The 72089-nt window shown below is 42.0% G+C and overlaps 3 protein-coding genes across 9 annotated transcripts in view; all 3 read right to left on the bottom strand.

Moving 5' to 3' along the window:
• Positions 1-559, bottom strand: part of LOC110494322 — a 4568-nt gene extending 4009 nt beyond the window's left edge. The window contains exon 1 of the mRNA XM_021569280.2: positions 253-559. Within this exon, the coding sequence (XP_021424955.2) occupies positions 253-261 (9 nt within the window). The 5' untranslated portion in view covers positions 262-559. The remainder of the gene's footprint in view (positions 1-252) is intronic.
• Positions 560-33774: 33215 nt separating this feature from the next.
• On the bottom strand, positions 33775-44734 carry c1galt1b (core 1 synthase, glycoprotein-N-acetylgalactosamine 3-beta-galactosyltransferase, 1b). 7 transcript variants are annotated; one of them, XM_036950406.1, is made up of 6 exons: positions 44260-44734; positions 44088-44149; positions 43903-44001; positions 43073-43335; positions 41603-42267; positions 33775-35535 (listed from the first exon to the last, which is right to left on the bottom strand). In XM_036950406.1, the coding sequence occupies exons 4-6, from the start codon at positions 43299-43301 to the stop codon at positions 35212-35214; spliced, it is 1218 nt and encodes a 405-aa protein (XP_036806301.1). In that variant the 5' UTR covers positions 43302-43335; positions 43903-44001; positions 44088-44149; positions 44260-44734; the 3' UTR covers positions 33775-35211. The 7 variants fall into 7 exon arrangements, with proteins under 7 accessions (XP_036806301.1, XP_021424954.1, XP_036806299.1 ...); XM_021569279.2 differs by having other exon boundaries at positions 43896-44001; positions 44260-44731; XM_036950404.1 differs by having other exon boundaries at positions 43896-44001; positions 44348-44731.
• A 3316-nt stretch (positions 44735-48050) lies between these two features.
• On the bottom strand, positions 48051-60445 carry LOC110493236 (protein OS-9-like). Its single transcript, XM_036948428.1, has 10 exons — positions 60281-60445; positions 59671-59734; positions 59376-59452; positions 56253-56307; positions 56049-56140; positions 55738-55926; positions 55010-55211; positions 53121-53369; positions 50827-50927; positions 48051-49407 (listed from the first exon to the last, which is right to left on the bottom strand). Exons 1-10 carry the CDS (start codon positions 60443-60445, stop codon positions 49378-49380), a joined length of 1224 nt encoding a protein of 407 aa, XP_036804323.1. The 3' UTR covers positions 48051-49377.
• Positions 60446-72089: the final 11644 nt, after the last annotated feature.

The following is a 72089-nucleotide window of genomic DNA, read 5'->3' as shown; positions in this document are numbered from 1 at the left end:
TCATATTTTAGGATACAATTGGTTGTCTGTCTTAATCAGACGGACGTGAGTTCGTATTTCATAGTTCTAAGTTGTGTTATTGACTGCATACATTTTCCAACTTATCAAAGACAGCTATGAAGTAGAAAATCAAATATTTACCAGAGTTCCCTGTTATCTCCCCACAATGTAATTTCAATAGTATACTCACCCACAGCTTACATTAAAAAATCATGTTTTAATATGCATCTTAATAAACAGTTGAACACTTACCTCAAACATCCGTAGTATGTGATACTCTGAGCCAGGTTACTTCATTATGTAACACAGCTTTTGCCCAAATGAAACCCTAGCTGTTCTCTTCTTCTCCAATGGGGTTTTCGCCCCTCACCAATGACACCCTTCACCCCTCCTTCTCACTTACCCGCTTTCTCTCCCCTCCCCCTTTCTCTTTCTCTGAGTTGGCCTCATTGCTCAACAGGCAGGACAGGGCTGGAATGTTGATTCACATGGAGAGGGTCCATGTTTTCTAATGCTGTTTTGTTTTGTTTTCTCTCTATGTCTCTGTCTGTCCCTGTAGTAGAGTAGGGCTTTGATTTTGACCTAGATACTTGGCAAAAATCTTCCCTCGTGCCCTGAGCAGATTATATATTTTTTGGTCCAGGGGCGGGGACAACTTCATCCATTCACTGATCATTAGTCCACAAAATGAAACAAAGCCGACTCATTGAACCAGACATCACTCCCCTCCTCATTTTTGTTTTACTGCCAAAAAATACTTTACTACTGATATTGATTACTGCATTGTTGGGAAAGAACTTGCAAGAAAATAATTTCACTCTACTTGTGCACGTGACAATAAAATATGAAACACACTAACACCTCCCTTCATTACTAACGAGAACCCTACGTGCTGAAATCTAAGGGAAAATGCACCTCCTTTTTCTCCAGAGGCTCTATTCACTGAGCCTTACTCTATATAGAAAGTGGATAAAAGCCCATGTCTGTGGCACTGGGAGCTTCCAGCAGAGTAAAGCTTTGCCCTGAGGATGCATGCCATCATTATATGTGAGCTATTGGAACCTGGACCTCCCTCTCTCACACTTCTCTAAGAGCCCTGTTGTGAAAGTCATGCTACATCCCATTCCCACTTCTTCAGCTCGCCAAGTGTTGTCATAAAACAACTGAACAATGTGTTCCAGATTGAGCATCCTGATGGTTCAGTGATCAACAGATTGAGCATCCTGATGGTTCAGTGATCAACAGATTGAGCATCCTGATGGTTCAGTGATCAACAGATTGAGCATCCTGATGGTTCAGTGATCAACAGATTGAGCATCCTGATGGTTCAGTGATCAACAGATTGAGCATCCTGATGGTTCAGTGATCAACAGATTGAGCATCCTGATGGTTCAGTGATCAACAGATTGAGCATCCTGATGGTTCAGTGATCAACAGATTGAGCATCCTGATGGTTCAGTGATCAACAGATTGAGAAAGTATTTTGTCAAAACTAATCGCAAAAGATTTAGTTCTTGGAAGTACATTTTTACTATTAATATTCTATTTTTAATGCGATGATGGGTATAACCTCATCATCATCTCAAGTGTATATAACAGCTTGTTTAGTCTCTCTCTCGCTCTCTCTCTCATGTCAAAGTGCTATTTTCTTCCTTTCTCAGAGCTGAGTACCCACACTTTCCCTCTAAGTGAGTGGGGCTCTTGTTCCCTATTCAAACGTGGGGCCAAAGGCTAGCCTTGGCCAACAAAAGGGACAGAGGAGGTGGGGAAGTTTGTGTGTATCCAAGCTTCTAAAACTATTTATTATTGGCCAGATGAGCAGATAAATCTGTGAAATTGCATCACTTCACTGCTCCAACCCAACATGTTATCAACAGTTTATAAGCACTAGAGGGAACTCTTTCACCATGAGGGGGTTTCCTAGAAAGAGGGATCTGGCCCTGGAGCACAGTGGGTTGTCTGGTACATCCTCCTACACTGCAGAAGAGACTATACACACCCCTCCACTCTGTGATTTTAATATTTTAAAGAATCTTCCCAGGTACAACATATTTTGGTCATTATTGTTAAGATCAGTTGCACGGACCTAATGTGGATATAAGCTACTATGTCCCATGTGATAATCTGTATTATTTTATCTGTACATTAAACTGTAGCATGTTCCATTTCTGCACCCAGGTGACCAAGATGCAACAAGATAATATGTCAAAAATGTATCATTCAGGGATTCTTGAAAGTCAGGACAATCCTTGTCAGTCTGGGAAATTGTATTTTTATAGTTGGAAAAAATAAAGAATATTTAGTTGCATTATTTAAAGACATGCTCCGGAACTTTGGCAACTCCTAAGTATTTTTTTTAAACCTCCAGCTTTGGTCTGGATGTGTCTGTGTAGTTCATGCATGCATAATCTATGAGCAGAATTACTGTTTTACCTCATTTAGCCACTAAATCCCAAATTTGAAAGTGACTGTTTTTCTGGAAGCTGTGCTGCACTATTTTCCTTTCATTATTCCCCACATGCACCAGACCCTAGTAATTCAAGTTCTAGTCAATGAACTTCAGCCCCTCTTCATTTAAGTGACAGCTAGCAAGTACAAAAAAGTACCAGAGAATCTCTTTAAGTAAAAAAAAAAAAAAAAAACACATTTAGGGACATTTTATAAGGGAAAATATTAGTTTTGAGAATTTTCTAAATATTTTCTATATTATTAATTTATATGTCGGCTCTATGCCCGGAAATGCTCTGTCCAGAGCAAAGGACCCCAATTCAAATACCCCAAAAAGTGTTTAAAATTCTAAACTTCCAATCATAAATATGAACTGACAAAGGATATTATGTAGTTTCTTGCAATAAGCCCTCTGTGACTTTAAATAATATTTCTCTCAAAACTGTGATTCTTAAATGTGTCCGGAGATTTGGTCAACTCCGTAAGATTTGTCTAAAATCCTAAATTAATCAGGAATAAGCAGGGTCAGCTATACCATAAGGACCCCTTCTTCATGTCTTCATTACATGTAATGCAACAAGACCATTCATGGTCTGTAAAGTTCTTTACTTTTGACAGATTTAAACAAATAATATTGAAATTAAACTGTCTCAACCCCATGTCCCTGATAGAAAATACATTTAGGTTCAAATATATTTATTTTAATTAGGTTTTAAGGTTATAAAGCAACTGAGGAAATACAAAATTGCTACTTTGTATTCCACTTGAATTAAGAAGAACATTTGGTCATATCCGTGAAACATCAACTCTGTCAGATTTTTGTCTAACGTGAACATCAGACTGCTGAAAGATCTGATAGAACAACACAATATCACACTCAAACAATATATACAGTGCCTTGCGAAAGTATTCGGCCCCCTTGAACTTTGCGACATTTTGCCACATTTCAGGCTTCAAACATAAAGATATAAAACTGTATTTTTTTGTGAAGAATCAACAACAAGTGGGACACAATCATGAAGTGGAACGACATTTATTGGATATTTCTAACTTTTTTAACAAATCAAAAACTGAAAAATTGGGCGTGCAAAATTATTCAGCCCCCTTAAGTTAATACTTTGTAGCGCCACCTTTTGCTGCGATTACAGCTGTAAGTCGCTTGGGGTATGTCTCTATCAGTTTTGCACATCGAGAGACTGAATTTTTTTCCCATTCCTCCTTGCAAAACAGCTCGAGTTCAGTGAGGTTGGATGGAGAGCATTTGTGAACAGCAGTTTTCAGTTCTTTCCACAGATTCTCGATTGGATTCAGGTCTGGACTTTGACTTGGCCATTCTAACACCTGGATATGTTTATTATTGAACCATTCCATTGTAGATTTTGCTTTATGTTTTGGATCATTGTCTTGTTGGAAGACAAATCTCCGTCCCAGTCTCAGGTCTTTTGCAGACTCCATCAGGTTTTCTTCCAGAATGGTCCTGTATTTGGCTCCATCCATCTTCCCATCAATTTTAACCATCTTCCCTGTCCCTGCTGAAGAAAAGCAGGCCCAAACCATGATGCTGCCACCACCATGTTTGACAGTGGGTATGGTGTGTTCAGGGTGATGAGCTGTGTTGCTTTTACGCCATACATAACGTTTTGCATTGTTGCCAAAAAGTTCAATTTTGGTTTCATCTGACCAGAGCACCTTCTTCCACATGTTTTGTGTGTCTCCCAGGTGGCTTGTGGCAAACTTTAAACGACACTTTTTATGGATATCTTTAAGAAATGGCTTTCTTCTTGCCACTCTTCCATTAAGGCCAGATTTGTGCAATATACGACTGATTGTTGTCCTATGGACAGAGTCTCCCACCTCAGCTGTAGATCTCTGCAGTTCATCCAGAGTGATCATGGTCCTCTTGGCTGCATCTCTGATCAGTCTTCTCCTTGTATGAGCTGAAAGTTTAGAGGGACGGCCAGGTCTTGGTAGATTTACAGTGGTCTGATACTCCTTCCATTTCAATATTATCGCTTGCACAGTGCTCCTTGGGATGTTTAAAGCTTGGGAAATCTTCTTGTATCCAAATCGGCTTTAAACTTCTTCACAACAGTATCTCGGACCTGCCTGGTGTGTTCCTTGTTCTTCATGATGCTCTCTGCGCTTTTAACGGACCTCTGAGACTATCACAGTGCAGGTGCATTTATACGGAGACTTGATTACACACAGGTGGATTGTATTTATCATCATTAGTCATTTAGGTCAACATTGGATCATTCAGAGATCCTCACTGAACTTCTGGAGAGAGTTTGCTGCACTGAAAGTAAAGGGGCTGAATAATTTTGCAATCCCAATTTTTCAGTTTTTGATTTGTTAAAAAAGTTTGAAATATCCAATAAATGTCGTTCCACTTCATGATTGTGTCCCACTTGTTGTTGATTCTTCACAAAAAAATACAGTTTTATATCTTTATGTTTGAAGCCTGAAATGTGGCAAAAGGTCGCAAAGTTCAAGGGGGCCGAATACTTTCGCAAGGCACTGTATATTTCATCAGATTTTGTGAGGCGTAATTCATGCAAAAATACACACACTTTTGTGCAACTTCATGGCAAAATACATTTTTCGGGGTCAAACTTCGAAACAATCCTTTGAACGTTATTAGAGCAATCCATGATGGGCAATGGTGTTCTACACTGCCTTTTTTTGTGTCCCACATTTATTTATATATTTTTGAAACAGCGTTAACAACCTAATATTGTTAATCAACCAGGTTGTCACTGAAACGTTGTTTATTTTTATTTTATTTTTGCCAATACTGTTTTCTATGCTTGTTTTCACATAATACTTTGGAATACTGGTGTACTTGTAGTCAGAAAGGCCCTTTTTTCATGTGGGCAACAGTAGGCCTACACGATTTTCTTCATAATGCATTTCAAATTCCGTGGAGCCTACATTACAACATTTTCTTCATAATGCATTTCATACAAGGCTCCACTTTTTTTTGTGTACATTACACCATTTCTTTCATAATACATTTCATGCAAGGCTAAATTGAATTCTGAGGTTTGCCAGATTTTTGTATCGATCAATGTATTTGATAGGGGAATGGGGATATATTTTATGTTGGGAAATTATAATATACACCATAATATGCACACAAACATACACACTCACTTTGTTTGTACTCATATTATAGCCAACTCTTGACTATTGTATGAATTATTTGTAATAAAATATTTGTAACTAGTTGTCATGTATTTATTTTATTTTAATGGGTTAAATGTTTGTAGTTTGCATGTTTCAGTACTGATTAACATGGTTAAATAGTTGTAAATCTCTGCTTGATTTAGCTTTTGGTGGGTTTGCCATTTTTAAATATTCTGTATTTCCACTGAAGAAAGCAATAATCAACACACTACTGTAAATAAATGGACACCTAACTGTTATAAAAGGGAAATTGCACTCCGTAAATTGCTCATAAATGGTGAGAAATGCTCAGTCTGAAGCCATTTGGCCATCAGTTTCACAGCCCTATAATAATGATACAAGTTATATCATCTTAAAAAGGGTTTATTTACAACCTCCTCAGTATAACATGTTGGGCAAAGTGGTATAGGAGAGTCTGACATATAACCCATAACTTGAGGTTCAGTCTTTGCTGAAGAGAACCAAGAGGGATCTAGCTTTGTCCTTCATGACCGCAAAAGGCCTTGATTCTAGGCCAAAGGAAATCCTACATTCATTTCATTAGATCAGAACAGGATGGATCAACAGTGATTCATATTACTGGTTTGCATCCTAAAAAAAAGATAGTTGTGTTATGCTGCATAACACACATTATTTGTCTACCCATATGATGTGGATCATTATCAGGTTATTTGATATATACGCTTCAGTAACAAAAGAACACCATGGCCTTACTTCTATTACAGCATATCGGATGACTCATTCATATTCCATTCACCCACAGCTAATTCCATGGGTGAAATCACATGATAATTGTTTTTAGACAGACATAATACTTGAATGTTCCTTATACCCATCATGAGGTTGCTACAACCTAGCCTATGAATTAAAGTTTACAACGTAGGTGCACACAGGTCGAGAGACAAATTTGAGGTGACATTCAAAACCGCCTTCACACTCTTGACTGCATCTAGCTTATATAGGGTGTACTCGTTAGTCCAACAGTTGCAAACGAGAGTTTGCACAAATTATCCCCGTTTTGTTCCGTTTAAGAAACGTTTTTCAACAAATTAGGCGGAATGAATACACCCCTGATCACGCGTAAATGCAGTTCACTCTCAAAATAGCCGTGTTATATTCATTATCTTCCCTTTGCTTGTGGACTTCAATGCATAACATATCAGTTGGATGTGACCAGGCGGAAAAACCTTTCCAAGCCAACCGCTACACACAGCCTACTGTATATACATCGTTAGCTAAAGTAACGTCATAGTCAGCATAGCCAATAAAACTAATGCGGTAGTAAACTCGCTGCAATCATGCAGTAACTTAGTGTATATTCAGTAAGCAGTTACACCGGCAGGCCCCGGAGTCAATATATAAGTAATACCAAAAGCTTACCATGACTTGGAAGAGTTCCAGTGACGTGTTGGAAAATCATAGCCACCGAGCTAACACAGCATCCCTGTAGCTAGCTGCATTTTCTAGCTAAGTAATTGAAAGTGAAAAAAATGACACACTCTCTCTCTCGCTATTTCTCTCTTACTTTTCCTTCATTTTGGAAGAAATGAATATGTTCAAAACTGTTCAACTATTGTCTTTCACTCTCTTTGAGTCAACTACTCACCACATCTTATACACTGCAGTGCTAGCTAGCTGTAGTTTATGCTTTCAGTACTAGATTCATTATCTGATCCTTTGATTGGGTGGACAACATGCAAGAGCTCTGATAGGTTGGAGGACATCCTCCGGAAGTTGTCATAATTACTGTGTAAGTCTATGGAAGGGGGAACCATGAACCTCCTAGGTTTTTTTATTGAAATCAATGTACCCAGAAGAGGACGGAAGCTAGCTGTCCTCCAGCTACACCCTGGTGCTACGCTACAGCGTGCTGTTGAGGCTACTGTAGACCTTTGCAAATAGTGTGTTTTAATCAGTTATTTGGTGACGTGATTATATTTAGTATAGTTCTATCTAAAAATTATAACTTTTTAAATGTTTTACAATTAAATATTTTTTGAAATTCCCTGAGGAGGATGGTACTTCCCTTCCTCCTCTGAGGAGCCTCCACTACCATGGTTGTATACACATCTTAAAAAGGTAGTTTGTAAATGTGTTGAATGTCTTTGTTTTGGGTCCACACTGGCAAGTTAACTTATCAATTAGACAGTCACAAAGGATTTTCTTCTGAGTAACTGATCAGGATATTGCACTTTCCATTCAGCATCAGGCAACTTTGATGTAAGCCTTGATCACAACTGTAGTGACTACTTCTATCCGTCACGCCCATTGTTGCGTATCCATTGTTAACTAGATACAGCACCAGGCAAAAGTTTGGACACACTTACTCATTCAAGGATTTTTCTTTATTTTACTATTTTCTACATTGTAGAAGAATAGTGAAAACATCAAAACTATGAAATAACACATATGGAATCATGTAGTAACCAAGAAATTGTTAATAAACAAATCAAAATGTATTTTATATTTAGCCACCCTTTGCCTTAATGACAGCTTTGCTTCACCTGGAATGCTTTTCCAACAGTCTTGAAGGAGTTCCCACATATGCTGAGCACTTGTTGGCTTCACTCTGTGGTCAAACTCATCCTAAACCATCTCAATTGGGTTGAGGTTGGGTGATTGTGGAGGCCAGGTCATCTGATGCAGCACACTATCACTCTCATTATTGGTCAAATAACCCTTACACAGTCTATAGGTGTATTGGGTCATTGTCCTGCTGAAAAACAAATAATAGTCCCACTAAGCGCAAACCAGATGGGATGAAGTATCGCTGGAGAATGCTGAGGTAGCCATGCTGGTAAGATGTCCCTTGAATTCTAAATAAATCACAAACAGTGTCACCAGCAAAGCACCCCCACACCATCACACCTCCTCCCCCACGCTTCACGGTGGGAACCACACATGCGGAGATCAACTGTTCACCTAATCTGCGTCTTACAAAGACCAAAAATCTCACATTTGGACTCATCAGACCAAAGGAGAGATTTCCACCATTCTAATGTTCATTGCTCGTGTTTCTTGTTCCAAGGAAGTCAAATCAAATTTCCTTAGTCAAATGTGCCGAATACATGCAGTTAAAAAAATAAAACTAACAAGTAATTCAAGGGCAGCAGTAAAATAATTAATAGCGAGACTATATACAGGGGGTGTACCAGTACAGAGTCAATGTGTGGGGGCACCGGTTAGTTGAGGTAATATGTACATTTAGGTAGAGTTATTAAAGTGACTATGCATTGATGGTAACAACAGAGAGTAGCAGCAGTGTAAAAGAGGGGGGGGGGGGGGGGTGTCACGCCATGACCTTAGAGATCCTTATTCTCTATGTTTGGTTAGGTCAGGGTGTGACTCGGGTGGGAAATTCTATGTTTTCTGTTTCTTTGTTTTTGGCCAAGTGTGGTTCCCAATCAGAGGCAGCTGTCTATCGTTGTCTCTGATTGGGGATCATACTTAGGCAGCCCTTTTTCCCACCATTAGGTTGCGGCTGACAGAACTGTGTTCTGCCTGACAGAACTGTGCGTTTTCGATTTTGTTTTTTAAAATTAAAATCATTAACACTTTCCACGCTGCGCCTTGGTCTACTCTTTCTACCACGAACGAGAGCCGTTACAGAAGATCCCCCCCAAAAATGGACCAAGCAGCGTGGCCAGGAGGAGTGGACATAGGAGGATATCCTGGATGGAGAAGGACCTTGGATGCTGGCCGGAGAGTATCGCCGTCCAAGGGAGCAGATGGAGGCTGCGAGAGAGGAACGGCTATGATACGAAGAGTTAAGTCAACGACAGAAGCCCAAGAAGCAGCTCCCCCCAAAAATTGGGGGGCACACGGGGAGATTGGCGGAGTCAGGGTTTAGACCAGGTCAGGTGTGACCAGTCAGGCACCGCGTTATGCAGTGATGCGCACTGTGTCTCCAGCGCGCATTCACAGCCCGGTGTGCTCTGTGCCAGCGCCCTGCAGTTGCCGGGCTAGGGTGAGCATCCAGCCAGGACGCGTTGTGCCAGCTCTACGCTCCAGACCTCCAGTCCGCCTCCACGGCCCAGTATATCCTGTGCGGCTCTATGCACTATGCCTCCAGTGTGCCTGCACAGCCCAGTGCGTCCTGTGTCAGCGCCCCGCACTTGCCGGGCTAAAGTGAGCATTCAGCCAGGACGGGCTGTGCCAGCTCTACGCTCAAGACCTCCAGTGTGCCTCCACGGTCCAGTATATCCTGTGCCAGCTCCATGCACCCGGCTTCCAGTGATGATCCATGGCCCAAAGCCTCCAGTGATGATCTATGGCATTAAGCCTCCAGTGATGATCCATGGCATGAAACCTCCAAATCAAATCAAATCAAATGTATTTATATAACCCTTCGTACATCAGCTGATATCTCAAAGTGCTGTACAGAAACCCAGCCTAAAACCCCAAACAGCAAGCAATGCAGGTGTAGAAGCACGGTGGCTAGGAAAAACTCCCTAGAAAGGCCAAAACCTAGGAAGAAACCAAGAGAGGAACCAGGCTATGAGGGGTGGACAGTCCTCTTCTGGCTGTGCCGGGTGGAGATTATAACAGAACTTGGCCAAGATGTTCAAATGTTCATAAATGACCAGCATGGTCAAATAATAATAATCACAGTAGTTGTCGAGGGTGCAGCAAGTCAGCATCTCAGGAGTAAATGTCAGTTGGCTTTTCATAGCAGATCATTAAAAGTATCTCTATTAGAGGTCGACCGATTATGATTTTTCAACGCCAATACCGCTAAAAAAAAAAAAAAAAAGCTGATACCGATTAATCGGCCGTTTTTATTTTTTAAAATTTTTGTAGTAATGACAATTACAACAATACTGAATGAACACTTATTTTAACTTAAGATAATACATCAATAAAATCAATTTAGCCTCAAGTAAATAATGAAAAATGTTCAATGTGGTTTAAATAATGTAAAAACAAAGTGTTGGTGAAGAAAGTAAAAGTGCAATATGTGCTATGTAAGAAAGCTAACAGTTCAGTTCCTTGTCTTCAATATTCCCAGGTAAGAAGTTTTAGGTTGTAGTTATTATAGGAATTATAGGACTATTTCCCTCTATACCATTTGTATTTCATTAACCTTTGACTATTGGATGTTCTTATAGTCACTTTAGTATTGCCAGTGTAACAGTATAGCTACCGTCCCTTTCCTCGCTCCTCCCTGGGCTCGAACCAGCAACAAAACGACAACAGCCACCACATCGAAGCAGCGTTGCCCATGCAGAGCAAGAGAATAAACCACCCCAAGGCTCAGAGCGAGTGAAGTTTGAAACGCTATTAGCGCACGTTAACTAGCTAGCCATTTCACTTCGGTTACACCAGCCTCATCTCGGGAGTTGATAGGCTTGAAGTCATAAACAGCGCAATGCTTGACGCACAACGAAGAGCTGCTGGCAAAACGCACGAAAGTGCTGTTTGAATGAATGTTTACGCGCCTGCTTCTGCCTACCACCGCTCATTCAGATACTTAGATACTTGTATGCTCAGTCAGCTTATATGCAATGCAGGACACGCTAGATAATATCTAGTAATATCATCAACCATGATTAACTAGTGATTATGATTGATTGTTTTTTATAAGATAAGTTTAATGCTAGCTAGCAACTTACCTTGGCTTACTGCATTCGCGTAACAGGCAGTCTCTTTGTGGAGTGCAACGAGAAAGCGGCAGGTCGTTATTGCGTTGGACTAGTTAACTGTAAGGTTGCAAGACTGGATCCCCCGAGATGACAAGGTGAAAATCTGTCGTTCTGCCACTGAACGAGGCAGTTAACACACCGTTTCTAGGCCGTCATTGAAAATAAGAATGTGTTCTTAACTGACTTACCTAGTTAAATAAAGATTAAATAAAGGTGTAAAAAAAAAATCAGCGCCCAAAAATACAGATTTCCGATTGTTATGAAAACTTGAAATCGGCCCCAATTAATCAGCCATTCTGATTAATCGGTCGACCTCTAATCTCTACCACTCCTGCTGTCTCTAGAGAGTTGAAAACAGCAGGTCTGGGACAGGTAGCACGTCCGGTGAACAGGTCCGGATTCCATAGCCGCAAGTAGAACAGTTGAAACTGGAGCAGCAGCATGGCAAGGTGGACTGGGGACAGCAAGGAGTCATCATGCAGGTAGTCCTGAGACAGGGCTCAGATCCTCTGAGAGAAAGAGAGAATTAGAGAGAGCATACTTGTGATGATCCATGGCCCGAAGCCTCCAGTGATGATCCATGGCACGAAGCCTCCAGTGATGATCCATGGCACGAAGCCTCCAGTGATGATCCATGGCACGAAGCCTCCAGAGATGATCCATGGCACGAAGCCTCCAGTGACAATCCATGGCCTGGAGCCTCCAGCGACGGTCCCCAGTCCGGAGCCTGCAGCGACGGTCCCCAGTCCAGAGCTTACAGGGGGGGTTCCTAGTGATGAAAGATGTTGGGTTTGCGCTAGACATAACGTTTTCTTTGATGGCCAAAAAGCTCAATTTTAGTCTCATCTGACCAGAGTACCTTCTTCCATATGTTTGGGGAGTTTCCCGCATGCCTTTTGGTGAACACCAAATGTGTTTGCTTATTTCTTTCTTTAAGCAATATTTTTTTCTGGACATTCTTCCGTAAAGCCCAGCTCTGGGGAGTGTACAGCTTAAAGTGGTCCTATGGACAGACAGATAGTCCAATCTCCGCTGTGGAGCTTTGCAGCTCCTTCAGGTTTATCTTTGGTCTCTTTGTTGCCGCTCTGATTAATACCCTCCTTGCCTGGTCCGTGAGTTTTGGTGGGCGGCCCTTTCTTGGCAGGTTTGTTGTGGTGCCATATTCTTTCCATTTTTTAATAATGGATTTAATGGTGCTCCGTGGGATGTTCAAAGTTTTGGATATTTTTTTATAACCCAAACCTGATCTGTACTTCTACACAACTTTGTCCCTGACCTGTTTGGAGAGCTCTTTGGTCTTCATGGTGCCGCTTGCTTAGTGGTGTTGCAGACTCTGGGTCCTTTCAGAACAGGTGTATGTATACTGAGATCATGTGACAGATCATGTGACATGTAGATTGGACACAGGTGGACTTAATTTAACCAATTATGTGACTTCTGAAGGTAATTGGTTGCACAAGATCTTATTTAAGGGCTCCACCTTTCCATTTAAACTTTTTTGTGTTTTTTGAAACAATTAATTTTTTTCATTTCACTTCACCAATTTGGACTATTTTGTGTATGTCCATTACATGAAATCCAAATAAAAATCCATTTAAATTACAGGTTGTAATGCAACAAAATAGAAAAAATGCCAAGGGGGATAAATACTTTTGCAAGGCACTGTATCGTGCACCAGCTTTTATTTACAAAAATAAGTAGTCCGCCGCCCCTTGTCTTACCAGACGCCGCTGTTATATCCTGCCAGTACAGCGTCTAACCAACCAGCTGTATGTTGATAGTGTCGTTGTTTAGCCACGACTCCGTTAAGCAAAAGATATTACTGTTTTGAATGTCCCGTTGGTAGTTTAATCTTCTGCGTAGGTCATCTATTTTATTCTCCAAAGATTGCACATTTGCTAGCAGAATGGAAGGAAGTGGAGGGTTATTCGATCGCCTACGAATTCTCAGAAGGCAGCCCGCCCTCTGGCCCCTTTTTCTCCACCTCCTCTTCACGCAAATCACGGGATCTGGGACTGTTCCTGAGAAAGCAGTATTTCATTCGCGTCGGGGTTGTCAGACTCGTTAAAGGAACAAAAGGATTCTGCCAGTCCTTGGTGAGTAGCGTCAACATTATGTACAAAATAAGTAAAAAATAAGTGACAAACAACGCAAATCAGCAATCAAAAAAACACAATCTGTTATGGACGCGGAAAACGTCAGCATTTTTTTCCAGTGCCATCTCTTCTTATTATTTGTGTTCTTTAGTAGTGGTTTCTTTGCAGCAATTCGACCATGAAGGCATATGTGGATACTGTGGTAGATTAACTTCTGTATTACCAGAGAGAGAGAGAGAGAAACTTCACACACACCAGTCAGAGTTATACTTAAACTACACCTTTAATAATAATTAAGCTTTGCAATAGCATTTGACTTTCAACAATTCACTATCTTTAATGAATAGTTGAGAGTGTCAACATAATGGCAACAGATCTTTTATAGCAAAGATCCACCTCCCTAGTCGACATGACAAACCACAGATACAGTGCCTTGCGAAAGTATTCGGCCCCCTTGAACTTTGCAACCTTTTGCCACATTTCAGGCTTCAAACATAAAGATATAAAACTGTATTTTTTTGTGAAGAATCAACAACAAGTGGGACACAATCATGAAGTGGAACGACATTTATTGGATATTTCAAACTTTTTTAACAAATCAAAAACTGAAAAATTGGGCGTGCAAAATTATTCAGCCCCTTTACTTTCAGTGCAGCAAACTCTCTCCAGAAGTTCAGTGAGGATCTCTGAATGATCCAATGTTGACCTAAATGACTAATGATGATAAATACAATCCACCTGTGTGTAATCAAGTGTCCGTATAAATGCACCTGCACTGTGATAGTCTCAGAGGTCCGTTAAAAGCGCAGAGAGCATCATGAAGAACAAGGAACACACCAGGCAGGTCCGAGATACTGTTGTGAAGAAGTTTAAAGCCGGATTTGGATACAAAAAGATTTCCCAAGCTTTAAACATCCCAAGGAGCACTGTGCAAGTGATAATATTGAAATGGAAGGAGTATCCGACCACTGCAAATCTACCAAATCTACCTCTAAACTTTCAGCTCATACAAGGAGAAGACTGATCAGAGATGCAGCCAAGAGGCCCATGATCACTCTGGATGAACTGCAGAGATCTACAGCTGAGGTGGGAGACTCTGTCCATAGGACAACAATCAGTCGTATATTGCACAAATCTGGCCTTTATGGAAGAGTGGCAAGAAGAAAGCCATTTCTTAAAGATATCCATAAAAAGTGTTGTTTAAAGTTTGCCACAAGCCACCTGGGAGACACACCAAACATGTGGAAGAAGGTGCTCTGGTCAGATGAAACAAAAATTGAACTTTTGGCAACAATGCAAAACGTTATGTTTGGCGTAAAAGCAACACAGCTGAACACACCATCCCCACTGTCAAACATGGTGGTGGCAGCATCATGGTTTGGGCCTGATTTTCTTCAGCAGGGACAGGGAAGATGGTTAAAATTGATGGGAAGATGGATGGAGCCAAATGCAGGACCATTCTGGAAGAAAACCTGATGGAGTCTGCAAAAGACCTGAGACTGGGACGGAGATTTGTCTTCCAACAAGACAATGATCCAAAACATAAAGCAAAATCTACAATGGAATGGTTCAATAATAAACATATCCAGGTGTTAGAATGGCCAAGTCAAAGTCCAGACCTGAATCCAATCGAGAATCTGTGGAAAGAACTGAAAACTGCTGTTCACAAATGCTCTCCATCCAACCTCACTGAGCTCGAGCTGTTTTGCAAGGAGGAATGGGAAAAAAATTCAGTCTCTCGATGTGCAAAACTGATAGAGACATACCCCAAGCGACTTACAGCTGTAATCGCAGCAAAAGGTGGCGCTACAAAGTATTAACTTAAGGGGGCTGAATAATTTTGCACGCCCAATTTTTCCGTTTTTGATTTGTTAAAAAAGTTTGAAATATCCAATAAATGTCGTTCCACTTCATGATTGTGTCCCACTTGTTGTTGATTCTTCACAAAAAAATACAGTTTTATATCTTTATGTTTGAAGCCTGAAATGTGGCAAAAGGTCGCAAAGTTCAAGGGGGCCGAATACTTTCGCAAGGCACTGTAATAGGAACTGTTCACAAAGAAAGACTTTTACTTGAGAGAGGAGTATCCCATAGCCAGATAGCATTCGCTATAAATTATCATTCAGTTTGGTCTCCAAGACGAGGTTCTAATCTCGTTCCTGGTACTTCATAGTACAAAACCACCAACTCATCCAATGGCATATATCAATTGTCAACTCTAGATACTCCCATCTCAAGTACATCCCCACTCCTGGACAAGCTCACTGAGGGGAGTGAGCCTCTAGGTCATATACTATCTCAAGATAAGTGCAACATCAGAGGGGACATACAATGGTTCCAGACACTGCCATACACCTCCCCCAATGGGAAAAGGTGGGAGTGACTGGCGTACAGACAGGGAGACAAGTAATTGGTTCCCCATTAATCACGCCATCCCTTCACATGGTTTAAGAATAGGTAAAGACACATTCATATAAGAAGATGATGTTCCATTCTGTCCTCTTCCCTTTCTGATATTCTGCATAGCACCAGGGACATGTGAAAGACAAGCCTGACCTCTCCCCTCTCTGGGCCCCAAGTGACTGAGCCCTAGCTGAGAAGGGAAAAGTGCAACTGCCAACAAATCAAATAAATCAAATCCAATTTTATTTGTCACATACACATGGTTAGCAGATGTTAATGCGAGTGTAGCGAAATTCTTGTGCTTCTAGTTCCGACAATGCAGTAATAACCAACGAGTAATCTAACTAACAATTCCAAAACTTCTACCTTATACACACAAGTGTAAAGGGATAAAGAATATGTACATAAAGATATATGCATGAGTGATGGTACAGAGCGGCATAGGCAAGATGCAGTAGATGGTATCGAGTACAGTATATACATATGAGATGAGTATGTAAACAAAGTGGCATAGTTTAAAGTGGCTAGTGATACATGTATTACATAAAGATGCAGTAGATGATATAGAGTACAGTATATACGTATACATATGAGCTAAATAATGTAGGGTATGTAAACATTATATTATGTAGCATTGTTTAAAGTGGCTAGTGATATATTTTACATAAATTCCCATTATTAAAGTGGCTGGAGTTGAGTCAGTGTGTTGGCAGCAGCCACTCAATGTTAGTGGTGGCTGTTTAACAGTCTGATGGCCTTTCAGTCTCTCGGTCCCTGCTTTGATGCACCTGTACTGACCTTGCCTTCTGGATGATAGCGGGGTGAACAGGCAGTGGCTCGGGTGGTTGTTTTCCTTGATGATCTTTATGGCCTTCCTGTGACATCGGGTGGTGTAGGTGTCCTGGAGGGCAGGTAGTTTGCCCCCGGTGATGCGTTGTGCAGACCTCACTACCCTCTGGAGAGCCTTACGGTTGTGGGCGGAGCAGTTGCCATACCAGGCGGTTATACAGCCCGACAGGATGCTCTCGATTGTGCATCTGTAGAAGTTTGTGAGTGCTTTTGGTGACAAGCCAAATTTCTTCACCCTCCTGAGGTTGAAGAGGCGCTGCTGCGCCTTCTTCACGATGCTGTCTGTGTGGGTGGACCAATTCAGTTTGTCTGTGATGTGTACGCCGAGGAACTTAAAACGTACTACCCTCTCCACTACTGTTCCATCGATGTGGATAGGGGGGTGTTCCCTCTGCTGTTTCCTGAAGTCCACAATCATCTCCTTAGTTTTGTTGACGTTGAGTGTGAGGGTATTTTCCTGACACCACACTCCGAGGGCCCTCACCTCCTCCCTGTAGGCCGCCTCGTCGTTGTTGGTAATCAAGCCTACCACTGTTGTGTCGTCCGCAAACTTGATGATTGAGTTGGAGGCCTGCGTGGCCACGCAGTTGTGGGTGAACAGGGAGTACAGGAGAGGGCTCAGAACGCACCCTTTTGGGGCCCCAGTGTTGAGGATCAGCAGCTGAGCTCAGCTGAGCTGTAGTCGATGAACAGCATTCTCACATAGGTATTCCTCTTGTCCAGATGGGTTAGGGCAGTGTGCAGTGTGGTTGAGATTACATTGTCTGTGGACCTATTTGGGCGGTAAGCAAATTGGAGTGGGTCTAGGGTGTCAGGTAGGGTGGAGGTGATATGGTCCTTGACTAGTCTCTCAAAGCACTTCATGATGACGGAAGTGAGTGCTACGGGGCGGTAGTCGTTTAGCTCAGTTACCTTAGCTTTCTTGGGAACAGGAACACATGGTGGCCCTCTTGAAGCATGTGGGAACAGCAGACTGGGATAGGGATTTAATATGTCCGTAAACACACCAGCCAGCTGGTCTGCGCATGCTCTGAGGGCATGGCTGGGGATGCCGTCTGGGCCTGCAGCCTTGCGAGGGTTAACACGTTTTAATGTTTTACTCACCTCGGCTGCAGTGAAGGAGAGTCCACGGCTGGGGATGCCGTCTGGGCCTGAAGCCTTGCGAGGGTTAACACGTTTAAATGTTTTACTCACCTCGGCTGCAGTGAAGGAGAGTCCGCATGTTTTGGTTGCGGGCCCTGTCAGTGGCACTGTATTGTCCTCAAAGCGGGCAAAAAAGTGATTTAGTCTGCCTGGGAGCAAGACATCCTGGTCCGTGACTGGGCTGGTTTTCTTTTTGTAATCCGTGATTGACTGTAGACCATGCCACATACCTCTTGTGTCTGAGCCGTTGAATTGCGATTCTACTTTGTCTCTATACTGACGCTTAGCTTGTTTGATTGCCTTGCGGAGGGAATAGCTACACTGTTTGTATTCGGTCATGTTTCCGGTCACCTTGCCCTGATTAAAAGCAGTGGTTCGTGCTTTCAGTTTCACGCGAATGCTGCCATCAATCCACGGTTTCTGGTTTGGGAATGTTTTAATCGTTGCTATGGGAACGACATCTTCAACGCACGTTCTAATGAACTCGCTCACCGAATCAGCGTATTCGTCAATGTTGTTGTTTGACGCAATATGAAACATATCCCAGTCCACGTGATGGAAGCAGTCTTGGAGCGTGGAATCAGATTGGTCGGACCAGCGTTGAACAGACCTCAGCACGGGAGCTTCTTGTTTTAGCTTCTGTCTGTAGGCAGGGAGCAACAAAATGGAGTCGTGGTCAGCTTTTCCGAAAGGAGAGCGGGGGAGGGCCTTATATGCGTCGCGGAAGTTAGAATAGCAATGATCCAAGGTTTTGCCAGCCCTGGTTGCGCAATCGATATGCTGATACAATTTAGGGAGTCTTGTTTTCAGATTAGCCTTGTTAAAATCCCCAGCTAAAATGAATGCAGCCTCAGGATATGTGGATTCCAGTTTGCAAAGTCAAATAAAGTTTGTTCAGAGCCATCGATGTGTCTGCTTGGGGAGGAATATATACGGCTGTGATTATAATCGAAGATAATTCCCTTGGTAGATAATGCGGTCGACATTTGATTGTGAGGAATTCTAAATCAGGTGAACAGAAGGACTTGAGTTCCTGTATGTTGTTGTGACCACACCACGTCTTGTTAACCATACCACGTCTCGTTAACCATACCGCATACGCCCCCGCCCTACATACCGCATACGCCCCCGCCCTACATAACGCATACGCCCCTGCCCTACACTATAGTCCAAAGGGATGTTCTAATGACAAGTATCTCACATAAGCATATTATGCAAATAAAACATCTTATCTATGTTACCCAACTAATTCTGATTCATCCACCACACTACTTTGAAGAATCTCAAATATATTTTGATTTAACAATTTTTCGCTTACTACATGATCCCATGTGTGTTATTTCATACTTGTTGTTGATTCTTCACAAAAAAATACAGTTTTATATCTTTATGTTTGAAGCCTGAAATGTGGCAAAAGGTCGCAAAGTTCAAGGGGGCCGAATACTTTCGCAAGGCACTGTAATAGGAACTGTTCACAAAGAAAGACTTTTACTTGAGAGAGGAGTATCCCATAGCCAGATAGCATTCGCTATAAATTATCATTCAGTTTGGTCTCCAAGACGAGGTTCTAATCTCGTTCCTGGTACTTCATAGTACAAAACCACCAACTCATCCAATGGCATATATCAATTGTCAACTCTAGATACTCCCATCTCAAGTACATCCCCACTCCTGGACAAGCTCACTGAGGGGAGTGAGCCTCTAGGTCATATACTATCTCAAGATAAGTGCAACATCAGAGGGGACATACAATGGTTCCAGACACTGCCATACACCTCCCCCAATGGGAAAAGGTGGGAGTGACTGGCGTACAGACAGGGAGACAAGTAATTGGTTCCCCATTAATCACGCCATCCCTTCACATGGTTTAAGAATAGGTAAAGACACATTCATATAAGAAGATGATGTTCCATTCTGTCCTCTTCCCTTTCTGATATTCTGCATAGCACCAGGGACATGTGAAAGACAAGCCTGACCTCTCCCCTCTCTGGGCCCCAAGTGACTGAGCCCTAGCTGAGAAGGGAAAAGTGCAACTGCCAACAAATCAAATAAATCAAATCCAATTTTATTTGTCACATACACATGGTTAGCAGATGTTAATGCGAGTGTAGCGAAATTCTTGTGCTTCTAGTTCCGACAATGCAGTAATAACCAACGAGTAATCTAACTAACAATTCCAAAACTTCTACCTTATACACACAAGTGTAAAGGGATAAAGAATATGTACATAAAGATATATGCATGAGTGATGGTACAGAGCGGCATAGGCAAGATGCAGTAGATGGTATCGAGTACAGTATATACATATGAGATGAGTATGTAAACAAAGTGGCCTAGTTAAAGTGGCTAGTGATACATGTATTACATAAAGATGCAGTAGATGATATAGAGTACAGTATATACGTATACATATGAGCTAAATAATGTAGGGTATGTAAACATTATATTATGTAGCATTGTTTAAAGTGGCTAGTGATATATTTTACATAAATTCCCATTATTAAAGTGGCTGGAGTTGAGTCAGTGTGTTGGCAGCAGCCACTCAATGTTAGTGGTGGCTGTTTAACAGTCTGATGGCCTTTCAGTCTCTCGGTCCCTGCTTTGATGCACCTGTACTGACCTTGCCTTCTGGATGATAGCGGGGTGAACAGGCAGTGGCTCGGGTGGTTGTTTTCCTTGATGATCTTTATGGCCTTCCTGTGACATCGGGTGGTGTAGGTGTCCTGGAGGGCAGGTAGTTTGCCCCCGGTGATGCGTTGTGCAGACCTCACTACCCTCTGGAGAGCCTTACGGTTGTGGGCGGAGCAGTTGCCATACCAGGCGGTTATACAGCCCGACAGGATGCTCTCGATTGTGCATCTGTAGAAGTTTGTGAGTGCTTTTGGTGACAAGCCAAATTTCTTCACCCTCCTGAGGTTGAAGAGGCGCTGCTGCGCCTTCTTCACGATGCTGTCTGTGTGGGTGGACCAATTCAGTTTGTCTGTGATGTGTACGCCGAGGAACTTAAAACGTACTACCCTCTCCACTACTGTTCCATCGATGTGGATAGGGGGGTGTTCCCTCTGCTGTTTCCTGAAGTCCACAATCATCTCCTTAGTTTTGTTGACGTTGAGTGTGAGGGTATTTTCCTGACACCACACTCCGAGGGCCCTCACCTCCTCCCTGTAGGCCGCCTCGTCGTTGTTGGTAATCAAGCCTACCACTGTTGTGTCGTCCGCAAACTTGATGATTGAGTTGGAGGCCTGCGTGGCCACGCAGTTGTGGGTGAACAGGGAGTACAGGAGAGGGCTCAGAACGCACCCTTTTGGGGCCCCAGTGTTGAGGATCAGCAGCTGAGCTCAGCTGAGCTGTAGTCGATGAACAGCATTCTCACATAGGTATTCCTCTTGTCCAGATGGGTTAGGGCAGTGTGCAGTGTGGTTGAGATTACATTGTCTGTGGACCTATTTGGGCGGTAAGCAAATTGGAGTGGGTCTAGGGTGTCAGGTAGGGTGGAGGTGATATGGTCCTTGACTAGTCTCTCAAAGCACTTCATGATGACGGAAGTGAGTGCTACGGGGCGGTAGTCGTTTAGCTCAGTTACCTTAGCTTTCTTGGGAACAGGAACACATGGTGGCCCTCTTGAAGCATGTGGGAACAGCAGACTGGGATAGGGATTTAATATGTCCGTAAACACACCAGCCAGCTGGTCTGCGCATGCTCTGAGGGCATGGCTGGGGATGCCGTCTGGGCCTGCAGCCTTGCGAGGGTTAACACGTTTTAATGTTTTACTCACCTCGGCTGCAGTGAAGGAGAGTCCACGGCTGGGGATGCCGTCTGGGCCTGAAGCCTTGCGAGGGTTAACACGTTTAAATGTTTTACTCACCTCGGCTGCAGTGAAGGAGAGTCCGCATGTTTTGGTTGCGGGCCCTGTCAGTGGCACTGTATTGTCCTCAAAGCGGGCAAAAAAGTGATTTAGTCTGCCTGGGAGCAAGACATCCTGGTCCGTGACTGGGCTGGTTTTCTTTTTGTAATCCGTGATTGACTGTAGACCATGCCACATACCTCTTGTGTCTGAGCCGTTGAATTGCGATTCTACTTTGTCTCTATACTGACGCTTAGCTTGTTTGATTGCCTTGCGGAGGGAATAGCTACACTGTTTGTATTCGGTCATGTTTCCGGTCACCTTGCCCTGATTAAAAGCAGTGGTTCGTGCTTTCAGTTTCACGCGAATGCTGCCATCAATCCACGGTTTCTGGTTTGGGAATGTTTTAATCGTTGCTATGGGAACGACATCTTCAACGCACGTTCTAATGAACTCGCTCACCGAATCAGCGTATTCGTCAATGTTGTTGTTTGACGCAATATGAAACATATCCCAGTCCACGTGATGGAAGCAGTCTTGGAGCGTGGAATCAGATTGGTCGGACCAGCGTTGAACAGACCTCAGCACGGGAGCTTCTTGTTTTAGCTTCTGTCTGTAGGCAGGGAGCAACAAAATGGAGTCGTGGTCAGCTTTTCCGAAAGGAGAGCGGGGGAGGGCCTTATATGCGTCGCGGAAGTTAGAATAGCAATGATCCAAGGTTTTGCCAGCCCTGGTTGCGCAATCGATATGCTGATACAATTTAGGGAGTCTTGTTTTCAGATTAGCCTTGTTAAAATCCCCAGCTAAAATGAATGCAGCCTCAGGATATGTGGATTCCAGTTTGCAAAGTCAAATAAAGTTTGTTCAGAGCCATCGATGTGTCTGCTTGGGGAGGAATATATACGGCTGTGATTATAATCGAAGATAATTCCCTTGGTAGATAATGCGGTCGACATTTGATTGTGAGGAATTCTAAATCAGGTGAACAGAAGGACTTGAGTTCCTGTATGTTGTTGTGACCACACCACGTCTTGTTAACCATACCACGTCTCGTTAACCATACCGCATACGCCCCCGCCCTACATACCGCATACGCCCCCGCCCTACATAACGCATACGCCCCTGCCCTACACTATAGTCCAAAGGGATGTTCTAATGACAAGTATCTCACATAAGCATATTATGCAAATAAAACATCTTATCTATGTTACCCAACTAATTCTGATTCATCCACCACACTACTTTGAAGAATCTCAAATATATTTTGATTTAACAATTTTTCGCTTACTACATGATCCCATGTGTGTTATTTCATAGTTGTCTATAATGTAGAACATTGTAAAAAATAAAGAACAACCCTGGAATGAGTACGTGTCTCCAAACTTTTGACTGGTACTGTATAGAAATGTAATTACATCCAACACAATGTTGAAAAACAGAATGCTTCCCATCACAAGATCACACAACTAGATGTGAGCTTGACGTGATCCCAACACTGCCACCAGTGTAATGAAAGAAAGTGAAAGCTGCAACAGGGAGTCTAACCAGGGCTCATACGTGGCAAAGTGAACTCTAACACCTGTTGCCTTGAAAGTCTAGTAGGCCTCTAGGCAGAGGCAGTAGGCATACAATGCTGGCATATGCTTTGTTACAATAGCCTAAGTATATAACATGATTGACACAACTGTAATAATCATCATGAAATGGCCTTGGAAGTGCCATAAGTGTAAGCCAACATAATTCCTCATTTTATGTTAACTTGCATTGATATGGCTCTTTTTGATCACAGTTCAGACTTGTTATAGTTGCAAATACCATGCAGTTTCACCAGGGGAATTTAAACCAAAGATGTTATGTTGCAGGTGTTTGGTTTCCCTACATTTATTGATTAATTTATTTCCCATCATGAAAATGTAACCCTATTCCCCAATCAAATATGTTCATCGATACCAAACACAAAAAAACATACAAATACAGCTTTTTACTCCAATCTGTTGGTTACCCCTAAAAATCTGACATAGCACCAGTATCCCAAAGTATTAAGCAAAAACAAGCATAGAAAACAGCATTGGCATTAATAATAATACTAATAAAAAATGTAAGGCTACTATTACATTCTAAGTATTTAGGTGACCAACCTGTTGATTAACAATATTGGGTTGTTATTTTCTAAAAGGCAGTGTAGAACACCATTGCCCAAAATGCATTGCTCCAATAAATAATAAAATATTGTTCCGAAATTTGCCCCCCCCCCAAAATGTATTTGCCTATGAATGATGTCACACCCATTTTCTTTGTATTTTCCTACGAATTAAGTCACACAAAATGTGTGTATTTTCACACAAATTAAGACCCACAAAAACTTAACAAAATCTGCTGAAATACGTTTTGCACATATTTGCACAAATTGAGTGTGAGATTGTCTTGCAGATAGAATGGTTGTTTTCATTGGGAATATTCAAATGAATATTTTTCAATATTACATTTTTTTTGAGACAAAAATATTTCTGTTTTGGGTATCTGTTGTCAACTCCGTCAGTGTCTTGCCCTTTAAGATCGTTTTTCAATATAGTGCCTTCGGAAAGTATTCAGACACGGACTTTTCCCCCATTTTGTTACGTTATATCCTATTTCTAAAATTGATGATGAAACAAACAAAAATGTAATCAATCTAAACACAATACCCCATAATGACAAGATTTTGAAATGTTTGCTAAAAAAGAAATATTATAATAAAGAAATATCACATTTACATAAGTATTCAGACCCTTTACTCAGTACTTTGTTGAAGCACCTTTGGCAGCGATTACAGCTTGAGTCTTATTGGGTATGACGCTACAAGCTTGGCACACCTGTATTTGGGGAGTTTCTCCTATTCTTCTCTGCAGATACTCTCAAGCTCTGTCAGGTTGGATGGGGAGTGTCGCTGCACAGCTATTTTCAGGTCTCTCCAGATATTTTTGATCAGGTTCAAGTCTGGGCTCTGGCTGGGCCACTCAAGGACATTGAGACTTGTCCCGAAGCCACTCCTGCATTGTCTTGGCGGTGTGCTTAGGGTAGTTGTCCTATTAGAAGGTGAACCTTCACCCCAGCCTGAGGTCCTGAGTGCTCTGGAGCAGGTTTTCATCAAGGATCTCACTGTACTTTGCTCCGTTCTTATTTCCCGCGATTCTAATTTGTCTCCCAGTCCCTGACTCTAAAAAACATCCACGCAGAATGATGCTGCCACCACCATGCTTCACCGTAGGGATGGTGCCAGGTTTGATCCATACGTGAGGAGGAACTTTGCATTCAGACCAAAGAGTTCAATCTTGGTTTCATCAGACCAGATAATCTTGTTTCTCATGGTCTGAGAGTCCTTTAGGTGCCTTTTGGCAAACTCCAAGCGTGTTGGCATGTGCCTTTTACTATGGAGAGGCCACTCTACCACTAAGGCCTCATTGGTGGAGTGCTGCAGAGATGGTTGTCTTTCTGGAAGGTTCTCCCATCGCCACAGAGGAACTCTGGAGCTTTGTCCGATGGTCACTGTCAGAGTGACCATCGGGTTCTTGGTCACCTCCCTGACCAAGGCCCTTCTCCCCTGATTGCTCAGTTTGGCCTGGCGGCCAGCTCTAGGAAGAGACTTGGTGGTTCCAAAATTGTTCCGTTTTAGAATGATGGAGGCCACTGTGTTCTTGGGAAACTTCAAGGCTGCAGACTTTTATTTTGGTACCCTTTCCCAGATCTGTGCCTCGACCCAACCCTGTCTCGGAGCTATATGGACAATTCCTTCGACCCCATGGCTTGGTTTTTAATCTGACTTGCACTGTCAACACTGGGACCTTATATAGACTGGTGTGTGCCTTTCCGAATCATGTCCAATCAATTTAATTTACTACAGGTGGACTCCAATCAAGTTGTAGAAACAGCTCAAGGATGATAAATGGAAACAGGATGCACCTGACCTCAATTTTGAGTCTCACAGCAAAGGGTCTGAATACAGGTATCTGTTTTTTTATTTTTAATACATTTGCAAACATTTCTAAAAACCTGTTTTTGCTTTGTCCTAATGGGGTATTGTGTGTAGATTGATATAACACATAACACATATGGAATCGTGTAGTAACTAAATAAGTGTTAAACAAATCAAAATATATGTTATATTTGAGATTCTTCAAAGTAGCCACACTTGACTCGAAGACAGCTTTGCACACTCTTGGCATTCTCTCAACCAGCTTCATGAGGTATGCACCTGGAATGCATTTCAATTAATAGGTGTGCCTTGTTAAAAGTTCATTTGTGGAATTTCTGTCCTTCTTAATGCGTTTGAACCAATCAGTTGTGTTGTGACAAGGTAGGCGTGGTATACAGAAGGCAGCCTATTTTGGTAAAAGACGAAGTCCATATTATGGCAAGAACAGTTCAAATACGCAAAGAGAAATAAGAGTCAATCATTACTTTAAGACATGAAGGTCAGTCAATTAGGAAAATGTCAAGCACTTTGAAAGTTTCTTCAAGTGCAGTCGCAAAAACCATCAAGCGCTATGATGAAACTGGCTCTCGTGAGGACAGGACAGGAAGACCCAGAGTTACCTCTGCTGCAGAGGAAAAGTTCATTAGAGTTACCAGCCTCATAAATTGCAGCCCAAATAAATTCTTCACAAAGTTCAAGTAACAGACACATCTCAACATCAACTGTTCAAAGATCAACATCAACTGTCGAAATGCTGCAAAGAAACCACTACTAAAGGACACCAATAAGAAAAAGAGACTTGCTTGGGCCAAGAAACCCTAGCAATTGTCACGCCTGCTCCCGCTGCCCTTCATTACGCACACCTGTCACCATCATTACGCACAGCAGCGCTCATTGGACTCACCTGGACTCCTTCCCTTAGTTGATTGCCCCGTCTATAACTGTCTGCTTCCCCGTTTGTTCCCGGTGTCTGCATTAATGTCATTATGTGTTAATTTCCAGACACTGTCCTATCCTGTTCCGTTCCATGTCCGTTGATAATTCAATGTTCACTCTCTGTACAAGCTTTTCGTCTCTGCCAGCATCGATCCTTACAGCAATGGACATTAGAACGGTGGAAATCTGTCCTTTGGTCTGATGTGTCAAAATTTGTGTCTTTGTGAGATGCAGAGTAGGTGAACAGACTGACTGTTGGAGTGTGTCCCTGGCTACCTCTAAATAACATTTTAAAAAACTAGAAAACTGAGCCGTCTGCTTTGCTTAATGTAAGGAATTTGAAATGATTTATATTTTAACTTTTGATACTTAAGTACATTTAAAACTAGGTGTCTTTCACATTTAATTGAGTAATTTTCTATTGCGGTATCTTTACTTTTACTTAAGTATGACAAAGTATGAAAATACTTTTTCCACCACTGCATATATATACAAAAGTATGTGGTCACCCCTTCAAATTAGTGGATTTGGCCACACCCATTGCTGACCGGTGTATAAAATCGCACACCGCCATGCAATCTCCATAGACAAACATTGACAGTAGAATGGCCTTACTGAAGAGCTCAGTGATTTTCAACGTGGCATAGGATGCCACCTTTCGTAAAATTTCTGACTTGCTAGAGCTGGTCCGGTCAACTGTAAGTGCTGTTATTGTGAAGAGGAAACATCTAAGAGCAACAACAGCTCAGCCGCGAAGTGGTAGGTCACACAAGCTCACAGAACCGAGTGCTGAAGCTTGTAGCGAGTAAAAATAGTCTTTCCCCGGTTGCAACATTCACTACCGAGTTTTAACTGCCTCTGGAAGCAACGTCAGCACAAGAACTGTTAGTCGGGAGCTTCATGAAATGGGTTTCCATGGCAGAGCAGCCGCACAGAAGCCTAAGATCACCCTGCGCAATGCGTCGGCTGGAGTGGTGTAAATCTCGCCGCCATTGGACTCTGGAGTAGTGGAAACGCGTTCTCTGGAGTGATGAATCACGCTTCACCATCTGGCAATCCGACTTGCCCGAATGCATAGTGCCAACTGTAAAGTTTGGTGGAGGAGGAATAATGGTCTGGGGCTGGTTTTCATGGTTCGGGCTAGGCCCCTTAGGGAAATCTTTACGCTACAGCATACAATGGCATTCTAGACGATTCTGTGCTTCCAAATTTGTGGCAACAGTTTGTGGAAGGCCCTTTCCTGTTTCAGCATGACAATGCCCCCATGCACAAAGCGAGGTCCATACAGAAATGGTTTGTCAAGATCGGTGTGGAAGAACTTGACTGGTCTGCACAGAGCCCTGTTCTCAACCCCATCAAAACACCGTTGGGATGAATTGGAACACCAACTGCGAGTCAGGCCAAATTGCCCAGCATCACTGCCCGACCTCACTAATGCTCGTGGCTGAATGGAAGCAAGTCCCCACACCAATGTTCCAACATCTAGTGGAAAGCCTTCTGAGAAGAGCAGCTGTTATAGCAGCAAAGGTGGCACCAACTCCATATTAATGCCCATGATTTTAGAATGAGATGTTCGACGAGCACGTGTCCACATACTTTTGGTAATGTAGTGTGTTACACAACATTGTGATTTAAACTTATTATGAAAGAGAACTAATAATGCAGAATGGGATAGGGGTCTCTCAGGGGAAACACACACGCGCAAACTAATAAACCAAGGTTAGGGAGCTCTCAGAGGTAACTGTCTCACACAGCACCGAATTCATAAAAACACATAAACCAATAAACCAAGGCTAAGGACGTGATTGTGACGTACATTATTTGATGAGGAGTGTCTTGCATTTATTAAACATTGTTAATTTGTAGAAGAAAAATACATAATTGGTTAAAGAAGAGAGAAGTGAAAATAAAGTGATTGGGGAGCTCTCTTAGGAAATGCAGGTGGTTCAGTAATCTTGCTTTAGACTGATTTATCAGTTCAGTAACATGGTTACCTTGATTAGGGTTTGACCGTGGGGATGGCAGCTGTGGAAACCATGTGTGGTTAGCATGCTCTCTCATCATGTGTGTGTGCACATTCGTCCATGCGTGTGTGTTTGTGAACAACTTCAGGATGGTATCCTTCGGATATATATTCCTGCGATGGAGAGAAGCTTACTTGTTCATGTTCATATAATTACACCCTGTCACTCTGCCCTAAGGGTAAATGGATTTAATCCCAGGCATAATCCATATTCTGAACAGAGTATAATTACGTTAGTGAGGGAAGGCAGCAGGGCGGTTATGGATGGCAGATGTCAGTTGTGGTAGAAAAGCGGTGAGACCAGTCATCAATGTTGTTGGTGTGTGGAAGTTTTTTGGCTCCCTGTTATGTCTGACAACCTAGTGACAATGTGGGAAAAAACAGCAGCCTCCTGTCCTCAGGAAACACAATACATGTAGAACTGAGGAAGAGAGTGCACAGACACACACACACACACACACTCGCAAAGACAACGCATCATACAGGTTCCCAGACTCACAAAGAAAGGGAACATGTACTTTATCTCTCCATCTCCAAAGACAATTTACACACACGCGCTGTTTAGCGTGTTGGTAACACATCTACCCCGGCAGAAGTCATTCAGGTATTATTTCCAGCCGCCTCTAAAGTAATAAAACTCTTGTCAAACACTAATGCGCTTAGGGCCTGAGTGACTGTTACATAAATATAAGATTGAATAGACTTCGCCTTCACAGTGAGAATGGAAATGCAACACGGCACTGTATCATGTAGGTAGTCTATCAACATACTTTAGGTAGTTGGCAGTCTTTTTAGGCATTATCATCCAACAATGCACTGATAAGTAACATTGAACAATATGTCTTGTTCAAAACATAATTAGGAAAAGGTTAGTCTCAGTTCCCAATGACTCATAAGTAATTACAAATGTTTTCAATTTCTTTTTACATGTCAAAAAGACAGTCAAATTCATGTCTTGTCAAAACATAGACATTCCTTCTAGACCTTCTTTTTGTTAGTCTACAAGTAACTGTCACTAAGCTATAGCCTATATATGCCCATGCATTAAATATGTCTAAATGAGTGAGCAGGCAAAGTGTACGCAATAAACGTTCTAGAGCACGGCAGTAGACTATATACATAATCCTGTATGTATATGACTAAAAGTAAGATATGCCTACATTGCATTGATTGTTCAGGTCTTGTGTTGCCAAACGTCAATAAATGTGCTCTGATATTTAGTGAATACTGTGATCTGATAGCATCCAGTGATGTGCTTTTTTTCTCTCAGTATTTATTTGTGCAATATCATTTGGGGGGCTAGGAAAATACTTCCTGTACTTTGTATCATAAATTCAGCTATTATGTATGTCATGTTGAGAAATAATTGCTAAATATAAGTCTGGATTATTTTTTTATTTTTTTTACCATTACTCATTTTAAATGGGTCCGTTTTACAAAATGCATTCATTAATACAAAAAATGTCCCAGTACAAATATTTGCCTATTTAAAGATACATTTTACGCATCCCGTTTCTCATGGTTGGCATTTCTCCTACAGTTTACACTGTATTCCACCTGGACAGCATGATGGGAAACAGCTGGGCACTGGCCATATTGACTTTACTCGTTATCCTCATCTCATGTCCAATGGAGTCTGACTGTGAAGGTGAATTCTACAACTCAAAACTGCAGGTACAGACTGCTCTAGTGTCTATATTAAACAAAAATATAAATGCAACAATTTTTACAATTTTACTGAGTTACAGTTCATATGAGGAAATCAGTCAATATAAATTAATTCATTAGGCCCTAATCTATGGATTTCACATGACTGGGAATACATATATGCATCTGTTGGTTACAGACACCCTTGAAAAAAATGGGCCTGAGGATCTCATCACAGTATTTTCATGAATTCAAATTGCCAAATGATAAAATGCAACTTTGTGCTTACCTATACCATATACCTATACCATAACCCCACCACCACCATGGAACACTGTTCACAACGTTGACATCAGAAAACCGCTCGCCCACGCGACATCATGCACCAGGTCTGCGGTTGTTAGGCTGGTTGGACGTACTGCCAAATAATCTAAAACGACATTGGAGGCGGCTTATGGTAAAGAAATTAACATTCAATTCTCTACCAACAGTTCTGGTGGACCTTCCTGCAGTCAGCATACCAATTGCACGCTCCCTCAACTTGAGACATCTGTGGCATTGTGTTGTGTGACAAAACTGCACATTTTAGAGTAGACTTTTATTGTGCCCAGCACAAGGTGCACCTGTGTAATGATCATGCTCTTTAATCAGCTTCTTGATATGCCACACCTGTCAGGTGGATGGATTATCTTGGCGAGAAACACTCACTAACAGGGATGCAAACAAATGTGTACACAAAATTTGAGAGAAATCAGCTTTTTGTATTTATGGAACTTTTCAGGAATACTTTAGTTCAGCTCATGAAACCAACACTTTACATATTGCATTTATATTTGTGTTAAGTATATATATTACATTTCTATGGATAAGTCTGAGGTTTTGCCCTTTCTTCACAGTTGAACTGGTTCATGTAGTAGTTGGTCTGTATATTAATCTCACAAAATAATTCTAAATCATTTGAGTTATTTAATGATAAACAATCTGCTCTCCCAGTTCAGACAAGACTACCTCAGCGGTGATTTAACTCATTCCAAGAGGTACAGCGACTACGACACCTTTGTGGGTCTGATGGGCAGGAGAACTGCAGGTAAGAGTCTGGGACTCCAGGGTCCAAAGAGAGCCTTTGTATTCTGTCACCGGTAGCAGGTTCTTCCACAGTATACATGATATGGATGACCGTGTGCCCACCATCTAGAAATGTTATCAACTTTTAAACATTTTATTTGTGCGTTAGACAGTAGGTTTATCTAATGCAGCAAGTCTGTGACTAAAACGTCTGAAGATGAATTAATATATTGCATTATGCAGTGGTAACATACATACTGTAATATGTGATCATCTTATTTCTAGGTGTAAATGCTCTACCTCCACAAACAGTACAATTTTATGCAACGCCTTTTGGTGAAAATGTTACATACAGTGGGGCAAAAAAGTATTTAGTCGGCCACCAATTGTGCAAGTTCTCCCACTTAAAAGGCATAATTTGCAAATAAATTCATTAAAAATCCTACGTGATTTTCTGGATTTTTCTACTTTTGTCCGTCATAGTTGAAGTGTACCTATGATGAAAATTACAGGCCTCTCTCATCTTTTTAAGTGGGAGAACTTGCACAATTGGTGGCTGACTAGATACCTTTTTGCCCCACTGTATGCAATTATGTTTTTAAAGAACCAAACTCTTTTTCTGTAGCAGACATGGATGGCGTCTTTCTCGGCCTCCTGGGTCGCAGGAGCTCCAGGTCAGGTGAGTAACTACCCCCTGGGCAAAACACTGATTTACCCAGTTTTACATATAAACAACAAAAACATTTAATGTAATTGAATCAAGGTAGAAAACTGATTGGATTTTTTAAAGTCATCAACGTAAGGAAAATATTTTTTCACCCAACTAAATCCAATGACATGAATTGTTCTGTTGATTTCACATTGAATTCAGGTTAGTTGACTACCAAATGTAAATCAAAAATAGACCTTTAACTGATGTCTGTGCCCAGTGGGTAGCTACTGTACACTACACAGAGCAGTTGCTGGGAAGAGACGGAAAGCAGAACCTGGAGACCGTTTGCCCTCCAGTGACACTTTGTGGAATTCCCAAATGCCAAAGTAGATGACTATTGAACGCTGGGGAACGTGTTTCATAACTAAGCCTGTTTATCTTGTTGATCTGTGCGTGGTGATAGCCATTCCTCAGCCCTGGGGAGAGGAATACCCACAGCCAAGAGGAGGAATTCTCATCAAGAACGGGAGACTGAGGCACGTAGGACTTTTACATGAAATGACCACACCAAACATTACAAAAACAACACTTAAGTCATCTTAGTGATTGAGACCCATACATGTTAGAGACCATTATGGTCTAATATGGAGTGAATTGAATATTCATAAATTAATTCTCTAACAGAAAGCCTCCAAGATTGTACCAGTTATCAGCCCTGTGCTGGCTGAAATGTTGTGCTACTGCTTAGTGCTGCTCTGTCATCTTACTAGATCTGACCACAGTTTTGTTCTCCATACCATCTCTCTGCTTAGATTTGCACCCGGTGTGTAGGGTCCTGCTTCGTCTACTACACCGGACTGTATTCACATCATTCACCCAGAGTTCCTCTAAATAGGATTTACTAAGAAACCGTAGTCTTGCCGTGATGCCACTGCTTATTTCTCACCACCACGAGAGAATGATTCTGTAAACATACATGTAACATATTGCAAACTAATGTAATGTTACTTCTGTATTTTACAATATGTTACCTAATGTATTACAACCATGGCTAAATTATACCAGATTAAGGGTCATATACCGTACCAGGCTTTGGTAACCCCTAGAGCACCTCTGTCTGAGATATAATTTCACACACAGTCAATAAAATCAGCCTCTCTGATGAGATTAGAGAAACACAGCTGAGTAAAATTATGCCTTTGAGAACATACTGCAAAATATGGTTATAACACAAATAACCATATGGTCACTGCCAACATAAACAGATACAGTTCTATACACACAGTTCCCTTTTACAGGAATGTGAACTATATAGCAGATTGTAGGATTGGGTTGCTTGTACCAACACACACACCCCCCAGAAAGAGAAATCCAGAGGCTTGGTAAAAGGCAGGTGTTTGAGGCAGACTTAACTCTGATCCATGTGATCTTCAGTTAAGAACAAATTCTTATTTATAATGACAGCCTACCGGGGAACAGTAGGTTAACTGCCTTTTTCAGGGGCAGAATGACAGATTTGACCTTTCGGTTACTGGCTCAAAACTTAAACCACTAAGCTACCCTCCGCCCCAATGAATGGTGACATTATACAAGATTGATGCCTTTGTGGTTGAAGGAGTGGAGTAGACCTGCCCCGCACCTTTCACACTGACGCATGTGACTAACGTCATGCACCGTTTCCCCCCCATAGAGTACATTCAGACTCGACAGCTCCAGAGCTATTCAAAGTCTAGGACACATGCCAGTTGGGTGACTAAGATCTCCACTGAAGTAAAGAACAGGACTTAGTTATTTGATCAGCGTTGTGAAATGACGGCTCGTAAGGTGAACAGGAAGTAGATAGGACAAGAAAGTGAGGAGGATACTTCCAAGTCATTCTTGTTTGAAACGGGTTTAAAATACAGAATAAAATCTAACAGCATACATGCTGATTTGGTTTACTGTTTAAGTTACAATGGAGGCTGCCATGTGACAAATGTCAATACACCTACCTATACAGGCCCTCTGTTTGTGAAAATGGTGTCTGACCAATATACAGCACCACGTACAGGATGTTAAGTTAACACATGTCTATAAAACAGACATCAACCAGTGAAATACAGGGCTATAGACATAAGTCCCATTTGAACTGAAGATGAAAAGACAAGACACCCTGTGAGTTTGGTTTGAGGTGATCAATGAGTCACTTTGCTCAAAAAGTATAATATACTGGAAAAGCATACAGAATAAGAATATGGTATAATACAATGAAGACTCATAAAAATTAAAACAAAATCAGTCAGCGACATCAGCTAATGACATCACACACACCAAACATCCCCACCCATTGTCATTTCCCAGAAAACTCTCCCCTAAAAACTATTGAATCATCCTATCCATAACAGATTTAAATAGAACTTGAATCAAACAAATAAACACAATATTATCCAATCAAACAGGGTGCAAAAACTGTTCTCTAGAGATCGGCTAACTGAACATGCACAGGTAGGTTCAAGCGACATGTCCGTCTTGTTTTTAGTCACAGTGCAGTTTCAAAATGTGCAACTGACGTTGCACACAATCATGCTTCACAAGGCACAAGCTACTGGGGCTGATTGAGAGAGAGAGTCTCCCAGGTTTAAAGTGACCCTCTCTCTCTCTCGTGACCACTCTTCAACAGTATGTCTGAAAGACCTGGTCTTCTTATACAGACAATATTTTATACAGGTATAAATAAAAACACAAATCTAAGACCAGTTTGGTTTTCAACTCCTAGTAGCGTAGGTTGATTAGGGTAGGGGAAGCTGATCCTAAATCCTTTCTGATAAATCTAGTCAGCTCAACGTTAAAGCGGGGGCTGTGAGGACTGGTCAAACTGGTTACAGTGGGGAGTAGCAAGATGAACCAGTCCAGTAGGTAGGAATATCCTATAGGAACATTGGCCCAGGACCACTCACCAAGTCATCCTTTAATTATTTGATGATGCCTTAAGAGTGGTCCAAGAACTGAAGGAATTAAAACAGGTATTTAAAACAACAATCATGTTAAATATCTTAAAAAATTGAAGGGCTGTTGACATTTCAACATGGAGGCTGTGTGGTAAGGACAAAAAGAAAAAAAAAAAAAGGGGATGGTTGGTGCCAGTAACAACCCAACCAACAGCCAGTCACACATTCTTCAACACTGACACAATCCTTCACAACAGCACACTTCTTTGGGAGGCACCACAGTTGAATCTTTTCACTTCTGTAAAAATGTGTGCAAGTGCGTCCATTCAGATGCATATGCACACATGCACGCTCAAAAGCAACCATTAACACACCTCGCTCTCAGATACACAAGGCTGCTACTGCTTGTCATCCTGTGCAGCAGCAGGCTGGTCCTTCTCTGCTGCAGCAGGAGGCATCACTTCCTGTTTCCTGTCTGTCCTGGACGGACTCTCCACCCTCGCCAGTGGCCCCCTCTGGATGGCCGGCTGCTCTTTGGAGTACGAGTGTCCACCCTCTGACCTGTCCCACGCCTCATTCTTGTAGCCCAGGGGGGCCGGGGGCTGGTAGCGGTACCTGTAGCCAAAGGCACGTAGGTGGTAGGCGTAGTACTCCAACAGGTACATGAGAGACGCGTCCACATAGTGGAAAGACACAGACAGGTCCGAGCAGCAATTTGGCCCCTACGGGACAGTACAGAAAACCAGGGTTAGAGCCAGGATGGAGAAAGGAAAAGGGAGGGGGTACAGACAGTGAGGGAGGCCCAAGGCTCCATTTAGCATTACAACAACAAACTGGACAGGGGACATTCATCTAACTACTAAAATGTCAAACTAAAATGTAGTAGTCGTATCATGTCAGTAAGTCAAAAAAAGTGTGACCGTGCAAGGAGCTAAATTATGGGGTGTTCAATCAAAAATGGATCTTTTGACCAATGGATAAAAATAATTGTTAAGATACTACTAAGAAAGGGTCCAAACCTCATGTCTTTATCATAATTCGTTCAACATTTATTGGAGTTTTTACCCTTGTAGAATGGCCAAGTTTAAGGAGACTAAATCCATGTAGGCCAGAGGTTTAAAAAAAAAAAAATAATAATAATAATAAGGAAAATAGTATTGCGTCAGCTAGGCTGGATGCTGTGCGATTGAGACAAGACATTTATGTTTTAGTATATACTTTTCATATTAATGAGAAATTCCTGTTCCCCCCCCAACGATTTCTCAGAAAAACAAGCGTCTCTGAATAGTCAGAGCATACCGCAAGCTTTTAATTTTTCCAAACGATTTCACATTTAAACTGAACAAAAATATAAATGCAACAAGTTAAAAGCTGTTAGTGAGTTACAGTTGAAATAGTGAATTTATTTCAATGGACAGATTACCTTAGGGCCTACTCTATGAATTTACTACTGGGAATACAGCTATATTTGGAAAGTATTCATAACCCTTCACATTTTGTTACGTTACAGCCTTATTCTAAATAGTCCCCTCCCCCTCTTCAATCTACACACAAAACCCCATAATGACAAAGCAAAAACAGGCATTTAGACATTTTTGCAAATGTATTTATCCTGACTAGCCTCCTAGTCCATGCAGCTGAAAAACATCCCCAAAGCTGCCACCACCATCCTTCACCTGTAGGGATGGTACTGGCCAGGTGATGAGTGGTGCCTGGTCTCCTCCAGACAGGACACTTGGCATTCAGGCCAAAGAGTTCAGTATTGGTTTCATCAGACCACAGAATCTTGTTTCTCATGGTCTGGGAGTCCTTTAGGTGAATGTTGGCAAACTCCAAGCAGGCTGTTCTACCTTTTACTGAGGAGTGGCTTCCATCTGGCCACTCTACCATAAAGGCCTGATTGGTGGAGTGTTGCAGAGATGGAACTCTGTCAGAGTGACCAACGGGTTCTTGGTTACCTGCCAGACCAAGGCCCTTCTCCCCCGATTGCTCAGTTTGGCCAGGCAGCCAGCTCAAGGAAGAGTCTTGGTGTTTCCGAACTTCTTCCAATGAAGAATGATGGAGGCCGCTGTTCTTGGGGACCTTCAATGCTGCAGACATTTCGTTGGTACCCTTCCCCAGATCTGTGCCTTGACACAATCCTGTCTCGGAGCTTTATGGACAATTCCTTTGACCTCTTGGCTTGGTTTTTGCTCTGACATGCACTGTCAACTGTGGCACCATGGACAGGTGTGTGCCTTTCCAAATCATGTCCAATCATTTGAATTTACCACAGGTGGACTCCAATCAAGTTGTAGAAATATCAAGGATGATCAAAAGAAGATGCACCCGAGCTCAATTTCAAGTCTCATAGCAAAGGATCTGAATACTTATGTAAATAAAGTTTATTTTATACATTTGCAAACATTTCTAAAAACATATTTCTGCTTTGTTATAAGACCCCTCCCTCCTTACATATATAGGGTCCTAGACTACAAATTAACAATATAAATACACACATTGAGTTTTAATATTGTTCCACAGTAGTTTTCTAGTCTAGGCCTCTTATAAAGAAACGTGTGACTTCAGGGTGTCTGTGAGAAGAGCCTAAAAGATAAAAGATGCAGGGAGTGTAGGGACTCCCCAGGGAGTGTAAGAGATGAGACGAGTCAGACATTCCACTATAAATCAAAATTGGGGAGTGGACATTAACTTCTACGCTTTTAGATAACACTGAAACTCTGTGTAGCTGTGGCTGCATGGGCTTGGTCTCATGAGTAGAAGGTAATGATGTAGGCAGTGACATCACTAAGGCTGGACTTCAGGTTTAATAAAATAACCTGGAACTTAACTATTTTGCAGAACATACGTTTTATGTTCCTGTTGTCAACTTGTCTGTAATTGAATTAAAGGTTTTTGAATTATTTAATTAAAGATAGTCATAATGCTAATTTCACCAATGAGCCAGTGATTGACAAGGAAACGAACCCCAACAGACTATCACAATTCCAGTGGGTCAGAAGTTTACATACACTAAGTTGACTGTGCCTTTAAACAGCTTGGAAAATTCCAGAAAAATATGTCATGGCTTTAGAAGGTTCTGATAGGCTAATTGGCATCATTTGAGTCAATTGGAGGTGTACCTGTGGATGTATTTCAAGGGCTACCTTCAAACCCAGTGCCTCGTTGCTTCACATCATGGGAAAATCAAAAGAAAAATCAGCCAAGACCTCAGAATTATTATTATTAATTAATATATATATATATATATATATATTTTTAACCACCACCACAAGTCTGGTTCATCCTTGGGAGCAATTTCCAAACGCCTGAAGGTACCACGTTCAGCTGCACAAATGATAGTATCCAAGTATAAACACCATGGGACCACGCAGCCGTCATACCTCTCAGGAAGGAGACGTGTTGTGTCTCCTAGAGATGAACGTACTTTGGTGCGAAAACTGCAAATCAATCCCAGAACAACAGCAAAGGACCTTGTGAAGATGCTGGAGGAAACAGGTACAAAAGTATCTATATCCACAGTAAAACGAGTCCTATATCGACATAACCAGAAAGGCTGTTCAGCAAGGAAGAAGCCACTGCTCGAAAACCGCCACAAAAAAGCCAGACTACGGTTCGCAACAAAGATTGTACTTTTTGGAGAGATGCTCTCTGGTCTGATGAAAGAAAAATAGAACTGTTTGGCCATAATGACCATTGTTATGTTTGGAGGAAAAAGGGGGAAGCTTGCAAGCCGAAGAACACCATCCCAACCGTGAAGCATGGGGGTCGCAGCATCATGTTGTGGGGGTGCTTTTCTGCAGAAGGGCTGGTGCACTTCACAAAAGAGATGGCATCATGAGGGAGGAAAATTATGTGGATATATTGAAGCAACATCAAGACATCAGTCAGGAAGTTAAAGCTTGGTCGCAAATGGGTCTTCCAAATAGACATTGACCCCATTGACTTCCAAAGTTGTCGCAAATTGGCTTAAGGACAACAAAGTCAAGGTATTGGAGTGGCCATCTCAAAGCCCTGACCTCAATCCGATAGTACATTTGTGGGGTGAACTGAAAAAGCATGTGCAAGCAAGGAGGCCTACAAACCTGACTCAGTTACACCAGCTCTGTCAGGAAGAATGGGCCAAAATTCACCCAACTTATTGTGGGAAGCTTGTGGAAGGCTAACCGAAACATTTGACCCAAGTTAAACAATTTAAAGGCAATGCTACCAAATACTAATAGAGTGCATGTAAACTTCTGACCCACTGGGAATATGATAAAAGAAATAAAAGCTGAAGAAAATCACGACTATTCTTCTGACATTTCACATTCTTAAAATAAAGTGGTGATCCTAACTGACCTAAGACAGGGAATTTTTACTAGGATTAAATATCAGGAATTGTGAAAAACTAAGTTTAAATGTATTTGGCTAAGGTGCATGTAAACATCCGACTCAACTGTACATACTACCTCAACTAACCGGTGCCCACATACATGGACTCTGTACAGGTACCCCCCTGTATATAGTGTCACTATTGTTGTTTTACTGCTGCTCTTTTAAACTACTTGTAACTTTTCTCTTATCGTCAATTTTTATTTTACCTGCATTGTTGGTTGGGGGCTCATAAGTAAGAATTTAAGCATTTCACTGTAAGGTCAACACCCGTTGTATTCGGCGCATGTGACTAAGCAAATTTGATTTTAACAGCGATAAACTAATTTGTTCACAAAATTTGAGAAATAAGGTTTTTTGGCATATGGAAAAATGTTCAGCTCTTTTATTGAATCTTATGAAATATGGGACAAACACCTTACATGTTGCGTTCATATTTTTTGTTAAGTGTAATTCTGCTTGTCAGGTTCAATTTTGCGACCAGCGGAAACAACTTTACAGATGACCACAACAAAAGAAAATCGTCAAAGTCTCTGCAGGAAGCAGCACTGCTCTGTCAACAGAGCGCTATGTTTATTATCGAATGTATTAGGATAGGAAATCCGATTTTTGAATATAAATGTTAGAGAAAGACCCCACTGAACAATCCAGAACACATTTCCAGGGTTAGAGGATCTAAGCCCGTTCTATTGCATCACACCCACTCTGGGCAGTGACTGTACACCCTCAAATTACACACTTATCTGGGAAGACAATCAGTCCCCTGTCCTTCCCTCTTCCCGTTCAACCTGTTCCAGTTTTGTTTTGGGCCAATAAGGATATCCCATGAAATGCTGTACAGAAGACCAGGTACAGTTATAAAGCAACCAGTCACATAGTCAGATCCTACTGACTATGAATAGCCTACACATGGCAAAGCAAGGAATAACTGGTAGTTATTTTGTACTTATTATATTTTTTTAACCCCTTTTTCTCCCCAATTAGAATCTTGTCTCATCGCAACAACTCCCCAACAGGCTCCAGATGTGAAGGTCGAGTTATGTGTCCTCCGAAACATGACCCGCCAAACTGCACTTCTTAACACTTGCATACCAGCCGCACCAATGTGATTGAGGAAGCACCATTCAACTGACAACCGAGGCCCGCCCGAGTCACTGGAGTGCAATGAGCTAAGTAAAGCCCCCCCCCGGCCAAACCCTTCCCTTAGCCGGAGAATGCTGGGACAATTGTGCACCGCCCTATGGGACTCCCGATGACAGCTGGTTGTGATACAGCCTGGGATCAAACCCAGGTCTGTAGAGATGCCTCTAGCAGTGCAATGCAGTGCCTTAGAGCACCTTGGGAGGCCCAACTGGATGCTTTTTAAACCATATCAAATCCCAACTCAGCAGGAGTTGCTTTACATGTTTGTATCATGATAAAGCTAAAGTGAATGATGGTAAAGCCTTTTTAAGGCTAACTCACCTTATTAACTGGCCACATTAGCAGGGATAGCAACAGCACTTGCAAAACTGGTTTCACTAGGACATATCTGGTGCTAGGTTGGGTCTATTCAGTAAATAGTCCATGACGTCTACCACTAGGGCTGTGACGTCATGGAATTTTGGATGACTAATTGGCCAGCCAAATGACCACGGTTACCATAATAACCGTTCGAATAGCACAACATATACACACACACACACACACACATTTTCTTCACTCCTGACCGCATGCGTTGCCTTAGAAATAATACATTTGTATTTTAAGTGCTTTTCACCATACCCAAAGTAACTTTACATGCACAAGAAAATGTGCAGGATAAAAAGCAATACAAAACATTAAAATCAAATGAATAGAACGGGCATCGCCATTCAAGTCAATGATGGCATAATGGGTGGACTGGCGGACATTACGAGTGTACCCATAGGAGCAAAGCAGGAAGTAAAATATGTGCTGTGATTTATTGATTCAACTGACATTACAAAAAAAATACATTCAATTGCATGAGCCACATCAGTTTAACATTCTACATTACCATGGAAATTATTGCATCACATTACTGTCACATTTCCAGGGTTAGAGGATCTAAGCCCGTTCTATTCATTCTATTTCCTCATAGCTATTTCATTCTATTATACTTTGGGGTTCCATGGTTGCCATGGCGCCACGAGGAATCCTAGGCAGAGAGCTCCTGTACAATTGTAAATATTGTGTTGTTTTAAGTCTTTATTGGATTTTTTTAAACTAACTTTTTTATGACTTCTTGAGTGTTATAGAGCTACAATATCCGATGGGTTAGACTCATGGAGATGCTGGACAAATGGCAAGTCCGAATGTTACTGCAAATAAATGCATATTCCCTAATATTGAACTAAATCACATCTAAGCCTCTAACTTACTTATTCAGCCCAACAACAGCCTCCAGGTACTTACCTCTGAGATGGGGTAGTAGCAGTAGCTCCAGTACCAGAAGCTCTTGGGGAACTTGGAGGTGAGGTGCTGCTCAGGGACAAAGGGGTGGAAGGTCTCCCTGAGGACGGTGTCTCTTGCGTCCCCGGCCACCACCCCCACCTTCTCCATGCACTGGCCCATGGCCAGATCCTCCACGTGGGTGGTGTGGGTGCACACCTTGGTCTTAAAGCCATCCACGAACCTCTTAAGGGCCTCTTTGCTCAGCACGTAGCCTGCCCCGCCGCTCATGTAGCCCTGCTTGGTGTAGGGCTTAAACCTGCGTCCAAAGTAGATGGGCTCCTCTGGCGTGTGGTTGGCCAGCACCCAGCGCAGGTTGTCCACGACAACATAGGTGTCGTCGTCAGCCTTAAGGAACCAGTCGGCCTCGTCTCCATGGTTCTCCAGGGCGTAGTGGAAGGCCCGGATGGTCTTCCAGTAGAGCTGGTCGCGGCCTTCCTTGGTGCCCAGCCCCACAGTGGGGAAGTCAGGGTCGTCCACAGAGCTCATGAACACCACCACGTTACAGTGGCGGCTCCAGGTGTTCTTTACGTGGCGGGCCTTCTTCTGCAGGTTGTTGGGCCCTGTCATCACCCAGCAAAGGATGCGCACCTTCTTGTACAGCTCGTCTGCCATGTGGCTGTCCTCACCTAGAAGAGGGGGGGGGGGGATTTACTTTTTTGCACTTGTTTATTGAAGTTCATTATCCATCAGTCTGCATGTCTTCAGATCCAAAGACCCCATTCTTCTAAATAACATGGATGATAAATGCCTTTTTTCCCCATTTAAAGAGTATTTAGGGATATATGTAAATACCGCCTAAAGGCACAGCATGATCTAATGACCAATTAGGTTACTGTTGCACTCTGTATGAAGATAAATACAGTAGAATGATTTGTCTGCACAAGAAAACTGCTAATGTTTATTCTAAGACAAATGCATAACAATTAACATTGCCCTGGGCTATTGTAAATATGTACATATGTAAAATGAGGTTGAGTCACGAATGTTGAGCCACATTCACACTGTGGTTTCTAGAAAAGTGCACAAACAGAACATAGGCCTATACAGTAGTAAAATGTGTAAAGCAACCCATGATGGTCATATTTACTTCTTCAACCCAACCCTAACCCTCTTTGGAACAAAGGTGGCTTCCGTTAACCGATTTACCAGATAACCAGGAACTACCATCCACTTCACAGCCTCAACAACCATTACAGACTGAAGTCTTAACATGCTTAAAAGATAAGGATGTGCTAAGCACATAAGGAAGTACATGAGTCATGACTCTTTATAAATGCATTTATATTTGAGATCTCAACCATAAATGTATGTAACGTTACTGGCTCAGTGGCTCTATTTGAAATCTGTCAAGATTAGAAGATACATACAATCATGTCAAGCTTAGTGTTGACCCCTGGCTTTTAAAACTACTCTCTCCTTCTGGCACTGTACCTTTGTGGTGGGGGTGGTTGAGGTTGAAGAGAGCCGACCTCTCCTTCTTCCAGTTCTTGCTGTCCTCCTCCAGCTCACGTAGCTGAGCCGCTGTCTTCTCCAGGCCATCGGGCTGAGAACGTGTTGAGAAGGTCCTCTCGAACCACACCTGACGTAGGAACACATAGAGCGTACAGGTCCCCACCAGGAAGCCTATGAGGAAGGCAAAGCGCGAGCCCAGCGCCTTCATGACGAACTCAAACAATGTGCCTCAAGCTGTGTCCCTATTTCAAGAGTCAAGACAAACAAGAGAGAGGCAGGGCGGTGTTAACTTAGAGCTGGGTTTCCCAAACTCTGTCCTTTCCCCCTCCCTCTCCCTCTGGGTATACATTTTGATTTTTGTCCTAGCACTACACATCTGATTCAAATAATGAACTCATCAAACTTTGATTATTTGAATCAGCTGTGTAATGTTAGGTGGACGTTTGGGGAAACCCCCACTGTTTGACAGGCATGTACAAATGAATGCCATCTATGCTGGGCACTATGCAAAGAAATGAATGGGTGATTAGTATATGGTGTGTACATTATGGGAGTAGAGAGAACTCATCATTAGTTCATTCAGCTGACTACTTTCATTGTAGCTAGATGTATGATAATGTAAACAGCAAGCCAATACATTTTAGATCTGTGATCTCAAATAAAATACAGCTACGCTAGCTACATAGCTGACCTTGCCACACTTTGTTAATTAACAAAAAGTGTGGGAGAGTCAGGCTGTTGGCTAGTAACAATACGTCTAGCGGAAATGTCAAAAGAGAAATTGGGGGTTAGAGGCCCTTACCGCTTACGTTACTTGAACACCATTGCGGAAAAGTCCCTCTCTTGGGTCCAGTTGAAAAGTGGGGAAACTGTGGCGCGTGTCATGTTAGAGAGCCATCTGCTTACGACTAAAACACAATCTCGTCAAAAACAAATAACGTTACCACTTGGCGTTGAAGGGATGAAAACGGTCTTCTCTTGGAATATTCTTTACCTAGCTAGCTCTGTGGGTTTGGTAGCTAGCCGCATCTCACATCATCCTTATCAGCCAGCCAACTATGGATTACAAATAGCGAAACGAGACATCAATTCCAACTGTCATCCGAAACCAATACTGATTCTCTAAGAGTATCCGGTGTCTTTCATATTATGTCAAAATAAACTACCTTAGCCACAGGCTCAACTTCGATGTAAAAGCAGTATGATTTTATTGAGGTGTAAAACGCTTCTTTACGGTGGCTGTATTGCACTTACAGGAAACGCCAACATTGGCTTCTAATGCGCAGGCCCACAACACGTATCTGAAGTCATTGATTGCTTAATCCTTTGCCTTGTCTTGCCTTAGTCCCCGCCCTTTAAATACTGTTAAGTTTCTATTGGATCATTGCATGTACACGGAGCAGGCACAACCAATCATTGGGTGGCATCAGAGCACTATTCGGGTGCTAGTGCTGTAGCAAAACACAGTGGGCAAATTCGTTTTGCATGGCCCGATGCCCTGGGTGAGTGGAGATTACACTTAAGTACCAATGGAATTGTTCTCTAAACTGTATAAACTCCACTAAAAACGAACTAGCCCAATGACTAGCCAAAGCCATCGATCAGGTGACACCATTCATTCCTATGCGAAAGACTCAGGGCACGATACTCTGCCCAGGCATTGCTGACGCATGCCAGATCTTACAACGCCTGGATAAGTATTTTAAGTATCAGCTAATCACATATGTTAAAGCAATCTGTCAGTCGCTGACGTAGCACGCAACCATAGGTTGATGCATGCAACGTCTGAGCAAGGGGAACGTTGCAGGCTAACTCGTTGCTGCCTCCTCTCATTGAATAACTCAAGTTGAAGGCCGAATGAGGAACTGCAGGCTGCCATTAGCAACTTTTTGTATTTATTTTACTAGGTAAGTTAGTTAAGAACAAATTCTTATTTACAATGATGGCCTACCCCGACCAGACCCTAACGACGCTGGGCTAATTGTTTGCTGCCCTATGGGACTCCCAATCACAGCCAGATGTGATACAGCCTGGAATCAAACCAGAGTCTGTAGTGATGCCTCTAGTACTGAGATGCAGTGCATTAGACTGCCGTGCCACTCTTGAGCTAAATTATCCTTCTGTGTGCCATAACTTCTGTGTGCAATTTTCAAATAATCGGTTCAAGAACATACATCTGGTGTATTAGAAGCAATTATTGGTACCATGATGGTCTTCAAAACATTTTTGTTCACTTAAACAAATGCCATTTTTCTATTCACTACACTGCCTGCACTACGGCAGTCAATTTTCTTTATGATAGCTTCTGTAAGAGTTGCGTAAATTCGAATCTGGTATCAGGATAAATATAACAATGAGTCACCAATTTTATACTATGTATTTTTTATTAACTAAGTAATAAATGGCAAATGCAACTTTCGTATATACGGGCTCACTGTAATACCACGCAGGGCAGAACAGAGAACTGACAAGATGTATGTAAACAGTATTCTTTATACTGTGATAGACAGTTCCAACCCGTCTGTTGGCCTATCACAGTAGATACTGGGCGTGGTTTAAACTTGCTCAGCCTATTGTAGGCGCTCAGGTGGGTCCCTGCCTCTTGGCGCTTCTGTTGATAGATGTAACTGTTGCTGTGAAGAACATCCATGCGCTCATGCTCCATACCGTTATCTCGCACCTGGCTCCTGTTATGTAACAAAAGACCGCTTGTTCTGCAACACCCCATGCTACTCTGTATTTTTCCATCATGAGAAAGGCCCATGGCCCTCTAACTGTTAACAATGTTTCAAGTCAGCTATGTTGCATAACACATACATACATCCACACAAGCCAACAGCAGATAATATTCAATCATATATATGGTAATGGCTATAATGTAAAACACAGGATCCAACACTTCCAGAAACTACTGACTTCAACAAATAGTAGAAAAATGTGAGGGTGGTGTTAGGGTTGTTGACAGAAAAATAAGTAGTTTCCTCAAACTTCATATAGGCCTATCACTTGAAATTACTGCGAGAATTCCTCAAAACATCAATAAACAATATGGCATATCTTGCCCAAGTATTTTCTAATGGTCTTTATTTTAAATTGGCACGGTATGAATATACAACATTTTACAATGCAGCTCAGACTTTTAGGGAGGATCTTCATCTGGTGAATTTAAAATGTAACAAAATTGAATCTGTTTGACATCTTCATTCAATAACACCCCACAACAAGGAAGTGTGCGTATAATGATCTTAACGAAATATAAAAATGATCCCCTCACATGTTCAAGCTAAATTATTTACAGATTTGAAAGAGCTACAATTATTCACGATATATACACACACACGTTAAGCCTTTTCTAGCTCAGTTGTTTGAGCATGGCGCGTGTAACACCAGGGTTGGGGGTTTGATCACCGGGACTACCTACAGTGGGGAGAACAATTATTTGATACACTGCCGATTTTGCATGTTTTCCTACTTACAAAGCATGTAGAGGTCTGTCATTTTTATCATAGGCACACTTCAACTGTGAGAGACGGAATCTAAAACAAAAATCCAGAAAATCACATTGTATGATTTTTAAGTAATTAATTTAGCATTTTATTACATGACATAATTATTTGATCACCTACCAACCAGTAAGAATTCCGACTCTCACAGACCTGTTAGTTTTTCTTTAAGAAGCCCTCCTGTTCTCCACCCATTACCTGTATTAACTGCACCTGTTTGAATTCTTAACCTGTATAAAAGACACCTGTCCACACACTCAATCAAACAGACTCCAACCTCTCCACAATGGCCAAGACCAGAGAGCTGTGTAAGGACATCAGGGATAAAATTGTAGACCTGCACAAGGCTGGGATGGGCTACAGTACAATAGGCAAGCAGCTTGGTGAGAAGGTAACAACTGTTGGCGCAATTATTAGAAAATGGAAGAAGTTCAAGATGACGGTCAATCACCCTCGGTCTGGGGCTCCATGCAAGATCTCACCTCATGGGGCATCAATGATCATGAGGAAGGTGAGGGATCAGCCCAGAACTACACGGCAGGACCTGGTGAATGACCTGAAGAGAGCTGGGACCACGTCTCAAGAAAACCATTAGTAACACACTACGCCGTCATGGATTAAAATCCTGCAGTGCACACAAGGTCCCCCTACTCAAGCCAGCGCATGTCTAGGCCCGTCTGAAGTTTGCCAATGACCATCTGGATGATCCAGAGGAGGAATGGGAGAAGGTCATGTGGTCTGATGAGACAAAAATAGCTTTTTGGTCTAAACTCCACTCGCCGTGTTTGGAGGAAGGAGAAGGATGAGTACAACCCCAAGAACACCATCCCAACTGTGAAGCATGGAGGTTGAAACATCATTCTTTGGGGATGCTTTTCTGCAAAGGGGACAGGACAACTGCACCGTATTGTTTGGAGAATGGATGGGGCCATGTAACGCGAGATCTTGGCCAACAACCTCCTTCCCTCAGTAAGAGCATTGAAGATGGATCGTGGCTGGGTCTTCCAGCATGACAACGACCCGAAACACACAGCCATGGCAACTAGGGAGTGGCTCCGTAAGAAGCAGCTCAAGGTCCTGGAGTGGCCTAGCCAGACTCCAGACCTGAACACAATAGAAAATCTTTGGAGGGAGCTGAAAGTCCGTATTGCCCAGCGACAGCCCAGAAACCTGAAGAATCTGGAGAAGGCCTGTATGGAGGAGTGGGCCAAAATCCCTGCTGCAGTGTGTGCAAACCTGGTCAAGAACTACAGGAAACATATGATCTCTAATTTGCAAACAAAGGTTTTCTGTACCAAATATTAAGTTCTGCTTTTATGATGTATCAAATACTTATGTCATGCAATAAAACACTAATTATTTACTTAAAAATCATACAATGTGATTTTCTGGATTTTTGTTTTTAGATTCCATCCCTCACAGTTGAAGTGTACCTATGATAAACATTACAGACCTCTACATGCTTTGTAAGTAGGAAAACCTGCAAAATCGGCAGTGTATCAAATACTTGTTCTCCCCACTGTATATGTAAAATGTATGCACGCCTGACTGTCACTTTGGATAAAATTGTTGGCTAAATGGCATGCATTTATCACTGAGGAAACCTTTGCGCCAAAAAAACGAACTAAACTAACATTTTGTTGACAGGAACAGCTGAGCTCCAATCACTATTTCTGAGAAATAACTTCTCAAATGAAAATAGGATAAGTATTTTTGGGTTTGCTGGCATCAAACCAAAAAAATCTGAAACATAAAATAACAGTTCTAAACATTCATGACAGTTGACAAAATGTACAACTTTCCAGAACCATTTCTCAACTTTTAAAGTGCTCCCAAATGTATATGGAATATGATGAATGTTTCATCAAGTATGTCAATTCTACAATGAACAATTAAAGAGTTGAATAAGCTTCACTAAATTACACTGGTTCTCATTTAAATATTCAAACTGTGGTTCAACCTCTAAACCACAACAGCATGTGGTTCTCACTCTTTTTCAGGTTTCCGAATCGGCATTCTGTATAAATAAATGTAGAATGACTAAACAATAAAAGATAACTGGTAAACAGTAGCCTCCTTTTGCAAACATACTGTATCATTTTGTGACGCCAAATGTAAATACCAGGTGAATTCCTCCATTGCATCACTCCCGGAGATCCTTTCCTCACACTGTAGAGCAGCAGATATAACTACGCCACTGTGTTTTTAAGCACTGCTGTGTGGCAACGCAAGGACAGGGCATCATACTTCTGTAGAAATGTCAAGTTAAACCCCATTCAGTCCAAGCCTTAGATCCATTTTCACAGGTACAGATTGCCAAGTCCATGGTGTTTTTCCAACCCTCCTCTCAACCCAACATAGACATTGAAATAATGCCCCTTTTCAGCCATCACATTGAGGAGAGAAAACAAAACCTGCCACCATTACACCACCACAGCTAAGACATTTGGATTGATTTGTGTAAGGCACATAAGGGTGCCTGATAGGGACAACACATTTCTAAGTGTGGGAACAGGTGTACTTGTGGACACTGGTGCTTCCAGTCGGGCCCAAGGGGCAGCTGAGACTTAGCAGTGAGTTCAGAGTTCTGACAGTGGCGAGGGACACTCCCCGCACCTAGCCTCCACAGGTGCTTGGTTCCCACGATGCAAGTAAACATCTCCCCAGAGCTCATAACTCCACATCGTCTGAGACCGGTGCAGTACTGGTGTACTGGGCCTCTTCTGGTCTCTCTCCCCATACAAATCTGTAGTTGTTTTCCAACTCCTGATGTCTCTTTTGCTACTTGTAAACTCCATCTGTTCCCCCTGTCTGAGAGACATCAAGGAAATAACAAAATAATAGCTCACACATTTACTCATATTACTTAGAGTTCTTTGAAAATGTTGAACTGCTTAACTCTTCCAATTGCTTATCTTGGTTTTGATAGCACTCTTTGAACCCAATGAATGAAGAAAATGTCCTTACAGATATCACTACATGACCAAAAGTATGTGGACCCCTGCTCATCGAACATCTAATTTCAAAATCATGGATATTAATATGAAGTTGGTCCCCCCTTTGCTGCTATAACAGCCCCCACTCTTCTGGGAAGGCTTTTCCACTAGATGTTGGAACATTGGTGCGGGGACTTGCTTCCATTCAGCCACAAGAGCATTAGTGAGGTCAGGCACTAATGTTTGGCGATTAGGCCTGGCTCAGAGTTGGGGTTCCAATTCATCCCAAAGGTGTTCGATGGGGTTGAGGTCAGGACTGTGTAGGCCAGTCAAGTTCTTCCACACCGATCTCAACAAACCATTTCTGTATGGACCTCGCTTTGTGCATGGTGGCATTGTCATGCTGATACAGGAAAGGGCCTTCCCCAAACAGTTGCCACAAAGTTGGAAGCACAGAATAGTCTAAAATGTCATTGTATGCTGGAGGGTTAAGATTTAGCCCAAACCATGAAAAACAACCTCAGACCATTATTCCTCCTCCACCAAACTTTACAGTTGGCACTATGCATTGGGGCAGGTAGTGTTCTACTGGGATCCGCCAAACCCAGATTGGTCTGTCGCATTGCCAGATGGTGAATCGTGATTAATCACTCCAGAGAACGTGTTTCCACTGCTCCAGAGTCCAATGGTGGTGAGCTTTACACCACTCCAGCTGACACTTGGCATTGCGCATGGTGATCTTATGCTTGTTTACGGCTGCTCGGCCATGGAAATCCATTTTATGATGCTCCAGACGAACAGTTCTTGTGCTGACGTTGCTTCCAGAGTCAGTTTGGAATTCGGTAGTGAGTGTTGCAACCGAGGATGGCAATTTTTACACGCTACACGCTTCAGTGGTCCCATTCTGTGAGCTTGTGTGGCCTACCACTTTGCAGCTGAGCCATTGTTGCTCCTAGACGTTTACACTTCACAATAACAGCACATATAGTTGACCGGGGCAGCTCTAGCAGGGCAGAAATGTGACGAACAGACTTGTTGGAAAGGTGGCATCCTATGACGGTGTCACATTGAAAGGCACTGGGCTCTTCAGTAAGGCCATTCTACTGCCAATGTTTGTCTATGGAGATTACATGGCTGTGTGCTAAATGTGTGGCTGAACTAGCTGAATCCACTAATTTAAAGGGGTGTCCAAATACTTTTGTATATGTATCAAAAACACTTTTTATAGACTAAAAATAAGACAACCCATCTGTAGTGTATTTAAAAGGGTTATGATACTTGTCATTGTGATTACCAAGAGGTTGATGAGCAGCTCTCTGAATGACTTAGTATCTTCTTCAGTCAGCCACTGATCCTCAGCTGTCCTTGGTGTTAAAATCTTCACCTCAATTTGACCTTAAAAAAAATACAATAAAGTTACAATACTTATAGCTGTTTACATTGTTTGACTTACATCAAACAAAGCAAATACATACAAACAGGCAAAAGATACCACATCGCCTAACCTCTCATACACATACAGTATAAATATACAGCAAACATACATTACACATGGGCAGCTTGAAATGTGCAACTGTGCACAAATATGGTCTTGAATATCAGCCAGAAACCCCACTGGAAAGATTCTATCACAATACCAGATACAGAAAGCAAACACTTCAGAAATAAGAACAGAGAACAGAAACTGCACATGGAAAGCACATTAAAGGCGGATTATGAAAATGGATGAGACAGTGTCACTGTTGCATCTACAGTCGTGGCCAAAAGTTTTGAGAATGACACATATTAATTTCCACAAAGTTTGCTGCTTCAGTGTCTTCAGATATTTTTATCAGATGTTACTATGGAATACTGAAGTATAATTACAAGCATTTCACAAGTGTCAAAGGCTTTTGTTCACAATTACATGAAGTTGATGCAAAGAGTCAATATTTGCAGTGTTGACCCTGCTTTTTCAAGACCTCTACAATCTGCCCTAGCATGCTGTCAATTAACTTCTGGGCCACATCCTGACTGATGGCAGCCCATTCTTGCATAATCAATGCTTGGAGTTTGTCAGAATTTGTGGGTTTTTGTTTGTCCACCCACCTCTTGAGGATTGACCAGAAGTTTTCAATGGGATTAAGGTCTGGGGAGTTTCCTAGCCATGGACTCAAAATATCAATGTTTTGTTCCACGAGCCACTTAGTTATCACTTTTCCCTTATGGCATGGTGCTCCATCATGCTAGAAAAGGCATTGTTCGTCACCAAACTGTTCCTGGGTGGTTGGGAGAAGTTGCTCTCGGAAGATGTGTTGTGAGTGAGCCCACTCCCTTGGCTTAGAAGCAACCCCACACATGAATGGTCTCAGGATGCTTTACTGTTGGCATGACACAGGACTGATGGTAGCGCTCACCTTGTCTTCTCCAGACAAGCTTTTTTCCGGATGCCCCAAACAATCGGAAAGGGGATTTATCAGAGAAAATGACTTTACCCCAGTCCTCAGCAGTCCAATCCCTGTTCCTTTTGCAGAATATCAGTCTGTCCCTGATGTTTTTCCTGGAGAGAAGTGGCTTCTTTGCTACCCTTCTTGACACCAGGCCATCCTCAAAAAGTTTTTGCCTCACTGTGCGTGCAGATGCACTCACACCTGCCTGCTGCCATTCCTGAGCAAGCTCTGTACTGGTGGTGCCCCGATCCCGCAGCTGAATCAACTTTAGGAGACGGTCCTGGTGCTTGCTGGACTTTCTTGAGCGCCCTGAAGCCTTCTTCATAACAATTGAACCGCTCTCCTTGAAGTTCTTGATGATCCAATAAATGGTTGATTTAGGTGAAATCTTACTGGCAGCAATATCCTTGCCCGTGAAGCCCTTTTTGTGCAAAGCAATGATGACGGCACTTGTTTCCTTGCAGGTAACCATGGTTGACAATGAACAATGATTCCAAGCACCACCCTCCTTTTGAAGCTTCCAGTCTGTTATTCGAACTCAATCAGCTCGACAGAGTGATCTCCAGTCTTGTCCTCGTCAACACTCACACCTGTGTTAACGAGAGAATCATTGACATGATGTCAGCTGGTCCTTTTGTGGCAGGGTTGAAATGCAGTGGGCATGTTTTTGGGGGATTCAGTTCATTTGCATGGCAAAGAGGGACTTTGCAATTAATCTGATCACTCTTCATAACAATCTGTAATATATGCAAATTGCCATCATACAAACTGAGGCAGCAGACATTGTGAAAATTAATATGTGTGTCATTCTCAAAACTTTTGGCCACGACTGTACACCACTTTTACATAAATATTTCATGCTGTGAGGCCAAATCCTATTGTGAAATGTAATTATCGCAAGCACACCCAGAAGCTTCCTCAGATAACATGTTCACACAGTATCTTTGCAACACCCCAATAGTGATGTGTGGAAGGGAATTTTAAAAGTGAATTTCAATAGATAAGAAATTATAATGTGATGCGTAGCTCTGTTGTGTCATTCTATTTTTAGAACCCGACCAAAATTAGATGAGAGGAGATTTGCATGATCATACGCTAAAGAAAGCAGGCGGAAAAGAGAGAGATAGGCCATGTGTTTTTTGGGCACCCCCCCTCCTACCTTCGGCCTTCAGTCCCGCCTTCTCTAGCTGTCCTTTAACCATGTCCTTAATATGCTGCCACTTGAGGTCGCCTTCGCCCATCTCCTGAACTTCGACCTCCCCATCGGGGCTGCCGCTCGTCTTATACTTAGTAACTCTGATTTGAACATGGTCGTCAGTCGCTTGGTTTGGGGTGACGAGACAAGAGAGACAAACAGAGGTCCCCTCCCAACAAGTATACGTAGGGCAGCAGGATGTAGGGGGGATCTCTTATAGAAGTGTCTTACTGACATGTAATTGAAAAGGGCTTTTTTCTACAATGTCGTAACTTAAAATGTACTGTGCCAGTCAAAAGTTTGGACACACCTACTCATTCAAGGGTTTTTCCTTTATTTTTATTTTTTACTATTTTCTACATTGTAGAATAATAGTGAAGACATCAAAACTATGAAATGACACATATGGAATCATGTAGTAACCAAAAAAGTGTTTAACAAATCAAAATATATTTGAAATTCTTCAAAGTAGCTACACTTCGCCTTGACAGCTTTGCACACTCTTCACATTCTCTCAACCAGCTTCATGAGGTAGTCACCTGGAGTTCATTTCAATTAACAGGTGTGCCTAATTTGTGGAATTTCTTTCGTTCTAAATGTGTTTGAGACAATCAGTTGTGTTGTAACAAGGTAGGGGTGGTATACAGAAGATAGCCCTATTTGGTAAAATACAAAGTCCATATTATGGAAAGAACAGCTCAAATAAGCAAAGAGAAACAACAGTCCATTACTTTAAGACATGAAGGTCAGTCAATCTGGAACATTTCAAGAACTTTTAAAGTTTCTTCAAGTGCAGTCGCAAAAAACATCAAGAGCTATGATGAAACTGGCTCTCATGAGGACCGCCACAGGAAAGGAAGACCCAGAGTTACCTCTGCTGCAGAGGATAAGTTCATTATAGTTACCAGCCTCAGAAATTGCAGCCCAAATAAATGCTTCACAGAGTTCAAGTAACAGACATAGGAAACTGCGTGAATAAGGTCGTCATGGTTGAATTGCTACAAATAAACCATATTAATGGAAACCAATAAGAAGAAACTTGCCTGGGACAAAAAACACGAGCAATGAACATTAGACTGGTGGAAATCTGTCCTTTGGTCTGATGAGTCTAAATTTGAGATTTATTGTTCCAACTGCCGTGTCTTTGTAAGATGCAGAGTAGGTTAACGTATGATTTCCACATGTGTAGTTCCCACCATGAAGCATGGAGGTGTGATGGTGTTTTGCTGGTGACACTGTCTGTGATTTATTTAGAATTCAAGGCAAACTTAACCACCATTGCTATCACAGCATTCTGCAGCGATACGCCATCCCATCTGGTTTGCACTTAGTGGGACAATCATTTGTTTTTCAACAGGACAATGACCCAACACAGCAAAGCTGTCATCGAGGTAAAGGGTGGCTACTTTGAAGAATCTAAAATAAACAAATCTAAATGTAACACTTTTTTGGTTACTTCATGATTCCATTTGTGTTATTTCATAGTTTTGATGTCTTCACTATAATTCTACAATGGAGAAAATAATAAAAATAAAGAAAAACCCTTGAATGAGTAGGTGTGTTCAAATTTTGGACTAGTACTGTATGCCAGCAGTGACAGTGGCAAATAAAATCTAACTACATGAATCCAGCATATTGAAGCTATTCTATAATTTCTCTTCATATAGGACTATCAGTATGCTGATATAGCCTACAGCGGTTTTAATCTCCCTTGAGCATTGAACCTCAAATCTCCAAAGGTACTGAATATGAGATGGAACAAGAAATGAATATACACAGAATGTAGATGTTTGAACTATTAACACATAGACCCAGGCCCAGTGAGTGGAGCCCTTGGCGGAGAGCGCAGATACCTGGCTGTTGGGGGGCCAGGCTGGGGCTGCCCCTGGCTGGGTCGTTGGCCTTCTGGCCTCCCTCTGTCAGGTGCTCTGCCTCTGTGTCCCCGGCGTCTTTGTCCTCTAAGTGGTTCAGCAGCTTGTCCAGAGTTGTCTCAAAAGTCTGGGTGGCCTGAGTGCGGTCAAACTCCCCCTTCAGACCCTCTGTGTCCAGCTCCTGCTGAGCTTAGAACACAGAGAGAAGCCCATCAAGTCAAAGGAAGACAGCACCATTGAGCCTGTCAAGTAAATATGACTGAAATAACATTAAATATTAAAGATGTCCCCTAGTCATTTTTTAACTTTTCCTCCTGAAAAGTGATATCCCAAGAATAAATACAGTAAAGTACACACTAAAGGGTAAAAAAAAATATGGGCATTCAAGGAGTTGGTTTGACAGGAAGTCGTGATGTCAACCGGCCTCCCCCCTTGCTTGAGCAGCAATGGAGAACAAAAGAGGAAAGGCCTACCTGGACCACCTATTGAGCTATGCCTTTAGTTAAGGAAATCAGGTGTTAAATGAGGTGAAAAGGAGACAAAATAATACTGTTCATTTAGATGTCCATCTATCTCACATGTTTGGCCCATAATGTGACTGAGCACTCTCAATAACTTTAAACAAATCCTTCCAGACAATAACCTGTTCTACTACATAGAACCAATTACAGCCTGTACACTTATCTGGCATCTCTAGCGTCTGTCCGCACCTCGTCTATGATGTTGTCAAACTTCTTTTGCATTTCCTCTTTCATCTCCTCGATGTTGGCAGAGGGCACCGAGAGGCCAGCTATCTCTTCATCAAACTCCTGCAGCAGGAGACGCTCTTCTTCATCCTCGGCTCCTCGTCTCTCCTTTTCCTTCCTCAGTGCCTCTCTTTCGGCTTCATTTTGTGCTTTCTGAAAGGGAAGTCAAATAACCATATTGAAATTTAAATACACAGAAATGGCACTGCATTATGAATCCACGGCTATAGGAAAAAGGTGACTGTTCCATAGCCTGGCCTGAAGGCGGCACCAACCTTTCTGTTGCTCTCTTTTAGATTCTGCACAAATTTCATCAGGTCTGCAGGGTCTGTGATGACCTTGAAGTTGAATGTTTCATCTCCAAAAGCTGCGAGGAATCAAAAACACCTGATAGAAATGAACCAAAAGGATGACACTTCAAAATATCAGATGTGATATTGTAGTGAGTAGTGTTTTTAAATGCCAATATAATACATTACCATCCTCTGTGACCTCATTATCTGTGAGCTGATTATCAAAGGCATCCTCTCCAGCCTGTCAAAACAGAAAGCTGTTGGCGCCATCCTGTGGAAGACTAAAGTTGAAAGATATTATGATCACTGACTGTGTGTACCTGATGCTCTGAAGTGTGTCAGTTGCTGTGGTACCCCCTGGATTTGTCACTCCCTCCCAGAAATTAGAATCCTCTTGATGTTCAGGAGGTGGCACCTGCATCTGGTCCAACAGAAATTAATAGAGAGGAATGATTATTCCCTAATATGATGCTTTCATTGTAAAATCCTGCAAGCAAAATCCAGTCTTACTTTATCAAATGCCTTTTCAAAATCCGCTATAAATACCAGGCCTAGCTTCTTATATGTTCCATGATGTTCTAGTATTTCTAGTAGTTGTTGTATATTATTTCCAATGTATCGTCCATGTAAAAAACCTGTCTGATCAGGGTGAACAACACCTGGTAAAACCCTTTTTAATTTTGAGTGCTATGCATTTCGCTAGTATTTTGCATCAACATTGAAGTGTAAGGGGCCTCCAGTTTTTTAGATAGACTAGATCATTATATTTGCTATCTGGATCTTGTTTTAATAATAGTGAAATCAGACCTTCCTGCTGAGTACCTGACAGACTACCATTTCTATAGGAGTAGTTAAATACCGATTAATCGGATGATTTTTATTTATTTATTTGAAATAATGACAATTACAACAATACTGAATGAACACTTATTTTAACTTAATATAATACATCAATAAAATCAATTTAGCCTCAAGTAAATAATGAAACATGTTCAATTTGGTTTAAATAATGCAAAAACAAAGTGTTGGTGAAGAAAGTAAAAGTGCAATATGTGCTATGTAAGAAAGCTAACGTTTTAGTTCCTTGCTCAGAACATGAGAACATATGAAAGCTGGTGGTTTCTTTTAACATGAGTCTTCAATATTCCCAGGAAATAAGTTTTAGGTTGTAGTTATTATAGGAATTATAGGACTATTTCCCTCTATACCATTTGTATTTCATTAACCTTTGACTATGGGATAGGCACTTTAGTATTGCCAGTGTAACAGTATAAGCTTCAGTCCCTCTCCTCACTCCTCCCTGGGCTCGAACTAGCAACACAACAACAACAGCCACCATCGAAGCAGCGTTACCCATGCAGAGCAAGGGGAACAACTACTAGAAGGCTCAGAGCGAGTGACGTTTGAAACGCTATTAGCGCACGCTAACTAGCTAGCTATTTCACACATTTCACGCGTAACAGGCAGTCTCCTTGTGGAGTGCTACGAGAGAGAGGCAGGTCGTTATTGCATTGGACTAGTTAACTGTAAGGTTGCAAGATTGTATCCCCCGAGCTGACAAGGTGAAAATCTGTCGTTCTGCCCCTGAACGAGGCAGTTAACCCACCGTTTCTAGGCCGTCATTGAAAATAAGAATGTGTTCTTAACTGACTTGCCTTATTAAATAAAAGGTATATAAAAAATAAAATTAAAAAATAGTACAAATCGGCAAATCGGCGCCCAAAAATACCCAAATATTTCCGATTGTTATGAAAACTTGAAATCGGTCCTAATTAATCGGCCATTCCGATTAATCGGTCGACCTCTAGTTCCAATTCATCCCAAAGGTGTTCGATGGGGTTGAGGACAGGGATTTGTGCAGGCCACTCAAGTTCTTCCACACCAATCTCGACAAACCATTTCTGTATGGACCTCGCTTTGTGCACGGGGGCATTGTCATGCTGAAACAGGAATGGGGCTTCCCCAAATGGTTACCACAAAGTTGGAAGCACAGAATCATCTAGAGAATGTCATTGTATGCTGGAGAGTTAAGATTTCCCTTCACTGGAACTAAGGGGCCTTGCCCAAACCACAAAAAACAGCCCCAGACCATTATTCCTCCTCCACCAAACTTTACAATTGGCACTATGCATTGGGGCAGGTAGTGTTCTCCTGGCATCTGCCAAATCCAGGTTCGTCCGTCGGACTGCCAGATGGTGAAATACGATTCATCACGCATTTCTACTGCTCCAGAGTTCAATGGCAGCGAGCTTCACAACGAACAGTTCTCGTGCTGACGTTGCTTCCAGAGGCAGTTTGGAACTCGGTAGTGAGTGTGGCAACACGAGGACAGATGATTTTTATTCGCTACGCACTTCAGCGGTCCCGTTCTGTGAGCTTGTGTGGCCTAGCACTTCATGCTGAGCCGTTGTTGCTCCTAGACATTTCCACTTCACAATAACAGCACAGAGTGGACCGGGGCAGCTCTAGCAGGGCAGACATTTCACAAACTGACTTTTTGGAAAGGTGGCATCCTATGACGGTGTCACATTGAAAGTTACTGAGTGGATATTATGGATATTGAATGGCTGTTTGCTCAATTTTATACACCTTTCAGAAACAGGTGTGGCTGAAATAGCAGAATCCACTCATTTGAAGGGGTGTCCACATACTTTTGTATATACAGTGTGTATTCTCCTGAGCCCCCCCTCCCCCCAAAAAACAAAGACAAATGTACATTACAGTCAATGGGTATAGTAGTTAAAAAAAACATAGTTGCGGCATCTGGGTGTCCACTACCGAGGACATTGCTTGATGAGAACTGATGTCCACTAGAAAGGACAACATGAATTGCTGGGCCTCTGGAGGATATCAATTTATAGATTATGGACATCCTACTAAATCACCAAATTGCATAGAACAGTGAGTCTCAGGGGAGAGTCACTTAAGCTGAAGGAGTCAAGTCAACAGGCTCACGATGTTCTTTCCCTCATCATGTCATCAACCTGAACAAGGTACATGCTGTGTTCCAAAACTAACAAGCAGCCCGTACCTTCCAAGCACTCACTCCAACTCTACTTGAACTACAGTACAATGGGTGAAAAATAAAACAAGAAACAAACTGAAACAGCTTGAGATTTTTCTGTAAAATGAAATGATATTGGTTCATGCAACATGCTCATTTCATATTTGCCAGCAAGTATACATCGAAAAACTCTTTAGTCCTATGTATGAGAAGAGTACACTACAGTAGCACAACAAGGTATGTCAAAATGCTATGGAGGGGAGAGAGGAGGGAGGCTGCATGCAACAGACAAACAAACATTTTACCTTGGCTGTTTCATTGATCCAGTCAAACTCTGAATCAAAGTAACCCGGGAAGAAAACATCCCCTTTGACACCTGTGTCTGTGGAGAGATAAAAACAGCCCCGATAATTAGAGGCATGACCGAAATCTAAATAGATAAAGTAGCGTCTGACAGACAGTTCAACACCAGAGGAGTAAGTAACGAAAGTAAAAAGGTGAAAGTGTAAACAGTGAGTATAAACAAGAAGGATCCAGCTGTTGCTACTTGTTGTGTTAACTTTTTTCTTGGCCTAAATAGTTGTTGAAAGTTAGTCTTACCCTCAAGATGGTACTGTCTAATGTGTTGTCCATAGCAGAACTCATATGTCCACCAGTCTTTCGCCTGCAGTCATAAAGAATGACGTTTTACTTCATGTTACATTTCATATCCATGTTGAGTGGCCTTCCAATGCTAGATGAAATAGAATATAGTCTGCTTTATATGGAGAAGTTGCATTCTGTTCCCTTCCTCTTACAATCACATGCTCATCAACCAGACATCTAATTCTAATATGTATATAGTCTGTCCAACTCAAACTCTGGTAGATTACAAGTCCAACCTTCAGATTGACCTCTTCATCAATATACAGTAAAGTGAGGTAGCATGTCACAATTTGGTTAGGGAATGCAAACTGACCAATCAGATAAGCACGATTGAGATTGAACTATCAATACAAGTTGCACAACTCATTGCAAAAGCATCCGCCTGGGCAAACATATGCCCTTTCATTTCCTTTAAAGCATCACTTTATTACTTATAACTGTCTGCAATAGTTCTGGTGTAGAGAGGCCTGAAAACAGTTTAGATGTTGATGCAATATGAAGCACTGCCGTCTCTACGCAGTGATGTTGTATTCCTCCCCTAAGTCTTCTGTGGTTTGTGTCTGACCTTCACTAGGCAAGGGGCAGTGTGCATAGGCTTGAGCAAGTCTGGGATGCTTGGTCCGGTGTAGCCTTGGGAGTCAGGCTCAGAGGCTCCGTCCTGGTGAAACCTCACTGCCTGGGCTGGAAGGCGGCATTCATACATCTGCTTGTATTTGCTGGACACAAGCATGATTTCGTCTGTCTTAGACTGCAATGTGGGAAACATGACATAATGTTAGATAAAACAGACTGTATTACATCAGTTACTCTTGTATTTTCCTGTAACATTACTTGGAAAAGAGCAAGCTAGTTAGCTAATGTTAATTAACTAGCTAAGCAAGAAGCCTATCTGACAGCTGTCAACTTACAACTGCATTTTCTTCTAAACGATAGGGCCAGTTAGTTACATATTAGCGGGTAGCTCAACAACACTCAGTCTGGAGAGCTACTGGGTGTGCAGACTGTTAATCAAGCCCTGCATCTCAGGGCTAGAGGCGCCACTACAGATCCTGGTTCAATTCCAGGCTGTATCACAACCGGCCGTGATTGGGAGTCCCATAGAACGACGCACAATTGGCTCAGCGTCGTCCAGGTTAGGGTTTGGCCGGGGTAGGCCATCATTGTAAATAAGAATTTGTTCTTAACCTCACTAGGGAAGGGGGCACTATTTTCACCTCCGGATGAAAAGCGTGCCCAAAGTAAACTACCTGCTACTCAGGCCCAGAAGCTAGGATATGAATGTAATTAGTAGATTTGGATAGAAAACACTCCAAAAACTGTTAAAATAATGTCTGTGAGTATAACATAACTGACATGGCAGGCTAAAACCTGAGAAAATTCCATCCAGGAAGTGGGATTTTTTTATGTTTTCCATTGCCTATACATATTCCATTGACTTAGGACCCAAATTGCACTTCCTATGGCTTCCACTAGATGTCAACAGTCTTTAGAAATTGTTTCAGGCTTGTATTCTGAAAAATGAGGGAGTAAGACCACTCTGAATGAGTAGACACTGCAGTGTCCCAGAGGTTTTTGAGCGCGCCTTTCTTGTTTTCCTTTTATAGTGACGAAGCTTTTGTCCGGTTGAACTATTATTGATTATGACTAAAAGCAACCTGGGGATTGATTATAAACATTGTTTGACATGTTTCTACGAACTTTACTGATACTTTTCGGATTTTTCATCTGCCTGTTGTGACTGCCTTTGAGCCGGTGGATTACTGAACAAAATAAGCGAACAAAACTGAGGTTTTTGGATATAAAAGAGGGACTTTATCGAACAAAACTAACATTTATTGAGTAAGTGGGAGTCTTGTGAGTGCAACCATATGAAGATCATCAAAGGTAAGTGATTAATTTTATCGCTATTTCTGACCATATTTCAACTATATATGGTTCCTACTTGGCTGGTAACTGTTTGTAACGATTTGTCTGCTGGGCGCTGTTCTCAGGTAATCGCATGGTATGTTTTCACCGTAAAGCCTTTTTGAAATCTGACACCGTGGTTGGATTAACAAGAAATTAATCTTTAAACCGATGTATAACATTTTTTTATAATGAGTATTTCTGTTTTTGAATTTGGCGCTCTGCAATTTCACTGGATGTTGGCCAGGTGGGACGCTACCGTCCCACACCCTCTAGAGAGGTTAACTGACTTGTCTAGTTAAATAAAGGTTAAATAGAAATAAAAAAAGTATGTGGAAGGGTCTACAGACTATCACGGATTACAAAGGGAAAACCAGCCACATCGCGGACAATGACGTCTCGCTCCAGAACAAGCTAAACACCTTATTCGCCCACCATCGACGTGGCCCGCTCCCAAGGACTGTGGGCTCTTGATCTCCGTGGCTGACGTGAGTAAGACATTTACGTGTGTTAACCATCGCAAGGATTCCGGCCCGGACGACATCCCTAGCCGCATCCTCAGAGCATGCGCAGACCAGCTGGCTGGAGTGTTTGACATATTCAATCTCTCCCTATCCCAGTCTGCTGTCCCCACTTGCTTCAAGATATCCACCATTGTTCCTGTACCCAAGAAAGGAAAGGTAACTGAACTCTGTGCTAGCGAAACGGGACTGTTTCACTAGCACAGGCTGGAATACGTTCCGGGACTCATCCAATGGCATTGAGGAGTTTACCACACCAGCCTTCATTAATAACTGCATCAAGGACATCGTCCCTACAATGACCGTATGTACATATCCTGACCAGAAGCCATGGATTACAGGCAACATCCACATCAAGATAAAGGCTAGATCTGCCGCTTTCAAGGAGCAGGACACTAACCTGGACACTTATAAGTAATCCCGCTACGCTCAACGGATGTGGCAGGGCTTGCAAACTGTCACAGATTACAAAGCGATACTCAGACGCGAGCCTACCATGTGTGAGATCACCAGCTATTCTGGATGACTGTGTGATCACACTCTCCGGAGCTGATGTAAGACCTTTAAAAAGGTTAACATTCCCAGACGTATTACTAGAACATGCACTGATCAGCTGGCAAGTGTCTTCACTTACATTTTCAACCTCTCCCTGACCCAGTTTGTAATACCTACATGTTCCAAGGTAAGGTACCTGTCTAAATGAATATTGCCCCGTATCACTCACATCTGTAGCCGTGAAATGCTTTGAAAGGCTGGTCATGGCTCACATCAACACCCTCATCCCAGACCCACTCCAATTCGCATACCGGCCCATCAGATTCACAGATGACGCAATATATTTTACACTCCACACTGCCCTTCCCCACTTAGACAAAAGGAACACCCTATGTGAGAATACTGTTCATTGACTACAGCTCACCGTTCAATGCCATAGTGCCCTCAAAGCTCATCACTAAGCTAAGGACCCTGGGACTGAACATCTCCCCATGCAGCTAGATCCTGGGAGGTGGCCCCCAGGTGGTGAGGGTAGGCAACAGCAAATCTGCCAAACTGACCCGAACACGGAGGCCCCTCAGGGGTTCGTGCTTAGTCCCCTCCTATGCTCCGTGTTCAGCCACGACTGCATGACTCCAACAAAATTAAGTTTGCCGACGACACAACGGTGATAGCCCTGATTGTTAACTTAAAATGACAATGACTAGGTTCCAGTTTAATAGCGTTTACTAAACCATATTTCAACAATATATGGTTGCCATTGCACTCAGGCCAGATCCATCAACAGTGAGACTACCGCACAGGCGTACTAATTAACAGAGTGATTGCACCATAATAACAGAGATATAAGGATACTTAAAACATTAACTTAATCTCCCACTTTTCTTTTAAGACAAATAAAACATCAACAAAATAATTAAAATAGCCCAACTATTATTTAAGTTACCATTACAAATGGGTTGTGTGCCACTTTCCATTAGGAGCACAATACCTTTTTAGTCAGTCAGCAAGCTGTTCCTTTGTGGCTGACCACAGAATCCACTGGCTTCTCTGTACTTGAATAAATTCCTTGATGCTGCTAATCTCAAGACAAAGTATTTTCTCTGTGACAGACTTGGTTGACTTGACAGCATCAACTAAGGAGTAGTTGTCAGTAACACAAACTACGGGTAGAAATGTGCCGTTTTGTCTCACAGATGGTAAGCTCTGAGTTGCCAGAAAGATGGCATTGTCAATTCCATCCGCAAGAGCAAGGGTTTCCCAGCAGGAGTGCTTCGGACGGCCCTTCTGATCCTTTTTGACTGCCAACAGATGGGTGAAGGAAGATTCTCACCTATTAACACGATTAGATGTCCACCTTGTGTGCCTCCATCTGTAAGGTTCCCTAGGGAAGCATCACTGAAGACAACTAGTTTCAGAGAGGCATCTTTTCCAACATGCTGAAACTTGAGTCACTTGTTGTGATTTCAGTTCACAAACAACTTTGTTTGCCTCATGAATGGTTTGTACAGTGTTGTGTTTTGTGTTGGATGCCAAGTTGCAGCCATCAAACATTACATCAGGTCTACTCTGTCAAACAACCCATAGACTTTTACCTATCTTTGACCTAAATTGATCAGCTTCAATTCCACAGAGAGGGGAATTTCTTTGTATGGCTCTTGGAGAATCCATGTGCATGGGTTGAAAATTCTTGATATAGCTTTCCTGTTGCATCAGTATTGTTCCGTCAACTATAATAAACTCTATGCCAACGTAGCAAAAACTATCATACTCGTCACGGCTGACCTGGAAAACAGCTTTGAGGTGTGGAATAACAGTTGTAGCAAAGGTCTATGAGCCACCCCAGATAAAGTCATCAACATGACAGGCAAGTACTCCAGTCACATTGCAGTCTTGATCAAGCCAATAGAAGACTGCAGGATCCAAATGTGACATTTTTCCACCTGTACTCAACATTGTTGCCTTGACTTTGTTGTACCTGTAGATGAATGCATCTGCCAGGCCATACATACACTTTTTTAGTTTCCAGTGTTCCTTCGCTCTTAGCTTCAGGCAGAAGTCGGATGTGAATGTGCCTTAACAGCTATGTTGCTTGCATAAATTCAGATTTAATGTCTATGGTGTCTATTTTTTCTGGCAGAACACTGTCACCAGAAATCAGAGTGACTCTGAGGCGCATGTTGGTGAGTCTTTTGGGAGTTCTTAAGCAGTCAGCTCCTCAACCTCTAGCCACTTGATGTGCTTTTGGAACTATTCCAGGTAAGGATTCTAAGGGTACACACCCACCTTGTTGAGACACATTTTTGGCCAATGTCTTTGACTTCCTCAAACACTCAATTTTTCCTCCAATTACTGAGCTCATCTAGTTTAGAGTCAAATGACACAGCCTTTGTTTCAAGTACATCATAATTTTGAATGTCATTCTGTTTTTCTTGACTTTCTATTGGTTCAATTCTGAGATGATCTACAAATGATAGGTCAGCTGACCCTGTTGTACCAGAAAGTGTAGCTCGTTCAGAGTACTGCAAGTTGTACCAGTTCTGGTGTTTTTCTTTGGCTCTTCCTGCTCGTGTATGTGGAATACCACTTTCTCTGTATATGTATTTAACAGTGTGTTCAGTTTTCAGATTGGAACAACCATGTTGTCTTAACACGTGTGGCTGTTGAACGTTTTACTCATTTGAATGCTCAACAGTATTACCTGTTTCATGGTTGAAGGTCTCTGCTCCATTTCCTGTGTCAGTTTCAGTGTCCATATCATTGGATGCGACATCTGGTAAGTTCCTGTCTGTTAATGTGTCCTTTTTTGTCATTTTCATTAGGAGGCTGATTCTCAGCAAGAACCACTCCATCGTGTTGATCATTTACTTTGCGCAATCTTGAGTGATGCACCCTGACAATACCTCACAAATATCCCCACACAATCTTGGCTAATGACTACCTCTGAATTCTCTCTGAACACACTGCTTCAGTGAACCCTTTTCTCGTTGCAAGTAGTGCTGAAAGTTGCTGTCCCACCCATGCACTCACACTGGTCCCTTCTAGTGCTGGAAGCTTGTCAACCAGTACAGAGGGAAGATTAGGGTTCTGCCCCAACACTAGTTGGTATCGGCTGTAGCCATGAACATTGTGCATGGAGTTTTTTTGCCATCAAATTCCAATCTAGGGCTGTTATCCAGTCACATCTATTGTCTTGCTTCACTTTCAGCATAATCTTTGAGTGTTTGATTATGTCTCTCTAGAAGTCCATTGCTCCATGGACTGCATACAGCAGTTGGCAAATCAAATCAAATGTTATTTGTCACATGCGCGGAATACAACAGGTGGTTACTTCGATGTTGAATTTCTCAGCCATTTCTCTTACTTCATTATTTTTGAATTCTCCTACATTGTCACTCTACAATTTCTGGGGCGGGCCATGCACACTTATCCAGGAATTAATGAAGTGCTTGACGATTCCACTGGGTTTCTTTGTATTCACAATGCTTCCAGCACTGAAGCGTGTGAAGTGGTCGATTATGTAAAGGTACCACACACTTGGTCCTAGCTCATGTGGATCTACAGCCATTGTACTTGGAAGCCAGTGGCAAACCAACAGCTGGTCTGGGCTTAGGTTTGCTGTATTTCTGATATGTCTCTCAACTCTTAACAATCTGCCGTAGAATGGAAATACTCTCATCATCATTATTATTCCCAGAAATGCTGATTAATTTCTGAAGTCTCAACTGTAGCATGTCCAAACTGTTTTTTAAGTTAACAGTACTTTGTGTTTTTCTTCTGTGTTCATGATCTCTGTGACTGTCAGAATCTCCATGTGCTCTGTGTCTGTCAAAATCTAATTTTTACATGGACTCTGTGTGATGTCTAAAATGTTTACACAATAGTGGCCTGAGGTAGTAAGTTCAAGAGTCACTGGTTGTTTAAATATCACTGCCTTGTCATTTTATATGTCTAGTACAGCCTCTGCCTTCTTGAGGGAAGCTTTGCTTTATAGTAAGGGGATATCTGCAGGGACCAACTATTTTTCATTGTGACACTTAGTCTGACAAAGTTTCGCCGGTATCTTGACTATCTTGGTAGAATGGACGATTCTCCCATGTCCAAATTTGAAAACTATGTTGCTTGGTGTGTCAATCATGCTTTGTACTTTCAGATTTAGTTCACTGACATAGCTATCAAGCCATTTTGCACCACACACTGTGCGTGTACATGCAGTATCAATCACAGCAGATCCTAAGGGTTCAACTAGAAAGACCTCATAATCAGAAGCAAATTAGTTTGAAAACAGTGTAATGTTACTGTGTTTACATTTTCGTCTGTTAGTTTAACTTCTAATGGCTGCAGGGGCAGTATTGAGTAGCTTGGATGAAGGGTGCCCAGAGTAAACGGCCTGCTTCTCAGTCCCAGTTACTAATATATGCATATTATTATTAGTATTGGATAGAAAACACTCTGGGGAAAAAAACCTGAGGAGAAATCCAAACAGAAAGTAAGAAATCTGAGGTTGGTAGGTTTTCAACACAGTTCCCATGTTCCCATTAAAATCCCCTTGAGATATGTATGAAGTTGCACTTCCTAGGGCTTCCACTAGATGTCAACCGTCTATAGAAATTTGAATGAGGCTTCTACTGTGTTGTGGGACTGGGATTCCTGGGACTGCATTCTGATGAAGATCATCAAAGGGAACATTTATCATGTAATTTCTGGTTTCTGTTGACTCCAACATGGCGGCTAATTTGACTATTGTTCTGAGCGCCTTCTCAGATTATTGCATGGCTTGCTTTTTCCGTGAAGTTTTTTTGAAATCTGACACAGCGGTTGCATTAAGGAGAGGTATATCTATAATTCCATGTATATAACTTGTATTATCATCTACATTTATGATGAGTTTCTGTTGAATCGATGTGGCTATGCAAAATCATTGGATGTTTTGGAACTAGTGAATGTAACTCGCCAATGTAAACTCAGATTTGTTTATATAAATATGAACTTTATCAAACAAAACATACATGTCTTGTGTAACATGAAGTCCTATCAGTGTCATCTGATGAAGATCATCAAAGGTTAGTGATTCATTTTATCTCTATTTGTGCTTTTTGTGACTCCTCTCTTTGGCTGGAAAAATGGCTGTGTTTTTCTGTGACTTGGCTCTGACCTAAGATAATCATTTGAGGTGCTTTCGCCATAAAGCCTATTTGAAATCGGACACTGTGGTGGGATTAACAACAAGACTACCTTGAAAACAGTATAAAATACCTGTATGTTTGAGGAATTTTAATTGAGATTTCTGTTTTGAATTTGGCGCCCTGCACTTTCACTGGCTGTTGTCATATCATCCAGTTAACGGGATTGCAGCCCAAAGAGGTTTTAACTTGTTCATTTTTATGAGGACAGTCTTTAACCCAATGGTAAGTGGGTTAAATAGCTCATTTTGATCTCCTGTCTAGTGGATTTGTGGCGAGCAATGGTGCCCTCGTCTGGTTGCCTTGAATGTGACTTGTTGGCGTTTTTTATCTGCTGCTCAGTGTAATACATTGCGTCAATCACTTGCATTCCATCTGTTATTGGTGCGCCAGACGTATTTTCAGCCAAAAATATTTTTAGTGCTGAAAAGTCAGTACAGTACAAGCAGTCAAAGCCAACTGTGTCTCCCTACCATTCAGACAGGCAGTATCTACTGTAGCAACTTGAAAGCTAACACTGCATCCGGGAGAACCATATGGTGCTTGCGCATCCTCGTGTACCTCTTTGAAATAAATTATGTAGTCCGTCATTGCAACCGAAATTGTAGCACGGTCTTTCTCTTGTTTAAGAAACACAGAATCCAGTGCTCTGATCAAAGTTCCCATGCAGTCATCCTTGTTGAAATCCTCAACGGATATTTCCAGTGCTGTATCTCGCGCTCTTCCGTCAAGTGATAATACCACCACAAGTGCTTGCTTTTTCTCATCCAGATTAGTAACCCGTGTCCAGATTCCAAATTACTTTTTCCAACTTTCATACAACCTCTTCTCATCGAAGCAATCTGGCATATTGTAGTTATTAGCTACCCTCTGATACCAATGTTAACTTAAAATGACACAATGACTAGGTTCCAGTTTAACAACGTTTACTAAACTGTATTTCCACAATACATGGTTGCCATTGCACTAGGTCAGATCCATCAACTGTGAGACTACAGCGCAGGCGTACTAATAACAGAGTGATAGCATCGTAATAACAGAAATATAGGGATACTTGAACTTAAACACTGATTACCGAAGAGGATGAGACAGCCTATAGGGAGGTCATCAGATAGCTGGCAGTGTTTTGCCAGGGCAACTACCTCTCCCTCAACGTCAGCAAGACAAAGGAGCTGATCGTGGACTACTGGATACGGAGGGCCAAGTACAAGGGCCAAGCACATCCCCATTCACATCGACAGGGCTGAAGTGGGTAAAGAGCTAAGTTCCTCGGTGTCCACATCACTAATATGCTGACCACACAGCCTGCGTTTTGCGCATCAGTGTTGCAAAATAAATGTACACACATGTTATTCAATCATTTCACCCAAACTGGTCATGAGCATCTGCATAGCCAGGCACTAAAATAGAACCTGGTTCTATTTGACATGTGAAGCGCTGCAAGTCCCACCTCTCCCATCTCCTCATTGGTTTTGTGTGACTCAGATTTGGTCAAAATTCTACAAAGATCCAGGAAAAAAAGGACATTGGGTTGTTATTTTACCTGTTTTGCACAATGTTTATACCCCAATACAAATGAGCTAGCAACAGCAAGCTAAATAGCTATACCTCCATGAATGTTTCACATGTTTCGACCTGTTCCCAAATTAATATAGTTAGTTCAGAGTTCGTTTTGATATTTCAACCTGCATGTACTGATCATGTCTGGTGTAGATGGACAAAATCAACATGCAGTCAGCATGTAAGTGTAGCGTGGTTTGTTCTGCGTTGTGTACTTTTAATTAGGACGCTGCCACAACTGGAGGTCTGCTAGTTGAATTCTTTTTTTTTTTTTTCCCTGCACACGAAGAGACAACACACATTATGTTAACCCTTGGCTCAGTCCTAGCTCTCAGGCACCTTGCTAGCTGAAGGTCAGGCAAAAGAGCGCCAAAAGGAAATAACAGGTGCTGCGTGCACACATTCAATGCACAACATACAATACAAGTAAAATGATACAGAACATAATTCGGACAAAATAAAAAGACATACCTGCACACGAAGAGAAAACACACATTATGTTAACCCTTGGCGCAGTCTTAGCTCTCAGGCACCTGCTCAAGCACATGGACACTCACTCAAACACTGTACCAAGTACTCACAAGTTACAATAGATACCCTAGTTAGCAAGCTTTGTGAAACTTGTTAACATTAATCTTTATATTATCCACATTGTAACAAACTTATGTTTGCATAACAGTACATTGTGTAACATTACCACGGTTTTATATTGAACAATTTCGGAGCTAAAGACAACATACCGAAGGTCAGGCAAAAGAGAACAATAAGGGGAGGGGGTACGGAAATACAGATAACCCGCGATGGGCCAAACCAAAATATACAAAACTTTTACAATCACATGTATGTACAATATTGATATGAACAAGTGTTTGTACACCAAAGAAAAACATTAGCTATGCAGCTGTAATTAACAACAAAAAAAAATACACAGAATTATTATTATTATCAAATTATTAACATCCCCTCTTGACCTGGCCTATTTGAATTGGTCCTTGTGTGCAACTTGGTGCATAATCTAGGGGAACAACATCACACTGCTACATAAGGATCCATCCTTGTCCAAACACACCAACACAGTCGTGAAGAAGGCACGACAACGCCTCTTCCCCGGGGGCTGAAAAGATTTGGCAGGGTCCCTCAGATCCTCAAAAGGTTCTACAGCTGCACCGTTGAGAGCATCTTGGCTGCATCACCGCTTGCATGGTATGGAAACTGCTTAGCATTGACAGCAAGGCGTTATAGAGGGTAGTGTGTATTGCCCAGTACATCACTGGGGCTGAGCTCCCTGCCATCCAGGACCTCTAAACCAGGAGGTGTCAGAGGAAGGCCCTAGAAGTGGTCAATGACTCAAGCCACCCAACTAAGCTACCTGGGGCGGTGTGGTTAGAGCGTTGGGCCAGTAACCGAGCTGACAAGGTAAAAATCTGTCCCTCTGCCCCTGAACAAGGCTGTTAACCCATTGTTCCCCAGTAGGCCGTCATTGTAAATAAGAATTTGTGCTTAACTGTCTTGTCTACTTAAATAAAGGTTTTAAAAAATGTTAGCTAACATTGATGTTGACAGGCATGCTAGCTCACACTAAACCACAAACAATTGACGACATCAAACTTTATCGGTACAGCATTATAATGTCATTATTAGGCTGGACACATTACATTTTTAATGCTTTTTTCTAAGAAAAAGTAGTTAATTGCATCTGTGGTGGAGCCCAGTTTCATAATATTATAATTCAGCCTGCCAGCTCGTATTAGTTCTATTGAGCACTGTGGCACCAACTCGCCTTCCAAACGTTCTAATCCCATTTTGTTGTACTGTCTCACAATGGCAGCTTCGCTATAGTTGGCCATGGAGACCTGTTATAATGTAAACAACAAATTACTAATGTTACTCTGAGGTCATCCCATTGTTTACTATAGGGAAATATATGTATGTCTGTCTATTTTGCCAAATATCTCGCAATGTGTATATTTCAATTTTTTTTAATTGGACACCATTATATTCATGATAATCTCGTTTTTCTAATTATGTAAGGCTGGGTAGTGTATATCGTTGTCATAAAACGCTTGCCACGAAATACCTTTTGCCCTTGGAACGCTGAGCTCCCCCCATGTTTTTCCTATGGAGAAGCATGCTGGTATATTTCGCCAAATATCTCGCAATGTGTATATTTTGATGTATATATGTCGTTGTCATCAAACGCTAGACCAGAAATAGTCAGACGTTGCCATTCTTTTCCTATTTTATTTCCTCGGATACATGTTTTGGTGCCATTTAGGCTAAATGGGATTCGAAGCTTCACTCCAGTCAAAACAGTCTCTGCGAACGTTCGATTCCATTCATTTGCTACGTGCTCGCGCTAGTGTTCCAGTTTAGCCAACGTTCTAAAGCCGTTTGACTCGTTCTATTGTCCAGCCCATCTTTATTAAATAATAGCTGTAGCATGTCAGCTGACGCCTCTGACTAATATTAGTTAGTGAGCTGTGCATAATCGTTCAGACCATGCATGCTAGCTAACGTTAGCTTCTTAGCAAAATAAGTTATTTCACGCCTCACCTGTGTTGTATAAATAATCTAATATCAAGCATTACTAGCAGGCCAATGCTCTGGTTAAACCGGATGCCCTCAGATAACTCTGGGCCCAGTGTCCTCAGTCAAGTTTAGAGCCTACGTGTAATAACATGATTATCCGAAGGACACACAGCTGCCATCA

Source organism: Oncorhynchus mykiss, chromosome 17, assembly GCF_013265735.2.
Source record: "Oncorhynchus mykiss isolate Arlee chromosome 17, USDA_OmykA_1.1, whole genome shotgun sequence".
Lineage (NCBI taxonomy): Eukaryota > Metazoa > Chordata > Actinopteri > Salmoniformes > Salmonidae > Oncorhynchus > Oncorhynchus mykiss.
The sequence above is the reverse complement of the archived record's forward strand: the minus strand, read 5'-3'. Positions and strand labels throughout refer to the sequence as shown.

What these genes read in the sequence shown, in the direction of transcription:
- c1galt1b (XM_036950406.1), bottom strand. Translation starts at nt 43,301, where the DNA reads ATGAAGGCGCTGGGCTCGCGCTTTGCCTTCCTCATAGGCTTCCTGGTG. An exon ending in CAACCACCCCCACCACAAAG is followed by an intron (nt 42,268 to 43,072) that starts GTACAGTGCCAG and finishes CCCCTCTTCTAG; the next exon opens with GTGAGGACAGCCACATGGCA. An exon ending in GCTACTACCCCATCTCAGAG is followed by an intron (nt 35,536 to 41,602) that starts GTAAGTACCTGG and finishes ACTGTCCCGTAG; the next exon opens with GGGCCAAATTGCTGCTCGGA.
- LOC110493236 (XM_036948428.1), bottom strand. Translation starts at nt 60,445, where the DNA reads ATGCTTGTGTCCAGCAAATACAAGCAGATGTATGAATGCCGCCTTCCA. An exon ending in TAAAAGAGAGCAACAGAAAG is followed by an intron (nt 55,927 to 56,048) that starts GTTGGTGCCGCC and finishes CTTCCCTTTCAG; the next exon opens with AAAGCACAAAATGAAGCCGA. An exon ending in TTGACAACATCATAGACGAG is followed by an intron (nt 55,212 to 55,737) that starts GTGCGGACAGAC and finishes TTCTAAGCTCAG; the next exon opens with CAGGAGCTGGACACAGAGGG.